At 33.9% G+C, this 62,040-nt stretch overlaps 5 protein-coding genes and 1 long non-coding RNA gene across 10 annotated transcripts; 5 read left to right on the plus strand and 1 right to left on the minus strand.

The window, feature by feature from the left end:
- The first annotated feature begins 12,567 nt into the window (after positions 1-12,567).
- LOC145043856 (uncharacterized) lies at positions 12,568-13,860 on the plus strand. Its single transcript, XR_013681160.1, has 2 exons — positions 12,568-13,562; positions 13,645-13,860. It is a non-coding gene; the product is annotated as an uncharacterized LOC145043856 (long non-coding RNA).
- Positions 13,861-17,267: 3,407 nt separating this feature from the next.
- Positions 17,268-21,041, plus strand: LOC145043857 (phototropic-responsive NPH3 family protein NPY4-like). 3 transcript variants are annotated; one of them, XM_078992626.1, is made up of 6 exons: positions 17,268-17,799; positions 18,048-18,066; positions 18,487-18,601; positions 18,866-18,935; positions 19,185-20,297; positions 20,389-21,041. In XM_078992626.1, exons 3-6 carry the CDS (start codon positions 18,540-18,542, stop codon positions 20,869-20,871), a joined length of 1,728 nt encoding a protein of 575 aa, XP_078848752.1. In that variant the 5' UTR covers positions 17,268-17,799; positions 18,048-18,066; positions 18,487-18,539; the 3' UTR covers positions 20,872-21,041. The 3 variants fall into 3 exon arrangements, with proteins under 3 accessions (XP_078848752.1, XP_078848753.1, XP_078848749.1); XM_078992623.1 differs by having other exon boundaries at positions 17,269-17,799; positions 18,048-18,333; XM_078992627.1 differs by lacking the exon at positions 18,048-18,066.
- A 795-nt stretch (positions 21,042-21,836) lies between these two features.
- On the minus strand, positions 21,837-24,948 carry LOC145043858 (casein kinase II subunit alpha-like). Its single transcript, XM_078992628.1, has 10 exons — positions 24,490-24,948; positions 24,281-24,410; positions 23,331-23,525; positions 23,089-23,246; positions 22,917-23,007; positions 22,665-22,730; positions 22,486-22,568; positions 22,336-22,399; positions 22,146-22,214; positions 21,837-22,039 (listed from the first exon to the last, which is right to left on the minus strand). Exons 1-10 carry the CDS (start codon positions 24,870-24,872, stop codon positions 21,980-21,982), a joined length of 1,299 nt encoding a protein of 432 aa, XP_078848754.1. The 5' UTR covers positions 24,873-24,948; the 3' UTR covers positions 21,837-21,979.
- A 7,091-nt stretch (positions 24,949-32,039) lies between these two features.
- LOC145043859 (uncharacterized) lies at positions 32,040-34,125 on the plus strand. Its single transcript, XM_078992629.1, has 7 exons — positions 32,040-32,189; positions 32,366-32,509; positions 32,834-32,932; positions 33,021-33,097; positions 33,203-33,311; positions 33,376-33,704; positions 33,897-34,125. Exons 1-7 carry the CDS (start codon positions 32,120-32,122, stop codon positions 33,987-33,989), a joined length of 921 nt encoding a protein of 306 aa, XP_078848755.1. The 5' UTR covers positions 32,040-32,119; the 3' UTR covers positions 33,990-34,125.
- Positions 34,126-40,662: 6,537 nt separating this feature from the next.
- LOC145043860 (uncharacterized) lies at positions 40,663-42,241 on the plus strand. Its single transcript, XM_078992630.1, has 2 exons — positions 40,663-40,832; positions 41,088-42,241. Exon 2 carries the CDS (start codon positions 41,234-41,236, stop codon positions 42,134-42,136), a length of 903 nt encoding a protein of 300 aa, XP_078848756.1. The 5' UTR covers positions 40,663-40,832; positions 41,088-41,233; the 3' UTR covers positions 42,137-42,241.
- Positions 42,242-58,579: 16,338 nt separating this feature from the next.
- LOC145043861 (uncharacterized) lies at positions 58,580-60,248 on the plus strand. Of its 3 annotated transcripts, none has more exons than XM_078992631.1 (3): positions 58,580-58,767; positions 59,266-59,434; positions 59,534-60,248. In XM_078992631.1, exons 2-3 carry the CDS (start codon positions 59,354-59,356, stop codon positions 59,993-59,995), a joined length of 543 nt encoding a protein of 180 aa, XP_078848757.1. In that variant the 5' UTR covers positions 58,580-58,767; positions 59,266-59,353; the 3' UTR covers positions 59,996-60,248. The 3 variants fall into 3 exon arrangements, with proteins under 3 accessions (XP_078848757.1, XP_078848759.1, XP_078848758.1); XM_078992633.1 differs by lacking the exon at positions 58,580-58,767 and adding an exon at positions 58,856-58,876; XM_078992632.1 differs by lacking the exon at positions 58,580-58,767 and adding an exon at positions 58,867-58,885.
- Positions 60,249-62,040: the final 1,792 nt, after the last annotated feature.

Here is a 62,040-nt window from a genome sequence, read left to right on the forward strand (position 1 = left end):
TTATGAGTTATATTGAGTGTTATTAACGGTTATATAATAATAATAATAGTCAGACTAATTAATTTGCCGCGGTTATCGTTAGACTAAACCCTAGTGATATTGGTACTAGGTGTTATCAAAGGAAATTGTTTTGAGAGTATCGAAGCGCTGACCGAGTGCTGAGTCACCACCTTTCAGGTGAGTGCATAGTCCCTTTCATCTTACACATAGATATGAAGTATTTTAATATAATTACGTGTTGTGTGTGCATATTGTCTGAATACTTGCTGTCTATGTTGGGTGAAAGATTTTTATACATGTTTTAAATGATTTAAACTGTATATGTATTTTATATCTACAAAATGTGTTGGGTAAAACATGGGTAGATGTAATAATTGTTGTGTGACAAAATAAAATAATGAGAGGCCTCGTTATAGGTGTTCTTGATGATCTAGTCATCTAGCGGAGTATAGATGACAACCACAGACTATTCTAGACAGTCCAGTGGAACACTAGCAGGCTCGCAACCTGTAGGTGTTTATTCAAACTGTGTGTTTATTTGAAGTGTATGTTTATTCGAAGTGTGTGAACTGTGTGCTCACCACACTCCATCCCAATGATAGTCCTTTGACTAAGTCCCTTGTGTTAGATGTTTTAGGGACGTAATGTGAGGATAACGAGAATGAGTAATTGGGTTGATTGTTTGATGTTTAAAAATAATAACTATATTATTGTGGGTTGAAAACCGTATGTGCTCACCAGGTTTCCCAACCTGACCCACTCAGTTTATTTATATCACAGGTGTTGATATGAAGTGACATTACACTGAGAGATTTAAAGAGATGTAAATCACTAGTGTAAATAATTGTAAGTTCTGTTTATGCTTATGTTTCTGTATTAACGATGACATCCCAAATGTTTTAAAATGAAATGAATACGTTCCTTCGAAAATGTTTTAATAACGTATTTACCATGTTTTTCTGGGAACAAATTCCGCAACATTTTTGTAAAATGAAGTACTCTGATTTTTATAAAGCATAAACAAAATCGGTCTTTTCTGGCCGTGATTTTGGGGATGTCACATTAACTGACTTTTGAAAGCCCATCACATCCCAACTACTGTGTCACACCCCAAAACCGATAACGGCGGAATACGTTTCGGGGTGGAGGACGTAGTCTACAGTATCATTACAATTGCATAATAGTAAAAGCAAGAAACATACAACCATTTCATTTACATAGTGAGTGTATTTACAAGTGTGTTTTGTAATGTTCAACAAACACCAAAAGTAAACCAAAAATAAGAGATGGGTCTTGCATGCTCTATCTTCTCCAAAAATGTTGCATTCGTACCTGTCTATCTTTGACCTGAGGATACAAGTTATTTTGAAAAGAATATCAGCATAAAGCTGGTGAGTTCGTAAGAGTTTAGTGTGAGTTCTTGTATAAAAAGCATTAGAACCAATAGTATGAAAAGCTGAAATTTACAGTCATAAGTAGTAGTAAAACCTAGAAAATCCTATATTTTCCAGAAATGTATAGTAAGTGAAATCCTTTAAGAAATATGTCATTTTCATCTTTGATAACCATTTATCGTGGAAGTATAATAGTGACTCACCAATAAGTAATGCAATATGGTAAGTTATACTTGAAGTAAATAATAGTGGTGCAACTTTCTTTAGTATTAGATACTTGTTTACTTCGGGATATTAACTTTATTTTTTGTTTAGTATTTTAGTGCGGATATAGTGTATTTCATGTATGTTACCAATAGTGTGAGTAATAGCGGACCCCATGACCTTCCTGGTCATGCACAGTGTAGTGGAGTAGAGGCATCCCTGGATCTGTGCGGCTCGGACTGAAGTTAACAGTCGGGATGTAATAGCGTCTGCCCCGTATAGATCTATACATATAGCGTCGTCTTCCTATCGGAAAACTTCGGGTGTAGTGCGTAGTGAATAGAGTATCTCGTAGTGGGTTAATGTGTTATCTCATGATTAGTGCTTTTCTCTTGTATTATAGTGTAGTCGTCTTTTGTATAACTCATATTGTATTCTCTTATTAGTGTATAGTTTCATAATAGAGAGTGTTATAGTGATGTAGAGTAGTAGCTAAAGCGAGTAATAGAGGCCTTAACTATACCTATTATAGTTAACTTAGGGTGTATGATCCTTGTTAGGTTAGTGATTTAGGCATCTAATGAAATAAGAAATACTCGTAATCCAAACTAATATACAAGATATATAACTAAGAAATCAACGACAGTCGGACGGATAACCACTACCCTAAGCCCACAATCAAACAAGAACAGCAAATAAGGCGAGCTATCGGTCCTAAGTCCTTCAAGTCTTACTTATGTAAATATATCAGTGTGGTTAACTTTTATAAGAATATTTGTTAAATAAAAGTATTTTAAAAAAGAAACATTTTAAAAACTTGTTTGTTTATCCAAAATAGTTTTGAAAACGAATAATCTATTTATAAGGCATAGCGGTAAATCACATGTGATTTGAACTATGGGTAGTGAATCACATGTGATTAACTTCTGTAACATTAATAATTGTCTTGTATAACTTTCCATAACATGTATAATCAACTTGTATCCCCCCCTAAAACATATAAAACATTTGAAAGGTTCATTAAAAGGGTATGAACTCACCTGAATTCGCGTAAATCGGGTGAATCGGGTAAATCGGGTAAAAGTGTCGGTTGAGCGTTTTGTTCCAAATAATGACTTGTGCACCTTTTAGGACCCTAATGTCATATGAAATATGTATTTTACAAGAAATTAATCATTTTATACTTTCCATTTAAGTATCTAGGCATTCTAGCATCAATTCGGGGTTTTAGGGCCTAAAAGGGGTTCCCGGGAGTGGTACAAGGCCAAGAGGGGTTTACGGGGAAGTCCATGAGTTCACTCCCTTGGAGTTTACGGTCCAAAGGCCACTCCTTGGGAGTTTACGGCCGTAATCCCCCTAGGCTTGGCCGTAAACTCATGTGGTCCTCCAAAATTGCAAGTTAAGGCCTTATTGCACTTGTCAAATTTTCTAGCAAGTGTCTTGAACAAATTTGGAGGGTTTAAACCCTAATTTTGGGGCATTTTGGGGAGTTTATGGTCCAGGATTGTGCTTGATCCGTAAACTCCATTTTTTTCTTCAAAATGGCATGTTAAATGGTCCAAAACACTCTCCTACACCTTAGATAAATTTATGAAGGCCTTAGGTGGGGTTTTAGGGACTTTTTGGCAACATTTTTGGGTGTTTACGGCCCAAGACTATTCTTGGCTGTAAACTCCTCTTTTGTCCCTAATTTGTGTTGTTTAATGGCCTTAAACATTTCCAAGGTTCATAGCTAATTTACTCCATGCCCTAGATGAGTTTTTGGAACATTTATCAAGGGTTTTTGGGTGTTTACGGCCTAAGCATAAGCTTGGGCCGTAAACTCCTTTTTAGGCTTCAATTTCTTATGATTTCATGTCTAAACTCTCCTAGGTATATCCCTTAATTACTACACAAGCTTAAAGGAAGGAAAAATGGGGCTTTTGGCAAGGTTTTAGGTGTTTACAGCCTAAGGGGCTTCCTAGGCCGTAAACTCCATTTAATCCCCTAAATCTTATGATTTTTGGCCTCAAAATGTTATGAACTATGATTTGGACAAGATAGGGAAGAAACCCTTACGTTTGGAAGCCGGAATTCGCAGTTTTGGAGTCGGGTTCGGGTCTAGAGAGAGAAAGTAGTGAGAGAGAGTGAAGGAGTGGTAAAAGGCTTAAAAGTAGTGTTCATTTGCTTATATATGTCTCGGGTATTGCACCCGGTACACGGCTACTCGATGCTAAAGTTTAACGGGGTTAAAACTTTTTACCCGGGTGAAGTGGTTGGAAAGTAATATAACTCTACTTAGTTAAACGGGGTTAACATTTACAAGTTATAATTACTTATGATAATATCGGGACATATAAATAACTAGATATTTGTTTATTGACGACTCCAAACATTACAGAAAATAACATATAGTGACGCATTCCGTTAGTGAAGATGGGATTTGTAACGGCAATATATTTGGGGTTGTCACATACTGGTATGTCCAAAGCTATGCCCAAACCAAGGACCAATAACTTAAAACCCACTGACTGAGCGTATGCATCTGTACGTTGCGCGTACTTCTTGAATGGCTTGTACGCTGCGCGTACTAGCGTGTACCCCCAGCGTACTCTCATGTTAAGCCATCTTCTCCAAAATGACTTAATCCCTTAAGATAGAACGTCCAACTTATAGATATGAGTCTTGTGCTTCGTTCTAGTCCATAAAGTTGGTCACTTGGTGGCTTGCAACCCACAAAATGAGCCCAACACAAAAAAATGACAATGAACTTCCAAAGGAAAGGCTAGATCTATTACATGGCTTCATGAAAGCCTCAAAGCTTGCAACTTTACTGCTAAAGGGACTCATTGAGCTTCAAGGGTGGCAACCCTAAGCTCAAAATCGAAGTTGCATGGTCAAGATCAAATCTTTGGACCTAAGAAGGTCCAAATCTTCCAAAACCCTAGATCTAGACTTTGAGGAGGAAAGTTAGGAGCTTTATACCTCCTTTTGATGCCAAATGATGAGCTTAATCCAGATCCCTAAGCTCAAGGTACTCAAAGGCTTCTTCTCCAACCTCTCTTTCTCTTCTTCAAAGCTTTTCTTCACCAAAATGAGCTCAAAAGGTCAAACACACACAACAATGGAGTATGAGGCGTATTAGGGTTCTCTGAGGGTGATGGGGTTGATAGGAAGACCAAGGGTGGCTATAATGGGGTATTTATACGTCTTAAACCCTAAAAATAGGGTTTGGTATCTACTCATGGATGTTGCGCGTACGTGCGCGCACCCCGTATCTAAAGCATGCCTCTACGCCCCGCGTACTCCAAGACTACGCCCAGCGTACGTCTTATGGTCGGCCCAATTCCTTGGCCCTTTTTGCTTAAGTCCAATCCAATAGTCCTTTTATCTATATTCGACCCATCTATAATTTTAGGAAATAATTAATAATTAATACCTCAAAAGTCGATCGTTACACGAAGTCACGAAGGTCGGCGCACTGTATTGTATGAGTAGAATGTATGTTATTGTATAACTTTGAATGATGTGATCGCATGATTTATGTGTGGAGCTAATTTGGGCTCGAAGTCATTATGGAATCGGGGGTTTTGACACAGCTAATTGATGTTATTTGGGGTTGATACGAACTTGACAAAACCATGTGTTGTTATATTATGTGTATGTTGTATGTGGTATTTTGGGGAAGCTCACTAATCTTTGTGCCTACATTTATGTTTGTGTTTTCAGGTACTTCTGGTACAAAATGGAAGAGTCCGACATGACCACAACACATCCACCCATGTTCTGCATTTTCTCTAGGATTTGGATTTGTACTCTAATGATTTCTCTCATTTAACATACTTTGTTGAGTTTGTTATGAACACTTGGTGGTTTCCAATTAAATTAAAAATGAAATTTTTATCCATGTTTTTGGGACGTTACACTTTACGACAACATATATTTGTGGAAACCTACGAGAAGTGATGTTGAACATTGTATATGTCACACCCCCAAACCAAGGATGGCGGAAACGTCCGGGGGTGGAGGACTTCATGTATAGTATCATAACCACAATTTCAATAGTAATTTAAGCAAACACAACCAACATATATATAATTGAAAAAGTTACATCACTTGTATGAATTACATGTTTCAAAATCAATTACAATATGTTGTCAAAATATGAAAAGTTTGACGTCTTAACGTCCCATCCTCAAAAGCACTTGATTACCTGTTTAGTGTTTTCCTGAGAATACGAGTTGTTTAAAAAGTGTCAACACAAAGGTTGGTGAGTTCATAAGCTTTTATTAATAAACTTAGTAGAAGTCTATCACATGTAAATGTTGCGTTTGTGTCAGAAAAACCCGATATTTTCCTTGAAATCCGAAAAAAATGTAGCCTTATAACCAAAGACTAAAATGTATAAGAAATCCTCATTTCTTAGTAGAAATGTCGTGAGTTTAAAATGATATGGAAAGTAAATTTCTTAATCAACCTAAAACCTACTTCGGTTTTATGAAACCCCGTAAACTTTATGAATTGTTATCTCCCTAGGTGAGTCGCTATAATCATACTGTGACTATGTGAACCTGCCACAACGTTTCTCAGGCGTCGCGAAAATGAAATGACATTTGTCACCCGTAGACCTGCAGGTCCCACTGTAGATAGCAACAAGGTGTGGGGTGTCAAACCCAATATAGATCTATATACAAGTATCACGTTCTCCCTCAAGGAGATTTTGATTATAACTACCAGGAATTATATCCCGCACTCGGACGTACGGGGAGAGAGAGAGTCTCACAACATAGGTTAACAAGTTTACGTGAAATGTGTGTGGAAATAAATCTTTCTTGTATGAATGTACCCTTTTTGTACGAGTGTGTTGAGTGATGTATCATAAACTATACCTATTATAGTTTATCTAAAATGTATATAATATGTATGAATTCTTTTTATGGAATGTATTAGTGTTGTGAATTTATCCAACTATACTTTTTATAGTTACATAATACGTGTTCTAAATGAATGAATAATATTTAATATGAATAACTTAGTTTCAGTTCACAATGATAAACTAACAAGGAAACACATTCAAATATTAGAACTTATGATTATACACTTTGCTCAACATATTACAAAGTGTTATGATATTTACATGCTGTTGGCTAACTTTAGCAATTCTGCCCAGTTTTGTAAAAATCATAGAGAAATCATACGAAGTCGAAAACTAGATCCGTAAATTCTGAGAGTTCAAAAAATGTGTCTAGTTTACTCATAATTTTTATCATGATTTTTAATGACCTCCAACTTGGGTGAAAATGTCCATAATCACAGACTGGTCCGGATTGTTGTTTGAAATGATAGGCGGTTTTGTAAAAATCACCATAAATTGTAGAAAAATAGTATGGAGATGTGCAAGTAGTCATTTTAAAGCTACAAACTTGAACTATTTGCACCTTGTACAGTTTTGAAAACAAAAATGTTTAAGATGCCCAAAACAGTCCGTGAATGGAGTTGAACTTTTCTGATGAAGGCTGTTAGAAAATTTTAATTATGTTCTTAGTGTTTTAACTTGTATCCCCCCATGGAAACTTGAGAAAACATGAAAATGTAGGGGTATGAACTCACCTTAAGTGATTTCAGTAGGTAAGTGTTGAAGAAGATAAGTGTTCAACCCAAGAACACTTGAAGAATCACTTGAAGATTCGAAGATCTAACACAATTATGAGAGAGTTTGTCTAAGATATCCATGATTTGAGTGGAAATAATTGAGATAATCATAAAGAGAATGGATTATGCTTACCAAATATGGAGGAAAAACTCAAGATCAGCCCTTGAATCTCGAATTTCTAGAGAGAGAAAGTGAGAGAGGAAAGAGTTTGATCTTCTTGTGAAATGAGAGCAAATGAGAGAAGTGAGGAGAGAGGATGAATATTCAGCACTCAAAAACGTGGGAAAGAGGGATAATTGAGTGGAAAAGACATTGATGTGACCTAGGTAAGGTGGGGGGTGTGTGGCTGGTCATAGAGTGGGTGTGGGAGTGGTTGCTTGTGTTAGAAGGTAAAGCAAAGTCAACACTCCACCTCTTTGTACTTTACCCACTTGCTTTCATTATTTAAATAAAGATTTTTATGAAAATATGATTAAATTGTGAATATTTAGGGTTTATTATGTTAAAATATGATTTTGGGTGAAATTCCCACGTTAAAATAATTAAAAACGGGCCTTAAACGCAAAACTACGCGAAAACCGGAAGAAAATGAGTTCCCAGCGAGACCTCTCGGTCCTAGGCCGAGACCCGGTCCACGCTGAGGACTGTAGCTGGAAACAAACAGAGGGAAACGAAAGGGGCGAGTCAGACGCGAGAAGCGATGGGCGAGGGTTCGGTCCGAAGGGTCAGTGGGGTTCGGTTCGGGAATAAGAGGCGAGAATGTCAGAACCGAACGTACTGTAGTGAACAGTAGTGAACAGTACCTTCGGTTCGGTTGGTGAACAGTACCTTCGGTTCGGTTCCTCTTGAGCAGGGTTCGGTTTCGGTTAGTGGTGAACAGTACCTTCGGGTTCGGCTCAGGAGGGTTCGGTTCGGCATCAGGAGGTTTCGGTTCGGCTCAGGAGGGTTCGGTTTGGCATCAGGAGGGTTCGGTTCGGCATCAGGAGGTTTCGGTTTGGCTCCTCTTGCTCTCAGTCCCTAAGAGGACCTTCGGGTCCTAAGAAGCTTCTCTCTTGGTTTCGGTTCCTAATGTCTATTTTTCTCGTTTTTACCCCGTTTTAAGCTGTTTTTGACACGGTCAAGCGTCGGAATGACCCGAATGATTCTAAAAAGTTACGGGAACTATTTGAGAGAGATTCGGGAGAGATTTCGCATACTTGGAGAGATTTGGGAGAGATTTGACATTCTTGGAGAGATTTCTCATAATAGATATTTGCGAGAGTTTTCACATACTTAGAGGGATTTGGGAGAGATTTGACATTCTTGGAGAGATTTCTAATACAGAGAGATATTTGAGAGAGATTTCGCATACTTGGAGAGATTTGGGAGAGATTTGACATTCTTGGAGAGATTTCTCATACAAAGAGATATTTGCGAGAGTTTTCACATACTTAGAGGGATTTGGGAGAGATTTGACATTCTTGGAGAGATTTCTAATACAGAGAGATATTTGAGAGAGATTTCGCATACTTGGAGAGATTTGGGAGAGGTTTGACATAGAGAGAGATAGTGTGGAAACGATTGAGAGAGGTTTCATGTGGGATAGTTGTGAGCGTCCGGCATCGAAATGTATGGTTCGTGAACCCTGTTAAGCCTTGTTTAAGGATCTTACACACTCCCGATGAGTATGCAACATTGTTTTATCGTTCTAGTTCATCGATTAGAACTAGGGTTTAGGAAATTTTTAACACAAGACTTTTCTCAAGTGAAGTTTTCCCATTAATATAGCAAGTTATACAGTATGAACATAACACAAACCCTAATACACAAGGTTTAATCGAGTTGATCGGTCTTGACTTGATGATTTGACTTGACTCAAGATTGACGATTGTCACATTGTATGATGCACATAAATTTTAATGAGTGCTTAGAAGAATTGATTGCACACATTGAGCATGGTTGTCCGAATGTATGGTGAGCTCAATTTATTGGACGTGATCATGGAATCTCGACGATAATACTAAAAGTAATGGTGTCACAAGTTCTATGTTTTGGCATGCATATTTGGTGTTGCGGGGTCAAATAATGACATAAACGTTCTTAGTGAGTCATTGTTATTATCCTATGGAAAACACCTAACTTCTTGTTTTGAAGTAAATGAAAATCAATACAAGCATGAGTATTACCTTGTTGATGGAATATATCCCGAATACGATATATTTGTCAAAACATATGTATACACAAGATTAAAAATAAAACACTCAACTCGAGCATGATATCAGGAAAAGTTAATCAAGGTAACCTATACTTGTATCATATCACATAATATGATACTATAAGAAAAGGGTTGGGATATCTGTATGTATAATCTGAGCTATGCACTTTATTTGCATGAAAACTTTATACTTGGTAGCCTACCAATACTTCTCAAGAGTTATAGAAATACATAGCAACGAACACAAAATAATATTCCACAAGATTTGACGGACTACATACAAGATGCAAAATGTCAACAACGATGAGAAGGATGGCAACAACAAAGAGTAATTTTTATTATCTAATTTCTATTTTTTCTATATCAATGTAAAGTTTTTATTTTTATTTAATTTTATACTTTTATTTTTAATTAATATTAGCTTTATTAAATAATTAAAAAAATATGTGTAATATAACAGTATGTAGTGGTGAGTATTTCATAAGTAAAGAGATACTACGATTTCTCAATGATAATAAAGGTTTCTTCAATAAACTTTAGAATTTTCTTAAGATGCATAAACGAAACAGATGATATTGTCACATCCGAGAAACAAAACAAATCTACAGAAGTAATCGGAAGTTTTTGGAAAAAAAAGGTTTCTTTACATGATTGATGCGTAGGATGTACATAAGTGACGGTGATATAGGGTTGCTAACTTCATTAACAAAATAACAAGTAATAGGTTAAAATTAGGTTTATTTTGAAAAAAAAAAAAAAAAAAAAAAAAAGGTCTAAAACGAAAAAAAAAAAAAAAAAAAAAAAAAAAAAACAAATTTTAGGGTCTTGTATGGAATAAACCCACTTTACCTAGTGGTATCCGGTTTCATGACTGAAATAACAATGAAATGATAAAAGTTGTGTATTTTTTAAAACAAAAGTTTTAAGTATAAAACGGACTATGTCAAAATATAAAGTATTTTGGAATAATCCAATGTTTTAAGATTTTTGAGATAAAACAATCATAACATTTCAATATCTGTTGTTTACAAGATTTTAAATATGTATTTATTCCACACACTATGTCTTGTCTTGATATAATTTACAAGAGTTTGGAGTGTCGGTTCATTTACGAAAACGTTATTTAACAAAAATACATCAAATATAATTCGGATGCAATACCTCTTGTTAAATGCGGGTTATTTCCACAATGGTTAAGCATATATAACTTGTTAGTAATGAGTTTCAAACTTATATTTTAAATATTTTTTAGATTTGAGAAATTAAATATTATTCTATATTTTCTTCTTAAATATCATTTTTGTTAAATGACGATAAGTGTATAAAATTATTATTAATTTTATTATGTCATACATGTCAACATTTAACATGAATATAACTAGGAAGAAAATATAAAATGATAATTTCGTTTTAGATTTATAAAATTTTGAATGAAATTTTAGTTTTATGTTACTACTTACTACACAACGAAAATAATAAATGTGGATCATAAATCTCATATAAAAATTTCTCTTCAATAATTACATCGGTAACCTATTTCTTTGAAATGGTTAAAATACACTTAATTTGTTAATAGTATGTTTTAAATATGTAATTACACATTTAAGAGACAAAGGGTATATTCGTCAACAACATGTGAGATTTTTTAGAATTTTTTGTTCTTAGTTTAAAAAAAATCATTTGTAGTATGATTTTAAAACTTTTATGGTGAACTCATTCCAATAAAAAACTATTTTAAATATCTTTTAAGAATTTTTAGATTTTAGTTTTTTATATTTTTATATCTTTCAAAAACCTATAACCTTTTTTGCCAAAAAATTTATACAAATAAAAGTTATAGTTTTCATTTTTTCAGTTTTTGACAAACAACTAATTTTATCAAGGATATGTACTACAACTAGCTTTAGAAGTTTTTAACATTTAAGAAAAAACTCAAATAAATCAAATAAATGGAAAAAAACTCCGCTCAAGAGTACAAGTTAAATTTTTTTTTTTAATAAATCTCTTAGTACAAAGGTTATCACAAGTAGCTTTTGACACTTCTTATCTTTTATTTTTTATATTTATTTTATTTATACATCTCAAACATCTACAACTATTTTTGTTGATATTTTTAAACATCTACAACTATTTTTGTTGATATTTTTATACAAATAAAAAATATACTTCTCAACTTTCAACTATTCGTTTTTAGTATTATAACTTTGGATAATGTCATTAAGGCCCCACGGACTCTTAAGTTTTGTTTTAAAAGGTCACATGTTGTTTTGTTAGGGGCTTAAAGTCCATTATACCGTGTTAAAAATCCATTTTCAACAAAACAAATGGGGTTAATATGTCATCTTTTGTGTTAAAAATCCATTTTTAACAAAATAAATGGGGTTAATATGTCATCTTTTGTGTTAAAAATCCATTTTCAACAAAACAAATGGGGTTAATAGGTCATCTTTTGTCTAATCAACCAATGTTCTCTCTTTCACACATGCACACATTGTTTCAGGTGGCGATCGTATTGTTGTTTACAATCTTTCAAGCATCATGTATAAATTATCCGCATTCTTTCCTATATACTTCCTTTACCTGATCTCTCTTGACCTTAGCCTTAAATTATCATCATTTATCCAATCTTATCCTCTAAATGTCCTTTCTATTCACATCCTATCACTTTTTTTTCTAAGCCTTACATTTGGAGTTCTAATTTGTTAGCTCGTTTTCTAATTTGTTTAGATTACAAACTTAACATGGTAAAATAAACTCACTTCCAAAGTTCAAATCCTAGATTCGTCACTAGTCTTAAATACGCATGTATATCATATAAAAACTGATTACGAAAAAAAAAAAAAAAAGGGGGGGGGGGGGGGGGGGGGGGGGTGGTAAAGAGGTTTTGAGATGAGACTTGAGAATTATGTAACATTTGAGTGGACAAGCTAATATCGTTTGAGTATAAAGGTGCTTATGAAGATAAGCAATATGTTCATTTGGTTATAAAGGTTTGTCGAGAAGGACCACTTTTCTCAATATTAAAATTTTGAGAACATTTGTCCCGTCAAATATCCTAGACTAAAAAACATAAGAGTCATTTTAAAGCAAAATCCAAAAGTTCATATGACCTCAAATAGTCAAATAACATTATCTCTCTAATTTAAAGCTAGACAAAACAGCACAAATTGTCTCTGTGGTTAGCTGAAAACTATCATTTTTGTTCAAGAATGTTTGGATTAGCACAAGAGGTCCAAAAATTTCATTTTGTTGCAAGTTTGATCCAGTTTGCTTTAAACCTTTTTATAATGATGAATTCTCCCTTACTTTTTTTTTAAAAAAAAACTTTTTTAGCTTTTTCTATTTATTTAAATATATTTTTTTATTAAAAGAAAAATAAAAAAAGAAAGCTCTCTCTCTCTCTAATTTTAAGATCACATTTTCTTCTCTCCTTCTTTCTCACCGGAGACATCCATTAAAACCCTAATTAAAAACATGCAACAATCCAAAAAATACGACCATAACTTCGATTTTTATGATGGATATCAAGAAAATATGTGACTTTGTCGTGTGTCTCTCTGTCACTTTGCTTCTTCTTCATTAGTCGAGAAACACATACACACACAAATCGATTACAGTTCATTAGAGTTCAGTTCTAATCACACCTTAAAGGTCACAAGAGTTCATTTTGGGTTCGTTTTTGCTTCGATTTCAACAAGATGGCTGACCACATCCTGAATAGAGGTGGGAGGAGAAAGCTAGGGCATAGAGGTGGAGAGTTTTACGCTCTATGAAAACTGGAATCAGAGTGTGTGGTTTTGTCAGAACTTTTTGGATATGCTTCCGAAGACCGAGGATCCGGAGACGAAGAGGGAGGCAACAAAACCATAGTTATTCAGGTGACGACGACTTTCGATCGATTAGGGTTTTCTGTAGGTGACGAAAACTTTGAGATCAGAGGTTGGTGGTGGTGGAGAAGATGGGAATTGAAGACGATAACCCTAATCAGAGTTGGTTCTGTAATGGTGGTCTCTCCTCCTTTGGTCGTTCGTGGACAGATCGAGTGCTAGATCGTCTCATCTGACAGCGGTGCTAAATCGATTTTCCCCCTTTCTTCTTTGTTGGTTCTTTTTCTCCGGTAGCAGTAACAAGCTCAAAGGTGACAACAAATTTCAAATATATGGATTTTCGAGAAGGGTTTTCCAAATCAGAGGGTGTTGACTAGAAACCTTTGTTGTCAGGTGTGTTCTTGGATCTTGAGGGGTTTCGAAAAGGTTTTGGAGGTGGTTTCGGCAAGAATGGTGGTTGTGGCAGCAGTTCCGACAGGTGGCGGTGTTCATAGCTTCGTATGTTTCTTGAAAATTTGATTTGGGAATTGAGATGGTTTATTTCAAGAGTGAGTGTAAATCTAAACATTTGATTGTGTGGAATTTATTTATTTGTTTACTAGGTTATAACCCGTGGAAACCATAGGAGGTAAGTTAAAAAAAATTATACACCAAAAAAATTAATATCTGTAAAAAAGCATTTGATTGTGGATGGTAAGTAAGTATAACTTTATTTGATAAGTAAAATTAACATAAGAGTTTAACATAGATTTTGAAATACTTCCTTGAGCACAACATTGGAAGTTTTATTAGTCAAATTATCATCCTTATCTAAAATCAATAACTTTAATCCTTCTTTGCTCTTTACTATGGATAAAACAATATATAACTGACCATGTGAGGAAACCGGTTCTCACAAAAACAATCCAACCTTTTTCAACGATTGACCCTGACTTTTATTTATGGTCATAGCAAAACAAACCGCTATGGGAAATTGTCTCATTTTGAACTTGTATGGAATTTTGTTGTTTGAAGGAGTTAAAGACAACCTTGAAATAAAAACTCGATGTCAAATGTTACTTCCAGTTAAGACCACTGTTTCTATGACGCGGTTACCCAATGATACCACCTAAAATCTAGTACCATTACATAACCCATTTTTCTGGTCGATATTTCTTAGTAACATAATCGGAACACTGACCTTTAAAATCAACTTATGGTTTGGCAAACCGGATATTTTAAGTCCATTTAAAACATTAGGTGAATATAAACTCTCATCCAACTGATTGCGTATAAACTCTGTTTGGCAGATGCTATCTGAACTGATATATTCTTTTTCTTCTCCAAGAAACAGTGAAAGCAGACGATCGTTTATTTTTTGAACAACTTCATTTTTTTGGTGCAAGTATTGAACTTTCTTCAAAATATTTTGGATCGTTCAAGTTGTCAACATATATCATTATTCAAATTCAAATTTTGTAGCCATGTTGAGATTTCCAGGGAACAATATTTTTTGTAATGACATCTAAACAAAAACTAAAACCCAATAAAAAAAACAAAATTGAAAATCCAAGAGGAGGAGATATAATATTCAGATTTTTTGGGATGTTTTGAATTTGAATTAATATTTCCGGATGATATACATAGTTTCTGTTATATATATATATATATATATATATATATATATATATATATATATATATATATATATATATATATATATATATATATATATTCTATAAAGCATGTTTTTTTGTGAATTTTTGCAGAAAAATGAATGATGGACTCATAAACATACTAATGTTATGTAGGAAAGAACCATATATCATATATGAGAGCGTAGGATCTGATATTGAGTTTATTTATTAAGAAATCGAACCAGAAATAGATTAGTCAAGTAGGATGCGTCTCAACAAACAAATAAAAACTGAAAGTAGATTGGTATTAAAGTATTTTCAGAAAAATGTTAGAATTATTGGTTTATGAAGATATTGAAGATGAACTAACCCGATTTTTTATGATGTATCATCTGCAGAAAACGTATTGTTGAAGAAGAAAGCACAATCAAATTCAACAATTGGAGTGAAAGCTGAAGACGTAATATTGGAGTATTCGATATCTATCTATTAAAATTTGAATTCAAAATGCTGTTTTTTTGGGATTCTTTGAAATCTTTAAAAGGATTCAAAAAGATAAGATTTGTAACCAAAGATTTAGAACGTGAATTGATATTGTTTCCAAAAAATCATGTAAGTTGGATATTGAAACATTCAATAAGTTCATATAAATTCGGGATTTTATGTTAATAGATATCAAATTATTCTTTATTCTGATTCTAATGTAATAGATAGATATCGAATAATTATGATTTATTTTTGAATTTTTTTAACTTAATTGAAATTATAGGAAATTTTAATAAGATTACTCATGGCAAAGTGAGAAGGTAAAATAGGAACACATGTTTATTAGAGGAGGTAGATTTATTTTTTTAATCTAAATATTATAAAAATAAATAAAAAAATCATATTAATAAGAACAAATCCATCATTATAAAAAGTTTAAATCAAATTATACCAAACCTGCAACAAAATAAAAAATGTTAGTCCAAACCATTTTGTACAAAAATTATAATTTTCAGGTAACATTTGTACAATTTTGTTAAACTATCATATTAGTTTTGTTTTAAAACTATCATATTCCTACAATTTGCTAGTTTTTACAAACATAACCTAAAATAATAATAATAAAAAAGTAAAAATAAAAATAAAAAATATAAATAACCCGGGCGTGGGTGTATGGGACTATGGGGTGGAGATTCTATTGTCCATTTGTGGTCACCATTTCCATGAGATGATATAAAGATTCATTTTACTTTTACTCTTACGGGGCCCTATGCATATTGCATACACCTTTTTCTTTTTTATATACCTATAACTTTTTACGATTTATGTTATAATAGAAATCGTCAGGAATATGCTTAAATGCAAAAAAACTAAACTTAGTTTATTCAATATATATTTTTAATCATGTAATGTAATAACTTTATTTTATTATATAAAATATAATTGTGTTACATTAAATGGTAAAAATGTTAATTTTATTACATTAAATTAGAAAGAATATGTTAAATGAGTTAGTTAACGACGATGTATTGTTTTTGACAGTTAGTATGAATGCTCGAGCACAAGAACAAGATTAGTAATTTTCTTTTTATTAAAAGTTATGAAAACACTCGTTTTCTGCCTAACATGTGATTCATAATAATTATAACAAAATTGTTTGACTACTTTAAAATATTGTTTATTCGAAAGTATTCTCAAAGTATTTAACTTATAATAAATATGAATATTAAAACGGGTAAACCAGATTATGTATAATAATAATAATAATAATAATAATAATAATAATAATAATAAATCTGACCAAAATGGTTCAAGTATTCAATAACATAACTATAATATTTATTTATTTTTAAACAAAATGACCAGCAATTATGTTATTATAGGTCCATTGCAACTTGCAAGTTGTGAATTTTTTTTTCAATGGCCACACCATGAAAACTAAAAGAAAAAGATATTACAAAATATAATAATATATTGCAAAATACATATGTATATATTACAAAATATATTTTTTTCTTCCAAATTTATTAAAATAAATTTTTTAATGATCATAACACTCAAAAATAATTTTACAATCCATAATGAAGCATTATTTTTTATATATAATAAAAGAATAAGTATTATTTAATTGCACAACTCCACTAATTTTATGCCAAAAAAATAATAATTAATTAGCACTTAATAAGAAAAAAGCAATCTCCAAGATTCTCTTTTTACAATATCGACTGAAAACACACATACATGGTAAATGGTAACAACTAGCTGATAGCAGGTGATGTTCTGAAAAAGCTCGTATTTTTATTTGGCCAAAATAAAGTTTGATAATTGGGTATTGGGCATTGAGGTCGGAAAAAGGAGGAGGGGCCGGTGGTTATGGGTGTGGTCCGGTGGTGGTGGGGGCGGTGGTGCTGATTGTAAAGGGGGAAATAACAACTAAGCGCCAAGCCATTTTACTGTGGGAAGTGCGAACATTCTGATAAAACCTTGGCTTTTTGCGATAACACACTGTTGCTTTAGTGGCTGGCAAGATTAACGACAACTCATCTTTTTCTTCCCTCGTTTCTGTTGTGTTCTTCTTTTTTTCTATCTTTTTCCCCCAATTTTGTGCGATCCAGTTTCCTCGCTTTTCTTTTTCCAGATCATCAATTCCAAATCTTTGATTTTTAGCCTTCACATTGGTCCCGACTATTGTTAAAAGATCAAGACAATTAAGTGGAGTGTGGGGCTTCATTTTGTTTTTTGTTTTTGTTTTGTCCCTCGCATCTTTTTCCTTTCTTCATATCCTAAAAAGATTGCACCCCAACTGTTTGATGATATGCCTCTGAGACCCTTCAACTGTTTGATTTGATCTTCGCTGTTTCTCTCATCGATTCTTCACACGTCTCATTAAATCTTGACATCGGTGTCGCTTGTTTTCATCATACTTTCATGTTCGCAGATAACCGAGGTTCGTCTTCACTTTCAGTCATATACGTATAGTCCAATTGATCGATTTTGAGCTTAATTTAGTAATTAGTATCCTTTTTCTGCTAAACATTAATGGTATCATTCAATTGGTGAAGTAGATTCGTTGATTCTAGTGCAAAGATTGTATTTTTATTTGTTTAAAGTACCAAAGCAAGTTGATGTTTGTTTGTTGTCTACTAAATTGGTGGTGTATTTTAACTGATACCAAGATTGTTGGGTGTGTGGCAGGTCCTCCAAATTCCCATTGGTAAGAGAAAGATTTTATTTCGGAATGTGGATTTTTTAGGGTTTGAATAATCGAAAAATTGGGTGGTTTTGAAGAGAGAGAAAGATATAAAAGAATTAAAACAGAGCGTGGTGGATGTCAGTGGTGGCAAGTGGAGGTGCCTCTGGTGGTGTAAAAACTGAAAATTTTGTACTTAAAAGAGTCTGTGAAAGTGCGTGTCATTTTTAGCAGTGTCTCCTTGTTTACCCCATCCCCCCCACCATTTTTGGGTTTATGATAGAATCCAAGGTAGCATAACACAAAAGCTCTTTCTTTGGGTTTATTAGTTACTCATTTTTGTTTATTTTCAAGAAATCTTGATTTTGAAACATTTCTTTTTGGCACTTCATTTAGAAATTTTAACTCCTCATTCATTACCTTACCTTGTGTGTTTGTTTCCAGGTGGTTTAATTTGATTGAATCTTAGACTTGATTGAAGTTTTTTAGTTTTCAAGATGAAGTTCATGAAACTTGGATCAAAGCCCGATTTGTTTCAATCTAATGGCGAAAACATCCGGTTAGTATCTCATTCTTATCTTATAACTTTATGCAAATTAAATGTTTTGTTTTTCAATCATTTTAATGGTTATAAACTTTTCCAAACATATGTTCTTTTTATACCTTCAAAAGTCTAATTCTTGATCTCTCTTTCTCACTCAAAATGCCAACATTCATTATTCCAACTTACATTTTATGAAAAAAAGATGATAAAAACCAATACCCATATGGGTTTTGATCCAAACAATGAAAAACCTAAGTCAATGATTTTATTCATGTTTAGATATGTAGCAACCGATCTTGCAACCGATATGATCATAAGAGTTGGAGACATCAAATTTTATTTGCACAAGGTACAATATTTTTTTGTATTATGTTAACAAACTCCATAACTTGTTCTTATAACAGTCACCTAGCTAACTAGCAGACCGTTGTATACCTGATTTACATCTCACATGATCTTCTTGGAAAATGTGAGCTAGCCAGCCAGCTCAGTGTGGGCCCCTTCAGGGGTTGTTGGAAGAATGACCTTTTATAAAAGTTTTGTAACTCCCCTTAAATGGTCAAATGAAACATTAATTATGTGTTTTTGACTTTTGTAGTTTCCCTTGTTGTCTAAAAGCGCGCGTTTGCAAAAACTAGTTGCGGTGTCAGATACCGAAAATAATCAAGAACTCGAAATCCGTGATATTCCTGGTGGGCCCGCGGCATTTGAAATTTGTGCCAAGTTTTGTTACGGGATGACAGTCACACTCAACCCGTACAATGTAGTATTGGCTCGATGCGCAGCCGAGTATCTAGAAATGTATGAAACCATCGATAAAGGCAATCTAGTTTACAAGATCGAAGTGTTCTTGAATTCAAGCATCTTTAGAACTTGGAAAGATTCAATCATCGTTTTCCAATCAACAAAAGTTCTTGTTCCATGGTCGGAAGAATTAAAGATTGTTAGCCATTGTTTAGACTCCATAGCTTCAAAAGTTTCAATGGAAACTTCCAAAGTCAATTGGTCTTACACTTACAATCGAAAAAAATCGGGAAACGAATCTCCAAGAAAAGTTATAGTCCCAAAAGATTGGTGGGTTGAAGATTTGTGTGATCTTTCAAGTGATTTATATAAACGAGTTATAATCACAATCAAGACAAAAGGGAACGTGCGTTCGGATGTTCTTGGTGAATCTTTAAGAGCTTATACACAAAAAAGGCTACCTTGGTTTGGTAAAAAAGACGAAAAGAAACACGGGAATGATTTAAAAACTCGTTCTTTAATCGAAATGATAATGGAACTCCTTCCGGAAGAAAAAGAAAAAGAAACCGTTTCTTGCGGGTTTTTGGTTCATTTATTGCACGCGTGTGTGGTTTTGGAGTGTGGGGGGAAACGAAAGAAAGAATTGAAGCAAAGGATTGGGCGAGAGTTGGAGAATGTGTCGGTTGATGACGTGGCGATTCTTGATGTTGATTTGGTTCAAGAACTTGTTGCAATGTTTATGATGCGGGATCAAAGTGGGGAAGATCAAGATGAGTTTTTGGAGGTGAAATGTGTTGATTCAAATGCAAAAGTTAATGTTGCAAAGATTATCGATGGGTATCTTGCGGAAATTGCAAAAGATCCGTGTTTGCAGTTGTTAAAGTTTGCGGATCTTGCGGATATGGTGTCAACTTTACCTAGATCAACACATGATGGGATTTATCGCGCGATCGATATGTATCTTAAGGTAAAATATATCATCCTACTTCCCTTTCTTTTCTATTCTATTTTTTTTGTTATTAAAACATTTTGTTTATTTATTTTTTTAATTTTGATAGGAGCATTCGGGGATTGGAAAGAGCGAAAAGAAAAGAATTTGCCGGTTAATGGACTGTCGAAAGTTATCACCGGAAGCCTGCCGGCACGTGGTTCAAAACGAGCGACTGCCGTTACGTGTGGTGGTGCAGGTGCTCTTTTTTGAGCAAGTGCGTTCCACCACAACAGGTGGGATCAGTGAGATCCCACCTGGACATGGACCCACTAGTGGGTCCCGTGGCAGTTCAAGAACTGCCACGACAAATACAGAAGAAGAATGGGGGTCGGTCCCCACAAGTGAAGAGCTCAAGACGTTGAAAGTGGAGCTTGAGAAAGGTGGCGAGAAGGCGAGTAGTAAAGTGAAGGGGGTGTTAACGTCAAAAAGGATATTTATGAAGGTGTTTTCGGGTAAAGATAAGGAGAGTGATAATGGGAGTTCGGATACATCCGAGAGTCGATCCACAAATGCTGAGGAAATGAAGAGCAGGAGGCAGTCTTTGTCATAGGTTATTATGTTTTGTGTAAATTGTTGTGTGTTTTTTTTTAAAGGTTTTAGGGTTTAGAGGACTTTTGTAAGGAAATGAACCTTTTCTTTTGAGGAACTCTTTAGTAAAATTAGGGATTCCTAGTATGTTTGGAAATTTTAATGTAGCAATGAACAAGTGTCTTCTTCTTCTTTTTTTTTTTTTTTTTTTTTTTTTTGGCAAAAAATCCACGTCTCACTGTCAAATGTCGATCAATAAAGTTGAACAGGAATTGGGCCGATTGGTCTTGACCCTTGCCCAAATATTTGGTCCGGTCAAAACTTGATCAATGCTAGTTTAGATTTTTAAAAGATAAATATTGTTTTTTTCTTTTTTTCAAAAGAGATATAAATACTGTTAATCTTCTTCTTCTCTTCCATGAACTTGATCATTTATATATTCTAACATCTTTGTGTATAGGAGTCTTGTGAGTTTGTCTTCCAATTGGAGACAAAATAAAATAGACCATTAATATATTTCATTTTAGGGTAAATGAAATATTGCATTGCTATGATAACAATTAACAAACCTGTTCTTGATTATTATGCATTAATTAACTACACTTTGTTTACTTTTCAGGTTAATTGTTGCAATGCTTAGTGTTTGATAGCGAGGGTGATGTATTTATCTCATGTGTATATTTCCTTAGAACTACATGAAATTTATTTTGGGTTACAGCATAACTAATCGTTTTGTGAATTTTGATCTTATATTTAAATTTAGCAATGACTTTATTTTCTCTACATTTGTATTTTTACATAGCAATTTGCCGATTAAAGCTTAATTATTTGTTTACTAGGTTCTAGGGCTTTAATTTGAGTAATGAGGTTTGAATTTAATTTAACGTTGTGCTCTTTTAATTCATTTATTTGATTTATACACTAGAAGATGGAGTAGTGTATGTGAAAGAGTAAACACGCATTATAATCGTATCAAAATGCTAAAAATTGTCAAGATCATGAATTTGCATTACAAAAAAATAAGTAAAAAATCTAAATTCCCAAAACAACAAACAAACAAACAAACAACAATCAATAAGAAATATACAAATTCCATATTCAAAGATTCATGCTTCCAAAAAAAAAAACAATCATGCCCGAGTTGTTCGGCTGCTCTCTGCATTTCTTACAGGGTAAAAGTACGGATGCGCCTACAAAAATATCAAAAAATAGCAACAGACTTTCAATAACTTCACACTAACTCAAGGGTAGCAAGGTAATTTTACCCCAAATAAACAAAGTTACCATAATCCATACCATGGCTTCTTTAGCAGTTGGTCTTTCTTGATGGTCATACCGAAGCAACTTATCAAGGAAATCAACCGCCTACACACAAACACACACACATCAATTTTTTTAAAACTTGTAATTTCCAATTTTCAAATTTTCCAATTATTATTTTTATTAAACTTTTATAAAATGTAAAAAAAAGAAATTCAGACATTACCTCAGGCACAGCTAAATGTTGATTATCAGCATTAATAAACTTTGACCATGCTTTCCTGTTATGCCTGTTGAAACTTCATTGTTATAATCAACACACACACACACACACACAAATAAATAAATAAATAAATAAATAAAATATGTTAAAAACCTTCCAACAAGCTCACTAAGATTTGGGTCTAGCTCTATACGATACTTTTGTAGATAAGTATTTAACTCATCAGTACCTAACACCTACACACACACACAAAAAAAAATAAAAAATGTTAAAAACTTAATTTTTATTGAAAATAATAATAATAATAATAATAAGCAAATGAGAAACAGTACCTTGGCAATTTTGACTAGCTGATCATGATTATCATGCCCATAAAAAAATGGTTCCTTTCGGAATATCTGCAAACAATAATTATTTATTTTTTTACATAAAATACCTTTTTGGTCCCTTAACTTGTTCAAAAAAGACAGTTTTGATCCTATTTGTAACGAAAAACTGCAAGAGGGGAAAATTTGGGAGGAGAAGTGCAAGTTTTGAAGAAGCTGAAGGACCAAAAATGTAATTTAGTTGAAAAGATTATATACCATGCCAGCAAACATGCAGCCAAGGCTCCACAAATCCAAAGAGTAATCATAATCTTGCAAATCAACAAGGAGTTCTGGACCTTTGAAATATCTGCAAATGCAATCATAATAATATAAAAAGAAATGACCATTTTACCCCTGGAGGAAGAAGTGAAGGTCAAAGAAGTCAAACCTGGATGCTACACGGACATTGTACTCAGTCCCGGGATGATAAAACTCAGCAAGACCCCAATCAATAAGACGAAGCTTGCGTTGTTCATGATCAATCATCACATTGTGAGGCTTCACATCACGATGCATGATTCCTTGAGAATGACAATATTCTAATGCCTGTTAAAAAAAAAAAACATTTTTAATAATATTTAATGGTTCGTATTTTATGAAAGAAAGTGATATGAAATGAGATGGCTTTGCCTTTAGAAGCTCAAAGATGTAATAGCGAATATCAAAGTCAGAAAGTGTTGGATAAAGCACTTTGAAATCGGTGTTGTTGACATATTCAAATACAAGACTTGGTGTTTTCGATTGTTGATCTCTAACAATATCCAGTAGCTTTATAATATTTGGTCCTCCACATAGATTTTGTAGGATTTTGATCTCTCTCTTGATCTGCATTCAACAACATTTCAATCGGTATAAAAGATTCTAAATATGTGTTTGTTTGATCTTGCAAGCATAGTAAAAGCTGAATTAGGTAAAGATTAAACAAATTATGTCATTTGAGAATAAGGGTGTCTTAATACATATATAATATATTACAGTTGTTGTTAAGCACAGAAGAAAGTGAAAGACATAGACATTATCAGGGGAACAAACAGATCTTAGATCTCTAGAACAAGCATTTCAATTTTAGCCCAAATTTGCTAAAATGTTTCACAAGTGCAACAAAAATGTCAAAATCCAATTAAAGAATCAAGCAATAGCATTCATTTATAAGGTGTATAGGTTGATGTTCCAAATTACAGTTAATGAAGAGGGAATATCACAATATATGTCTACTCTCAAAGCAAGTCTTAAGAATTTTGTGTATGCTTCTTTTGCTGGTATAAAACCTGTAAAAAAAGTTAATTTCTTGATCTTGGAGGTTGAAATTGATGTAAATCATCCATCCTCACACAAGCTCCTTCCTTTGACTACATTCAAGGGCTAACAAAAGGAACTCATCTCCTTCTTAGGCTAGCCCTTAGAACCTATGATAGAAAATTGACAAACTGTCTACTTCTCTTGAGATTCTTTCATAATTAATCTAGAATTTCGATGTTCTTAAGTTTTTTGTGGTCCATGTATGTGTATGCAACGAGTCAAAGATCATTAGATGATCGGAGACAATAAATTAGGGAATACAGACAAGAGAACGATCTAACCTTTTTCTTTTTTACGGGTTTAAGTATCTTGATGATGCATTTTTCGTCATTTACAGAATGCAATCCCTCAAAAACCTCGCTGTATTTTCCTCTTCCAACCTTCCGGACGACCTCATAATCATCTTGTTCGCTGTAAGATGTCAAAACAGGATTAACAAAACACAAGTAAGATCAAAAACAAATGACGGATGACATAACAGAGATCTAACCCCCATTGAACAGCAAGAGACTCGTAATCCCAATACTCCTTGGGACGAACAACATTAACGTCGGTATAAACCCTCGCCTTGGACGAGGCGCCGGGATGGCGAGAAGCTTTACCGATTTTCTGCGCCAGTTTTTCTTGCAGAGATGACGCAGGTTTGGTGTTATAGGATGAAGATAGTGATGAAATAGGCGGGTGAACTAGGGTTTGTTGATGAGAATATCTATGTTTATTGTGTTTGTGGATGTGGTTGTTGTGTTGCAGCGGTAGAACGCCGGCGAAAGCGTCGCAACGGAGGAATACGACGGGGAATCGGGATTGGTAGAAAGGTAATTTGATGGTGTTGATTGAGGATGCGGTGAATTGCAGAGGAGGCCTCACGGCCATCAAAGGATTAAGGACGGCTATTAGTAGTGTCACGACAAGGGTGAACAGGTTCGAGATGGCGTTGGCGTTCCCCTCTCTTCCTGTTTATTTTAAGCCTTTTTTGTATTTTTGTTGAATTTATTTTCCAATATATGGAGGAAGTTTAATTATTTAGATTTAGGGTTAATGGTTACCCAATTAGTATTTTGTCAAATGCAAATTCGTTTTATAAATTGAATTCTGATGATTGTGACGATAAAAGTTAAGTAAAGTGATGAATGTTTGTAAACACAATAGTTTACGGTCTTAGTTGTATTTGTTGGTAGATAAATATAAAATGTGATTACCATTGACAAAATTGGTGGATAGGGCAAACTCGAAAGTTTAGAAAGACGAAGGGGCAAGATAACATTTAACAAAGTTTTAAGTCGACGGGGTGAAAATGACATTTAACAAGGTTAACGAGTGGTAGAGGTAGGGAAATCATGATATATATATACTACAAGGGTTAAACATGAAACCTTAGAAAATAGAAGGATTAAAGTGACATTTTAAAAGGTTCAAAGTTGAGAGACTGGAAGAGATATTTTACAAAGTAGAGGAATGAATAGTTTAGGAAAATCATAATATATATACTATGGGGACTAAACACAAAACTTTTAGAAAATAAAGGGCATGAAAGTAACATTTTAGAAACTTGTAAGTCAAGGGTCTGAAAATGACATTTTACAAAGTACGGGGTGGAAATCGTGATGCGTGTACGGATCGCTCCAAGAATCCACCTACACTTATTAGACTTTTGACACCACAAACAAATACTAATATAATCGCTTGAAACTAAATATGATACCCAAATGGGTTTGGGATACGTAGTGTAACAAATAACAAAGAATAAAAAAAATAACAAAAGAAATAGATGTGAAGATCAAACCAGATCTATAGTTTGAAATGTTGGTGAAAACAAACAAAGACCTACTAGTTTGAGTTCGAGATCAATAATAGGAAACCCATCCAACAAATATCAATTTTGAATTGTACGCAACAACTCAAAATGAAAACAACTTCAATTTTCAATAAACTTCAATTATTTCTTATAAATTTTCGACCATTAGGCTATTTATAGCCTTACAATGTACTATTACAAAAGAAAACTAATTAATCAAAAGGAAATTACCTAAAAAATCTTAAAAATACAATAAATAAATGCAAGATCATTTCCAAAAATAACATAATATATTTTGTAGCAAGTTATCTAACTGACCCTTCGTACCATAGATCTCAACAAGTGACTTTCGATGTAACACCCAAAAGTTTCAAGCCAATTTAAAACTTTTCAAAACATTTAAAACCAACAGTTATTACATATTTGTTTTCAAAATAGTTTATATAAGAGTTTTTCCCAGAAAACATAAACAAAACATGGGGAGTTGTACGATCATGCCTTCGCCTTGTTGCGATCCTCTAATGTATCTGAAACAATAAACTGAAATTGTAAGTCCGATAGCTTAGTGAGTTCCCCCAAAATACCCATACACCGCACATAATAAATATACAAATAACAGCATATACTGGGTCGACAACTTTACAAACTGGATTACCCCCTAGGCCAACAGTGTGTGTCTGGATTGCCTTACGGACCCACAACTCACATCTGGATTGCCACCGAGCCCACAATACGAGTCTCCCTCAACTCGTATCTGGATTGCTCCCAGTTTTGTTGGTTACCGCACGGAGCAGTATCACCTCAACCCATCTCACATAATATGTCAACATTCATCATAACTAATGTGCATGCAAATAACCACATAACAATACAAGTAGTTTTACAGACCTACCTAGCTGACATAACTACGAGCATACAACACTACTCATACTCAACATACTATCACTACTAGAATATCATATCCAATGGGCCGACTTTGGTGACTTAGACCTCTTAGTGTTGTGAGGTAACTCACCTCGCAACTGTCGATTCGGAAGAAAAGCTCACCTCTCGGATTACCGCCTCAAACTCCACCACCTATATTCACCACACACCCAGGCTCATAAATTCCCAAAATACCCCAGAAGTCCAATAGTCAACGCTTGGTCAAGGTCAAAGTCAAAGTCAAGTGCCAAGGTCAATAATCCATGTTGACCTGAAGTCGTCGAGTGCAACTAGCCACTCACCGAGTTCCTTTCATAACTCGTCAACTCGCCGAGTCACTTGAGTGACTCTTTGAGTTCCTAATGTTTGTGGCTGAACTCCTTGGCCAACTCATCGAGTTTCTCTTGCAGCTCGCTAAGTTCACATGTGTCCAAAGATTGGGAAGACCTAGCTGACTCGCCGAGTCACTCTACTGACTTGCTGAGTCTACGAAAATCTTCATCGGGCTCGCCAAAGTCCCTTCAGTCCTTGATCCAAACAGATGTTTTTTAAGCCATGCTAAGGTTCCATATTGTAGATCAAAATCCCCATAGCATGGTTATCACGTAAAAGTTGCAAACTTTACGTGCATGCAAGGCTATAGAGACTATAAATGACAAATCCAAGCTTGCAATGGAGTTTTACACCTTAGGAGAGTCTCATTCATGCAAAAGCTGGAAGCTTTATGGACTTAGAGACCCAAGGGAGTTCAGATCTGAAGTTGCAACTTCAGATCTTAGCTCAAACACAAGAAAGGCTTCCCAGTATGCTAGAAAAGCCCTAAAAATCCACCCAAAAGAGATGTGGAATGGAATGAAGTCAAGATGGCGGCTTAATACCTTCTAAAGGGTGCGCACTGAAGTGGATCTCTGATTCCCACGAGTTCCTTGCTTCCAATCACTTGTTTCCCTAAGCTTTTCTCACCGAAATCCTTATTCAAAGCTTAAACACACCAATGTAGCATACACACAGGAATTAGGGTTCTGGAATATCAATGGGGTTGTGAAGGGGAGACTGGGGAGGCAAATGATCCCTTAAATAGGGTGCAAAACCATGGAAATTAGGGTTTCATCCTCCAACTCCTATTCGTCGAGACCCTACCTAGACTCGGCGAGCAGGTCACTTAAACACGTGGACCAACTTGTTGCTACTCGACGAGTCGGGCAACCTACTCATCAAGTAAACCTTGAAATCAAGAAGAAGAAAAATTTTATATCAACAAAAATCAATACCTGAGAATCGGGGCGTTACAATTCTCCCCCTCTTGAACTAGACTTCTCCCTCAAAGTCTGCTGCGGTGCACAACTTCGGGTAGTGCTCTCGCATTTCTACCTCGGGCTCCCACATCCACTTAGATCCCCTCCGATGCACCCACTATACCTTTACCAAAGGTATCTCCTTGTTCCGCAGAACTTTCATCTTCCTCTCTGGTATGGCCACAGGCCTCTCCACGTAATTCAGGCGCTCATCGACCTGAATATCATCCAACGACACTACTGCCTCCTGATCCATAATACACTTTCACAACTGTGAAACGTGGAAAGTGTTGTGGATCCGAATAAGCTCACTCGATAGCTCTAATCTGTATGCCACCTTGCCAACCCTAGCAATGATAATGAATGACCCAATGTAACGGGGACCCAATTTACCCCTCTCCATGAAGCGGATCACACCCTTCCAGAATGAGACCTTCAGGAGTACCATATCACCTACCTGGAACTCTAACTCGGATCGGCGTCTGTCGGCGTAACTCTTTTGCCGACTCTGAGTGGTCTTTAGTCGTTGACTAATCTGCTGAATCTTCTCGGTAGTTTGCAAGACTACCTCCACCCGTCCCATCTCCCTGTGTCTGACCTCACCCCAACAACACCGGGGTGCGACATCTCCTCCTATACAACAGCTCAAAAAGCGGGGCGCCAATGCTAGAATGGTAGTTGTTATTGTAGGCGAACTCCGCAAGGGGTAGGTGGGAATCCCAGCTCCTACCGAAGTTAATGACACACGCCCTTAACATATCATCGAGAGTCTAAATGGTCTTACAAGTCTTTTTCATGTATCTATATCGGTTTCTATCCAATAGGTGTGTCTTAAAACCATCTCGACATCTCTTTACTAGATCATTTCTAGTAACTAGTTCTAACAATCACACACATACGAATCAATTCACATTGATTTTTTAATCTGACTACTTAACTTCATACAAAGGATACCAATTCAATAGTTTATTTTCCTCTCATCCCGGGGTAACTTACCCTAGGGATGAGCTATTTAACGGAAAACCGAACCAAAACCATTGAACCCATAAAATTAATTGTATTAAAGGAAGCATTGAACTCGAAAAAGTCAACTAAATCCTATTTTCTCATATTTGTTAAATCTCCTACTCTTTTTAGTTTTAGTGCTACCATGCTGATTTTTACTTTATTATATTTTTGAACATGTTGATTCCTTGGTTTGATTAAATCAATCACAAAGCAATTACCTAGTTCACTCTTCCTTATGATTAAGCATGCCAATTAGGTTGGGTTCGGGTTGACGGTCAAAAAATATAAACTCAATCCAACCCATATAATATATAGGTTGGTAGGTCACGGGTAGGCAGGTTGGAAATCTCAACCCAACCCAACCCATATAACTGTTTAAGTAAATATGTTCATGGGTTCATAAGTTAATGGGTTGAATCTAACCTACATAATATGTTTAATAAATAAGCAACAAATTTTAAAAATGAGGTTTTTTTCAACATAAATTCATAAAGTGATTAAAGTCATTAACATAAAAAAGGGTTTTCAACATAAAGTCATAAAGCCATTAACATCTAAATAAAATTTGAAAATGAAAACATTCATACAAAATTTAATTGTTCAAAAATATCCAAAAACAAATTCGATAACTCATTCCACACCCATATGAGCACATGCCGGATTCAGTTCCAACAACTAATTCACATGACTAATCCGTTTAACATTACAGCTTGGTGAGTTCAATTTCAATACCAATTTTCTTATGTTTCCTCTGGTTGGGATGTATATTCGTATGTATATATTCATTAATGTAAAATCTAATTGAAATAAACAAAAAGTTCAATTTCAATACCGATTTAGAAAGAAATTTCACAGTGCGACTGACGAATCGGAGCAGAGCACAGCACATGAGCGACTAGCGAGTGAACAGTAAACGAATCGATTTGTGTGTTTTCTGTTCTTCGTTCTTCCGTTCATCGTTTGTGATCATGACTGACTCATAAGTATGTATGTTGTATGTGTTTTCTTTTTCATTAATATTTAATAATTAAAATATATCTATTTTTATAAATGTAACATATATATATATATATATATATATATATATATATATATATATATATATATATATATATATATATATATATATATATATATATATATATATGGGTTGACGGGTTGACTCGCAGATCCAAACATATAACTCAACTCAACCCATAAAATAAGTGGGTTGACAAGTCAAATATCAACCCAAACCCGTCTATTTTCGGGTTGGGTCAATATTAGATTACGAGTTGGATCGAGAGTTGCCGGTTCTACTTAGGATATGATAGTCCATATGGGTTTGATATATGATATTACAACTATATTATTTACATGATTTCATACACTTGCGAGTAAGTGTTTTCATCAACAAGTTTTTAATGCCATTTGCAAGGGATTGTTTTCACTTAAAGTTAGAAAATTAGGTAGTTGTTAGACTCTTGAAGGTCTCAAACATATTTTACTCTGCCTAATCGAAAATCTAGAAATTCTGAATTTACGTTTGATTGAGAGAGTTATCAACACAACAATTAATGTTCGATAATTTTGAATACAAACCTCTGATATTTTAAATGATCAATAACAATAGTTTCTTTCAAGGCATGCCTAATGACGAGTCTTTGTCTAAAATGTCAACATCTACGCAAATAATATATTAAAATATCATTATTAAACTTTAGGTCATTTATCTTGATATTTATTTAACCAAATGAGTTTTATTAAAATTTCTTACTTAATAGTTAAAACTCCTAGTGTCAACAGTCAAATATAGGTGTTGCTTAATCAATCTTGTTTTGGTTGATCCATATAAATATTTTGTTTGCTTAGGAGTAAGGGAACACTTACCAATACCTACTATGGATCAGGCTGAAATGTTGCATCTTTAGCTTTAGACTCTTCAAATTCCTTGATTTTTTCTAATTTTCCCTTCAAACATATTTTTAAGCTACTAGTTTGTCTTTTTTTTTTTTTTTTTTTTTTTTTTTTTCCTTACTGACTAAACAACAAACAAATTTAGAAATAACAAATATACGAATAAAAAAACCTAAGTACGATTAAGAAAAACATGTACCTTAGAATATTAAACTTTATGAAACAATTCACATAAGTATAGAAATTTAGGTAGTTATACGGTTTTAAGAATATTTGTTTGGTTTTAATCACATGGTTATGCATATGTAAACAAGTGGACAAAAAAATAGTTTAAAAATAGAATTTAGTATCTGTTAAATACTAAAAAAAAATGAAATAACATGAAAAATACTTGTTAAACAATTCACGATTTTTGTATGTATTCATAAATGTCTAAAAATTTATAAAAATAAAAATATATACATATTAAATTAAATAAACAACTAATGATTGAATTAAAGGTTTTATAAAAGTCATTTCATAATCCATCAACAACTAACGATTATAAAACATGTTTAACGATTTACTTGGAATATTCAACTAATGGTGCATCGTTATCTTCATTATCACTATCTTCTTTGAAATACATCGACATATTATTTGAGAAATGAAAGAAGAAGCTGCTTGATTTTTTATATCAATCCTGTCACTGTCTTTGTCATCAACAACCTAAATAGAATCGGCTATCACTACAATATCTTAAGTAGAATCATAAGAATAAAAATTCATAAATTTATTTTTAAACAATGATTAAAAAAATACATAAATGAAAAACTTGAAAGCTTATAATTTTAGTTTCTTTTTAAAAAGTTCAAACTCAAGAAAAATGATAAAGTAGATGATTAAGACTTCATATAAAATTTAGTCAACAACTCACCATTTCAAGTAGTAAAAAGATTGATTGTTTATTTAGTGCAAAAGTTGCTACAATCCAAACTCAAGGGTCCAAAAACAGTAAAAACACGTGACTTTTACAAGTCGGAAAACAAACAGAAAGCGCGAAAGTTCCAACGCCCAAAACCAGCGGGCTCTAATCACCTCCTACCCCACCCACGTAACCCTTACCGTGTACCCTCACATCGCTACATTCACTCCATATATCAATAACAGGTGGTTGTAGAGAGTTTTTATTTTCCTCCTCCTCCACCTCCGCCGCCGCCGCCATGGAAGAAGTTAGGGCTAGCTCCGCCTGGGTCGCCTCTCATTCTTCTCACGTCACCGTCGATTCCGAAGGTATGATTTCATCGTTTATAATGCCCTTCCCATCGAAAACGCTGTTGTGCGAAGTCACATTTTGTTTGTTCATACGGTTGCATTCGAGTTTTTCGTTCGGATTTTGCGTGTGTAATCTGTTCAGTTTCCATGTAAACTTTTTGAAAGTAGTTTGTGTTTTTTTTTCCGGTTCACAGGCATTGAAAAAGTGGTGGAAAGTGTTGAAAACTCTATCCCGAAAGTCGAATGGAATTACGAAGGGATTCATTACTTCGACAATGGTCCTTTAACTGTTCAATACTTGTTCGTTTTGGATGCTCTGAATTTCTGCTTTTGGCCAGGTAACATTGCATTTTTTTGTTAGATTTTTTAATCAAAACTGATCAAATAGGCTATTTTTAAGCTTCAAAGAGATTGTGCATTATCAAAATTTCGAGACAAAAGTTACTACTGTATTCGATTTCATAACCAGAACCACAAATAGAACAATGCTACTGTAAAGTTGCAACATAATCCCGATAAGATGTTAAAGTTTTTCCCTTAGATTGGGACAAAAGGAGTATTGTAGATCATAGCCATAAAACTAATGTAATTAGCATCAGTTGGATAACTATTGTGATGATTTATTCTACTTGTTGATTGTACATTTTGTTAACTGATAACAGATCAAGAGTTAAACTATGATGATTTGGCTTCTGGATTGAAATCAGCTCTTGAAAATGATCAGTCTGTGTTTGATGCTGATCGACTTCAGAAGTACACTGGTACTACTACTCTTGTGTTTTCCCGTGTAAATGACCAGATTGCCCCTTACTTTTCTTCTTCTTGTTTAACTTTCTTACATACTCTCAGGCCCTGAGTTGCGTGAACTATTGAAATGGCCAAGACCACTTCCTTTAGAAGATGAACGTGTTCGCTTAATCCACGAGGTACATTTTAGTGTTTCTATAATTTTCAAAATACAAGTAAAATTACACTTCTGCCCTCAACCAACCAAAAAATTGATGTGTATATATCATATATGTATGTGTTAGGTTGGGTTTGAGTTGGAGAAAAGCTTCAAGGGAAAGGCATCCAACATTGTTGAATCTTGTGGAAAATCAGCTACAAATCTTGTTGCTACAATCGCACGTCATTTTCCTGGTATTTACGTTTCTACCCTTTTGTGGTTTCACTTTCCATTGTCTAACACAATTTTACAAAATAGGTTTTAGAGATCACACAGTGTACAAAGGCCACCAAGTGTTCTTGTATAAAAGAGCTCAGATTTTTGCTGCTGATGTATGGGGGGCATTTAAGGGAAAAGGGTATGGAGAATTTGATGATGTTGGTTCAATCACTATATTTGCGGACTATATTGTCCCTGCTGTTCTTCAGCAGCTTGGAGTATTGAGATATAGTCCTTCCTTAGCTGACATCATAGGGGCAAATAAGGAAATTGGCTCTGGCACTGAGGAGGAAGTTGAGTTACGTGCTTGCTCGATTTATGCTGTTGAAAAAATGAGGGATTTGATCGTTAAAAGAACCGGGAAACAGGTTCTTTTTTTTATTTTTTATTTTTTTGACTTAATGGATTAAGCACTTAATCTGGATAACCATACATGGCTTAATGATTGTAACCTCTTAATGGTTAAGAGAAAGTAGGGTCTCTTAACCATTAAGAGGTTGTATATTGATTCGACTTTATTGGGTTAGATAAGTATGTAAGTTTGGGCTTTTGTTTTGTAGGTGTTGAGTGTGGAATTGGATCTTTGGTTGTGGGCATATGGTGTTTCAAATCCATCTCTTCAACATCATCGTACCTTATCTATTTATTATTGAAAAAATAGGTTGTCGGGTGGGTGATAATGATATAGCCGCCGTTTTGGTTTCATTTGTTATGCGGCAATTTTGTCTAAAATTCGGAAATTAGTAGTACACAAGGTTAATGTCTATAAAGGTTTCTTGTTTTCGTATCTATGGGATCTTGGGAGTTTGTTTATGTTCATTATTCAATGTATAAATGATCTAATACAAAATCAAATCATTTAGATATATAAACTTTATAAAAATCAGGAGGAATGTATAATATATATATATATATATATATATATATATATATATATATATATATATATATATATATATATATATATATATATATATATATATATATATATATATATATATATATATATATTCGACACAAACATGTTAAAGTTAGGCAAAGTACACCTAAAAAACTATATTTTAAGTTGGTTTCTGTATAGGAATTTAAAGAAGAGAATGGATTATGAATAAAAAAAAAAAAATCAGATTACATGGCAGTTGTAGTGTAGGTGACTAGAGGTTTTTTCTCTTCCTATTTTGTCATCATGTCATGTACTCATGTATGAAAACGATGTTGAATTAGTAAATAGTGTATACATGGTTATATAGTGGTTTGCATCATTGCATGTGTCGACGTATCACGTATACATCAATCCCATTGAATACTCCCTTGATCCTTTCCAATTGACTATATAAATATAAGACTATTTTCGGTAGTAACTAAAATCTCTCGTCCATTCGTTAAAATATATTTTCTTTTTTCGTGATATAACCAACCAATTAAAATAATTTTTTTTTATCAATTCTATTAACAACTCAAATCAGCCAAACTTTTTATTATAATAAAATAAGTAAAACTATACAAAACTATATAAATATTGACCTTTATTTGTAGATAATTCTTTTTTAATTTTTTAATTTCTTTTATTTTATAAATCTCAGTCTATTTTTTATTTTTATTTTAAAAAAGATAAAACCTAATTTAACATTTATAAAATTTATTTAAGAATAAAAAAGGAAAAAAACAATTGAAAATCTAACACAAATATCCACAACTAGGCGTGAGACCCGTATATTGATAAAACAAAAAATTAAACATGAAAGTTTAAACAATAATTTATTTAAATTTGAAATTTTAGATTTGATATTTAAAATTAAAAAAAAAAACATATTAAATACTATATGAGTCTTAATATTTAAATTTTTGGTTATTTTCAATTAAAACAATGATTAATTGAAGTGTAAATATGATGTGTTAATTAAGAAAAGATAAAACAATGAGAAAATAACAAATGAAAAAAACATTTATTTAAAAATACCAAAAAGTGACATGTGTTTAAGTTATTGAGAAAGTAACATATGTCACAATTATTTTCATTTATTAGGAATGATTGTGTTTGGTGGATGGTCGCCTCCCATAAATGTAAGGATACGGTGTCAATGCCACCACATGGTGAATATCATCTCCAAGTTGAGTAAAGATTTTGTGGTTGTAGATCGAGGTGAACGGAGTTACAAACATAATTTTTGCTCTCTTTATTTTTTTTCAAGTCATAAACAACTTACTAGTATAACATCATTTCCTAAGGTTTATAAGTTGATATTTGATTAATATGGCTAGCTCTTCAACATGATAAATTGGAGATGCATTCGGTATAACCTTAGTGGAGCATTTTCCTTTATGTTTAATTTTTAATTTTTTTTTTGACCAACCAGAGAAAAGGTCACCAATGACAACAACATTCAATTGTTTATAAATATTATATTACATGATAGGTTGATGATGAAACCTCTCTAAAGTCTAAACAAATAAATAATGGACCATCATCAAGATGTGAGAGATAGCATATTGTATATATGATTCTAAAGTAGCACGTTAGAAGCATTGCGTTATATAAAAAAGTTTAAAAAAATTTACATTTGTTAGGAAAAAGAAAAAATTGAAGGTAGCATGAGCTACCCTTGCAACCAATTGTATCTAACCCAACACTAATAGTTAGAGGCGTAGCTAATATAGGGCAAGAACGTGCCTTGGTCCATGCACACAATATTAAGGTTATATATATATATATATATATATATATATATATATATATATATATATATATATATATATATATATATATATATATATATATATATATATATATATATATATATATATATATATATATATATATATATATATATATATATATTTGTTAAATAAAAGGAGTTAAGATTATGATATGATCTATTTCATTCATAACTTGAAATTAGTAGGAGATGATATATTGTTGTCTATTAAACTTTATTTTAATGATGTAAGACGACATCGTATGCAACTTAAAAAAACAATTTAGTTAAGAATGCATATATAGTTACATTTTGTTATCATTTAAAATTTTTTGCCACTTCTTCATATTTTGTATATTATTTGGCATACCCTAAAACAAAATCCGAGCTATACCACTGCTAACAGTATGATAATAACCTAATTCTAATTTCAAGAATATTATAATTGATAAAAACTACAAGATTGGTCTCTATGGTATTCAGAAAAGTTTGGATAGGGTCCAAAAAGTTTCTAACTTGCATGAAAGGTCCAAAATCAATGTTTTTCTGGTTTTTGGTCCCCGATACACTTGAAAAGTTGATTTTACCATTTTCATTTCCTTTTTTCTATTTCATTTATTTATTTAGGTATTTAAATAATTAAAATTAAAAAATTAAAATTAAAATCTCCCCCCCCCTCTCTCTCTCTCTCTTATCTTTAGGAACACAAAAACACATAGTCAAGATCATAAACATTTTCATGAGCACATATACACACATCACATTTTATGATTTTGTTCTCCAAAATAGACAAGCATATGTATATTGATACACAAGAAAGTACAAACATACACAAACACTTAAGTACAAACCTTCAACAGTGGAAAGTAAAATCAACCACCATCTTCCATTATTACCGCCGACTGCCATCACTGTCCACCACCACCACCTTCAACCAGCTCCGTCTCCACCTAGATTATTTCTGCCATCTTCATCTCTACACAAACACGCTTTCCAAAAACGATTATATTAGACATATCTATTACACATTTAAACATCTTAATGCATCTTCTTCAAAGAGACAACACAAACCATCAGTTTTAATTTTTCATCTTCGTTCACCATCAAACCCATTTTGAAAATCAAAATAAAAACATCAAGAACACTTAGAAATATCAAACCCTAAACTGTCAATTACCCTAATGATCGCTTCTGAAAATGCTAAAGCCCTTTATCTTTGATCTCAAAATCAAACCATAAACATCTCTTACCCGATTAATTTCTTGTGAAGCCCCTAGGGTTATCTGTCGATAAGCAGGGCAATAATGGTCGGAGAATAAAAGCCCCTTGCTACAATTGAGATCCTCGAGGTGATTTGCGTCCAATACCAAGGCCTTTGAGAATAATCGGAAAAGTATGCCTCCTAATTTCATCACATGATTTGAGTACTCGATTTGAATGTCTCTACAAACCTCCAATAATATCTTAGGGATTCCATAATTCACCACCTGAAAAATGACTAGTTTTGTCGAGCCTTCACAGATCATCTCCACCATGTATGCTCTATAGGTCGATTGCAACAGTTAAGGTTTTGTGGGATGTGTTTTGGTGATTGGAAGAAAATGGGAGGGATTTGGCGGATTTCATCATCTACGGGGCCCTTCACACCAATTTTTTTTGGTCGAAAACTTTGAGCTTCTATGGTTGATCTAGCTTAAGACTACCATAGTAATGGTGAAATCCATTTTTATGAAGAAGATCTTGTATATCTATTTGTGTGTGTGAGAGAAAGAAAGAGAGAGAGAGAGAGAGAGAGGTTGTGGGATTTATTTTATTTTCTATTTTTTATAATTATTTAAATACTAAATAAATAAATAAAATGTAAAAAAATAAGGGCAAAATAGTCCTTTCAACTTTTTAAGACCAAAAACCACAAAAAATTATTGATTTTGGAATATTCATGCAAAATTGAAAACTTTTTGGATCATATCCAAAATTTTTTGAATACTACAGTGATCAATTTTACAGTTTTGTCTATTTAGTTATACATATTTTATTAATCATCATCTTTAATAAATAAAGAACTTTTTGCCACATGTCACACTCTTATTGATTTTACCACATGTCATTTTGTGGTTATTTTCAATTAATTTTTTTCCACATGATATTTTGTGGTTTTTTCATTTTATTAATTTTCACATAATATTTAAATGTAATAATAAATGCATATCAATTTCATTAATTGACTTTCTTCTAATTTCAAATTTTCTAAATTAAAGTTTCATTAGATTCCTTTGTTTATTAATCTATGTTATTTATTTAATTTAAAAGAAAAACAAACAATTTAATTTTAATAATTCAATATTTTTTATTTTTTCTTATAAATTCAAACTTTTCAAATTTTAGAATTTAATTTTTTTCTTTAAATAAAACCCATGTAATACATGAGTTTTACACATAGTCTATAATCTATAATAAGTGAATGCTTTTTTTGCCACTTGTTACACTCTCATTCCATTTGTCAAATATTATTTTGTGGTTATTTTGAATTAATTTTTTTTTCACATATCATTTTATGAGTTTTTCCATTTTATTAAATTATATATAATATTTTAATGTAATAACTGCAATAAATATAATAATAAATAGATATTATTTTCATTAATGAACTTATCTTTTAGTTTTAAAATTAAAACTCATTAGTTTCTTTTATTTTTTAAATTATTTGTTTAACTTTAAAAGATAATTTTTTTTTAAATTTTCTTATAAATTCAAAGTTTTTAAATATTTTGACCTATATAATTTTTTTTTAATTAACCCATAGAATACATAAATTTCACAACTAATAATTCAAAAAAAAAAAAAAATTCACTTCAGAAAATTGCAAAAATAGTCCCTGTGGTTTGCATTTTTTCAGGAAAAAAGTCCAAACCACGAGTTTTTTGGTTTTGTGGTCCTTTTGAGCTAGTTCCATTGCGTTTTTGGTCCCCTTGAATAGTGAAATGACTGTAATGCCCTTGGGTATTTATTTTCCATTTTTAAATTTGTTTTTTTTTAATTTAATAATTATTTATTCATTTTAATTATTAAAAAAATGAGAGGGCCCACCTCTCTCTTTCTCTCTCTCTCTCTCTCTCTCTCTCTCTCTCTCTCCACCCCCTCCTTTATTTACGACTAAGAACTCCCCATCGGAGGTGGAGTTGTTTTTCCGGCCACCATCCATCGTTGTTGTTCCCCTTCCTTCTCGTCAATTTGAGCCGGACTCGAAAACCGGAGGTAGGAAAGCCGCCGGAGGCAGCTCGCCACACCACTACACCAACTGCTTTCCCTTTTTACTCTCGTTGTGTACTGTCGGACGGGAATCCAACTCATAATACCATACATGCCATTCACGAACACCCACATACAAATCAGTTTATGGGGGATGAACACCCGCAAACAAATTGATTTCAAAAAATGAGAGCACATACTCTCCAAAAAGAAAAACACACACATAAATCAATTTCGGAAATGAGAAAACACAAACAAAAACATAAACACACTATCTGATTCCATTTGAGGGATTTAATACACATAAACACGCACAATTTCGGTTTTGATTCAAATTTAGGCTTTCAGTTCTTGAGTTACCATCTGAAAAACCCTTGGCGAATAAATCTGGGAAAGAGGCGATGATCTTCATCTGATTTTGTTTTTTGCTTGCATCTAATTTAGATCTTCATTGCTTACAATGCGTAGGTTTAGTACCCCAAAGATTCCCCAGTGAGTAAATTGTTAGAGACTGAAGTGGGCTGGTGGAGCTTGTGAAAGACCTAAGATCCGACACAAATGAAGGAGGTGGCGACTAGTGTGATTTACCTCGGTGGAAATAAGGAGGGCGGTCGAAGCAGTGGGTCACGACAAGGAGAGGGTGAAGTGGGCTGAGAAAGACGGTGGCAGTCGGTGGTGCTCGCTCCGGCGACTCCTGCTGCTTCTCTTTATTTATTCCAGCGAGGTCGACACATGAGAGACGAGGGGAGAATGAGTAAGGGTCGGGGATGTTTGGAGGATGTTTGGGGATGTTGTACTCGACAAAATAAACACGGTGGTGGTGGGTTTTTACCATGACAGCGGGGAGTGGCGGAGGGATATGCTATAGTGGCCGGCATCGGTGGTTCTTGCTTGTAAGTGAAGAAGAAGGAAGGGGAAGGATGGTCCGGGGAGAGAGAGAGAGAGAGAGAGAGAGAGTGGGCCCTTTTTATTATTAAAATAATTATTAAAATAAATAAATAGATATTATATTAAGAAAAATCAAAGAAAAATGAAAAATAAATACCCAAAGGGTATTACAGTCATTTCAGTTTACTGAGGGACCAAATCCGCAATGAAACTAGCTCAAAAGGACTACTAATCCAAAAAAGTCGGGATTTGAACTAAAACCCCAAAAAAATGTATACCACGAGGACCATTTTTGCAGTTTAGTCAATATATTATTGTAAATTATGTAACTAAGAAAAAATAATTTTGATGTAGAAGAATATTTGTATGTCAGAAAAAGGTCAACGTATACATTGTATGTTAAAAAGATCCGACCCGCTGACTTGGTATGATTGGACATTGATCCATGTTTGACGGCAGCCAAACAAGACCCTCACTTCTCCGTTCTCCCCCAATCCAATTCCAATACCAATACCAATACCCCACCATCGCACGTGACTTTGACTATCCTTCCAACGAAAAGATTCCGATTACGAACCCTAATCCCTCTTCCGATCTACACTTCTTACTTCCTTTGATCCATCGATTTCTGTTCAAATCAATCAACCAACTTCTACCAATCAGGTTAGCTTACTCTCTTCTCTTTAGTCAGCGTTTATTTCTCTTCCGGTGATCCATTTTTTCTCCAGTTCGAGTTTCTCTGTTGGTTACGAGGTTTATTGCTTTACATGTTTGATTCAATTATTTTTCTTTCGAGCTTCGTATTGGAGTGAATCGATGTTTGATTAGATTCGATTTTTGATATAATGAAGTAACATGAAGCTCTGTTTGAGTAAATTCTCATTTAGGGTTTTTTCTTTCCGTTTTTGTTTGTTACAGGAATCGATAACTCGGATTTGTAGTTGCAATTCAGTGGAATTTGGGGGTTTTGTAGTGATGTGGAGATCATCGTGTTTTTTTTTCAATTGGTTGAAGATGTTTTGATGATTCTAAGACACTGAATAGTGATTGACTGATTAACGAAAATGCCTGCAGTTCGGTGTTTTTCCAGAATCGATACTTTCGAGATCAAAGTTGAGATAGGAAAGAGACTCGGTGCACAAAAAGCTGAGAAGTACTTCAATCTACTCACCAGGTATTTGAGTCAAAAGCTCAGAAAACCAGAATTTGATAAGCATTGTGTAGCTTTAATAGGTCGAGAGAATCTTCATCTTCACAACGAACTCATCATTTCCATCATAAAAAACGCTTCTTTTTCCAATACACCCCCTCAAAAACATTTCAAATCCAACACTCCTTTGACTCTAAAACTCCCCAATGGGTCCCACCCAAGAACAAGCCTTCAATCCCTCTGTGCATTTCCTCAGTCCCCTAAAAAAGGAAGAACCCCAAATCTTCGTGAAAGAAAATTCAAAGATCGATCACTCCATGAAAACACACGTACAGATTTCCAAACAATAAAACTCCAACAACAACAACAACAACAACAACAAAGTGTTTCTTTAAGCAGCAAACCTCCTCCTAATAATTCTGATGAAGATGGTGAAGAAGTTTATAGTAGAAGCCCAGTTAGGGCTCCATTTGGCATCAATCTACACTCAAAAGAAACCCGAAAAGTTCTAAATACTTACACTCATTCAGATTCTGCATACCACACTGAAACTTGCCATTACAGTGGTCAGTTGCCAGCTTCAAATTCTTTAAACAACAGGTTGAAACACAATCTGAAAACAGAGGGATTGGATATTTCCATGGATTGTGTTGACTTGTTGAATAATGGGTTAGATTCTTTTTTAAAAAGGGTTATAAAGTTGACCCATTTGAGATCTTCTTCAGAAAGTATATCCATGTTGGATTTTCGGGTAGCAACAGAGCTCAATCCCATGATTCTTGGAGATGTTTCACATATAGTACACGAGAATTGTTAACAATTGATAAAAGTTTTGGGTGTAGACTGATTAGATTGTATATATACTATGATTTTGACACTATTAATGAAATGATATATGCTTTTTTAAGCAATCTTTCATATGTGAGATGATGTTGAATTGTTGATTAATTTTTTTATTGGAAATGGATGAAAGTTATGTAATTGGGGTGATTGTAAGATAGTGGGTGGTTAGATTCATTGAAACATGTAACTTTGAAAGATGATAAATATGGTTAATGACATTTTTATTTATTTATTTCGTCAATAAGTATATATATTTAAAGACAGATGCAGTTGGAAAAGTTGTTATTTATTCTAAATATTCTTGGGTCAAGAAGAAACAAAAATAAATGTGTATAAGCCCAAAAGGCTTTAAACATCTATAGCGAAATATGTTTACATATTTTGGGCCATTTCCAAATGAAAATTTGTCCTTGAAATCCATGTCAGAATTTTCTACTTTATTCGCGCTGATATTTAATTAATGGAAAAACATGGCAACAAGAGAATGTGGAAATTGATATAAATAATTGGAAAAGAATATTGGTCAAGAAAATCACCCACATTGAGAGAATGTAATAATAATCTCATATGAAGGAATTAATTATGTTTGTATTGGAACTAGATATTTTTTTTTTTGAATCATCAAATGAAAAAATATATTAAAAGGTCCCAACATAGCAAGAAGCTAAAAAAGGGCAAAACGAGAGTATAAAGAAAAAGATGAAGCAGAAAACAACATTACAAACTAATAAGAGGGCGTGTTGTCTGATCCGACCATCTTAAACAACTGTTAACACTCCGATGTTTAAACCATAGAAACATAGTAGACTTAATGATGTCGACCACTTTTGTAGCACATACAATCTTGTTATTAAAGAGTCTCTTGTTCCTTGTCTTCCAGATGCAACATAGAGATCCATAGCAAATAACCATAACTTGATTCTTCTTCTTAGGGATTTTTCCCTATTGTGACGTGTAGTCTAGCATGTCTTAGACCGTTTGGAAATTCGCCAAAGGAATGTTATACTATCTAAAAATCCATTCCAAAACTGTTTTGGCGAATGGAAATTTTACCAGGGTATGATCCTTGGTTTCTTCGTCTGCACCACACTAACAACATATTTGAGAGGGGACAGTGACTCCTCGTGTAGAACAAGCCTATGCAGTTGGAATTCGACCCATTCTCGCCCTCCAATTGTAACATATCACATTAATGGGGACCTCTTTAATCCACCTAAAGCCACTAATGTCTACCCGTTCCCGTTTTTCCACATGCTTCAAAGGGATTTTACCTGAAACTCATCGTCTTCAGTTAATTCACATCTCCAGGAGTCTCCATTCGTAATGATAACAACGAGTCTGAAAGGCCGTCTTCTGCACATCCTCCTCTCTGACCCTCATCTAATGATAACACGAACAAAGATCAATCTTGGAAAACCAAGATGCACCCTAAATCTGGTCAAACAAATCATCAATCCTTGGGAGTGGATAACGGTTCTTCACTGTTAACTTATTTAGCTCCTAGTAGTTAATACACATCCGATGCGACCCATCCTTTTTCTTCATCAGAAACTAGATTGATGATCCGAATGGTAAACTGCTCGGTCAAATGAACCCCTTGTCTAACAGCTCCTGCAACTATGTAGACAACTCTTGCATCTATGGAAGAGCTAATCGATATGGTGCTTTAACTACCGATGCCGCACCCGGAACCAAGGAAATCCTAAACTCTACATGCCTCTCCGGCGACACCCCAGGAAAATTCTCCAGAAACACATCTAGGTATTCCTAAACAACCGACACATCATCAAGAACTGCCTTATCTGTAACCAGTGTATCCATAACATATGAAACATATTCGGAGCAACCCTGATGAAGATAACGTCTGGCCTTAGCTGTTGAACATAGAATCGAATCACGTTATGTTCTCTCCTTGAATCACTAACTCTACCACACTTGGGGTCCAAATACATACCAACTGATGCTTACAATCAATCACTTCCCTGTTGAGGCTCGACCAGTCCATCCTCACAATAACCTTGTTCCCCCACAATCGAATAGGAACCAGATCAATTGGATACTACTCACTGAACATCTCGAGAACACACCCCGATGAACTCTCGATACCATGATAGAGTGATCATCCGTAATCCTAATCTCTAAAAGATAATCCAGCACCCATGGAGCTCCAACAAACCCCGAATCAAACAATATCATTGCAGAGATACCATTCATAAGGAATGATCCCGTCACCACATCAGGTGCTATGCGAGCCTCCTCGGATGTCAGCTGAAAAGCCCTGCTCCTCACCACAGGTGCATCTGCCTTGCTCTAGCAGCCATCGGTAATCTGAAGATTCACTGAAGTAGGTGGTACCACTGGTCCTGCTGCTGCTAAACTCGTATAATTGGTCGTCTTCTGGCCCCTCAGATTGCAGTGAAAGCAAATTAGATCAAATAACGAGGGTGGGAGTGGTAGTAGTAGCAGTGCAATCCCTGCTAATATCACCCATCCGACTGCACTTGAAGCAAACATAACCATCCTCCATGCACGCCCCATCGTACGTCTTGCCAAACTTGCCACAGTAGCTCCGGCCCTACTGGCCTTTTGATCTCGAATCGAATACCTTGAGCCTCTTTATCGAACCACCTAAAACTTGAGCCTGATCTGGATTTATCTTCCTCTCCATATCTAGATCAATCTCCCTCTCTCTAGCTCTTGCAATCAGATCCTCCAGTGTCTTGCTAATGGATCGACTCAGGAACTGCCGAATATCGCTCCTTAACATCTCATGGTGATTCGTCTTCTTCATCTCCTCATCCGCCACATATTGAGAAACCAACAACGCCCTCCCATGGAACATAATGGTGATATCACCCACCGTTTCAGTAGTCTGGCGAAGGTCCTGGAACTCCCTCGCCAACTGCTATTCCTCAATCACCGGTGAAAACTTAGCTCGAAATCTAGTCATAAAATCATACCATGTCATCGAATCAACTGCCGTATCACCAACGAAGCGCCCAACCTCCTCTCACCAATCTCGAGCTCTGTCTTTCAGAAGACAAGAATCAAGTCTTACCTTTGCTTCATTGGGATAATTTCTAGTAAAGAAGGCATTAGCGAGATCCGCTAACCATCGTCAGCTCACGATTGGGTCCTTCTCCTTGAAATACTCTGGAGCCCCATAAGCTCGAAACTCTCGGAATGTCAATGTGTGAGGTCCCATCAATGGCACCATCTTAGGCCGGAAAGCGCTCAAACACTCATACAAAATCTCCAGAATTCCCTCCTTCATCGTACCAAAGATCATAGGAGTCTGCTCAAGTATGCTGCGGGTAATCTCAGATGAAATGAACTCTCGCGTTTGATCATCCAATTTTTTGGCTCCAGATCTCGAGCCTGAACCCTCATCAGCATTATAACCACTAACCGCCCTTCCTCGAAGAGTCACCATACTCAAAATAGATCATACAAACCATTAGAACACACATAAATATATATCAAGGAGTCTCATACTCTACAAGCTTCCATGTTTCATCAAAGCTCTCCTTGACTCGAGTACAAATCCTTTGCTTCAACTAGTATGGGCTAATACTACCTTCCACATCCATCCGTGTTTTCCACTAGTATGGGCCCACACTACAACAGTTGGACTCAAACAAGAGCTGCACAATAGAGTAAAAACCTAACATTCTAAAATTATTTAGTCTCACCAATATGTAACTTAAACAGAACAAGAATAACCTAAACAATCCATCCTATCACCGACTGATCAGCACTAGCATACATGTCTACAAGCTCATACAGTAGGAATATAAAGGCATCTCTCCTAGCATTCTATCATGCAAACCCTAAGCAAATCCTTAGCCCTAACTAGCACGCGATTCACAGATTCACACATCAAAGCATATCATAAAACATGAATTGGTATTTTGGGAAAACTTACTTGAGCTTGGTCGATTGCATGCACCACACTCCTTTTATTTTATTAGAAAAACCTTTTATAAAACATTTATTTTTTAAAATTCTACCAAACCCTCAGTTTAAGTTCAGACACACACGAGAGTATGCCTGAATGCCTCAAACTAAGGCTTTGATACCAACTTGTAACGTCCCAAAAATTAGGACTAAATATTTTGATTTTTAAATTAATAAAACCATTATCCAAAACAACATCATAGAAGCCATGGTGAATCAAATTGTATCAATAAACATCCAAGTACATCAGAGTAATATAAAAAGCGGAAGAATCTGGTGTGTGCACTGCAATAATCCCAGGCTCTTCCCCTTCGAATCAGAAGTACTTGAAACATAAATTGAAAACCATAAGCACAAAGCTTAGTGAGTTTCCCAAAAATACCACATAATGTACATATCAAACATATAATCGGCCCCACCCATCACCAGGCCTCGCCCGACATCAGGATCTGCTCGAAACAGATCTGTCAGTCATCAGGCCCTGCCGAGCATCGTGCCCCACCCGGTATACTTACAAACATATAAACACATGCAAAAATCACAAAGATAAATAGCATACAGTATAATCATTGGGCCCCGCCCAATATACATATAAACACATAACACATACAAGACTCACACAAAAAACTAGCATCCTAAACAAAAGAAACCATGGATTGACATTAGTGCCTTCGACCCAGTAACACAATGAGAAAACTCACCTCAATATGTTGAATCTCTCAGATAAAATCTCGGTCTGATGATCTGGAAAATCTCCTCCCTATCATCATCAATAATTTCCAATTGATAACTGAATCTCGACCCAAAATCAAGACTCTAAATTACTTATCCAACATCCAAGGTAAAAGACCATTTTACCCTTTTTCTTACTTGACCCAAAATCAAGGCCCATCCTATTTACTTAAAAGTCCTAAATTTCTAAATGGCATCCTAAGGCCCATTATGAACCAACTTCCTAATTGGACCCAAAATTAACATGAATCTAATCCCAAGAAGGAACATAATGCATCCATGACCCAAGGTCATAAGTCCAATGGCCCAAACCCTAAAAGCCAACATAATCTCGAGTCCAAAATCCCAAACAACGAAAACCCATTACACCGAGTATGGTCGGCGTACTCCTCGTATGCACGATGTACGTGCATTGACTCAAAAGTGGGTGGTTGCCCATTACGTGCAACATATTAGGGATTATGCGCTGCGTACTGGCCACATTCCATTTTGGTCACCTTTTCTCTAAACCACTTAATCTTTTCATGTCAAAATATCAGATCTATTTCGTTTCAAAGCATAATGCATAAAGTTGGCATATTTATCATCTTGCATGCCTTAATGGGACCCTAAAACTCGATTTTGTCCATTAAGACTCAAAATAAGGGCTCTAACTCATGCATGGACCAATATGATTCATCAAGATGGCACCTTTTTACACAAGGAACATCATAGGGGTTAAGATCTCGCATCCTAGCTCATGGAGGGACTCAAACTCCCAAAGAGAACCCAAAAGACCATAATAAGCTAAAAAACAATCCCTAGTCTTAATATAACACAAAGAGGTTCCAAGATAAAAACTTTATACCTTCTAGAGATAGCAAACTTGATGAAGATTCTGGATCTACAACCTCAAGTCCAGAAAAAGCTTGGCCACTAAGAACCACCTTCTTTAATGCATACAAAACAACATAAAATTACTTCCAAGACTCAAAAACACACTATGAGAGGCTAGGGTTTCGATCTTAGAATGTACGAGAGTAGAGGCTAAACAAAGGATACAACCAAGGCAACATAAGTTGCTTAAATAAGGCACAAATGGTAAAAATTAGGCTTTGCCTCTGCTTAGCGTATGCCCAACGTACTCCCACATACGCCTCACGTACGTGGGTAAACCCGTGTTCCTGAACTGAGCTACTACACTAAGCGTACTCATAGAGTACACCCTGCATACTAGCTAAGGACCAAAATGCTAAAGATTTTGCATTAAGGGTTATAAGGGAAACATACCAAATCTTGAATGTTACAGAGATCGTGAGAATTGCGAGTTTGAATTGGTCTAAAAAGAGCATATTATTTAAACTTGAGTATTAGTCTTCTCTAGAGCTGAAATACAACTTCGATCTTATGAATATTGAAAAAATGTAGGTGAGAGTCTTTTGGGTACTTCTCTGATGAATGATAAGTCTAAAGACACATCATATGCTCGGGTGGACTTGAAAAAACTGAACATTCATAAAAGTCAATGGTTCAAACGAATGGGAACAAGTTCCTTAAACCCCATACACCTTACTCGTTCACTAAATCTAACCGAATTAATTTTTTTAAGTTTATAAGAGATGTGAAACTGCCAAATGGATTTCGATCTAACTTCAGTAAGAAAATGAATGAAAATAATACTAACATTATTGGGCTGGGTTTATAAATAATGGAAAAGAATTCCCTAGATGGTAGTAAGGAGTTATCGGCTCTTTCAATTGGTGTGCATATGAATGCCTTTACATACACTGCTTGTATAGTGAACGGTGTTAGGTTTATGGTACTTATGTGTGATGCCCAATGATCAACATAAAACTTGGGGGTTCTAACTGAGGAAGAGAATAATTAGAAATATTATGGTCAGCTCGAAGAGATTATGGAACTGGATTACCCTCATAATTATTCCTCTATACTTTTTCATTGCAAGTGGTTCGATAATGCAGGAGTTAAATATAATAATAATTTCACTAGTATTGACCCACAACACGAATCGAGCAGTGAAGATCAACTCATATTTGCTATGTAGGCCAAGCAAGTGTTTTACATCCGAGAACCTTCTCGAAGTGACAAAAATAATGACCAATAGTAGGTTGTTGAAAATGTTAATCATACAAGAATTTGGGATCTATTGATGAACGATGTCGACAATGATCCCATTGAAAATGTCGAAAATGATTTATCAGATGTTGTTCTTAGTGATGCTTCTTCTAATTTCACTCTTTCAATTGAATTTAGCTAGTACTTTAAATCCACAATCGGTTGAAGATGATATTGAAGTTGGTCTGCCAACGGGTATCATTAATAATGTGTCTCACTACGAGGCTGATTATGATGAGGAGGATTCCGATCATGATAGTGATGTCTCCGCAGACACTGAAGTGTATGAAGGCGAGAATGATTAAAAAATATTTATATTTGAATAGTAAAATAAGGGTTGTATTTGTTGTAATCATATCATATTGTATGTGTGTATATTCATTTGTGTTATAATTTTTCAGGTAGTCATTTATATGGATTACATTGCTCCTTCTCATGGTTGCTGTGATGGGCCATGGAGGTGACGAGCCACCAAATCCGTTCATTGGAGGTTTTGGTGATCACTAGATCGATGCTAATTAAGATTTACTGTAATTCATTGTATTTCATATTGTATGTATATAAAAAAATCATCTTGACTAATATTTTTTTCCAGTGGTACTGCCAAAACAAAGAGGCATGTCAATAAACAACAAAATGTACAAGTTATTTACAACCAAGGCAAACACCCTCTGAAGATAGTATTTGATAGAAATACTCACATGCCGATTGGGGAAGTATATGAATGATTCATTTTGGAGGTTGGGAGATATATGTGGCACGACATCGCTTTCGATAATGACACATTGAAAGAAGTTTCTGAAGCCGAAAGGGTCGGCATGTTCCAGCATCTTTCGGTAACTTATTTATAAAGTTGTATTTAATATGTTTAATTTTGATTTATTTTTAACTTCTCTATTTTTTTTGTAGACATGGTTTGATTTTGGAGCGATTTCAAATGATCTGCAGACTCCAGTTTATTGGGCGTCACTAAACAATCGGATTTATACGTGGTATAGAGGTCACAAACCTATTGCAAAAACCCGTTTTACTGATTTTGAAGGAGATGTAGAGGCAGCAAGGGCTCAAGCGCCTGATGGTATGGATCTACAGTGTTGGAGTGATACTATTGACCACTTCTTAATAGATAAGCATAAGAAACGATCCACTAATAATAAAGAATGCCGGAAGATGCAAGTAGTTAAGAATCGTGGAGGGACATGCAATTATGGTAGTGGTTGTTTTAAGAACGTAAGTTACATTAATGTTTATTTAGTTATAACATATTTTTTAATGTTTATTGAAGTATAACATATTTTGTAATGTTAAACAGAATTTGAATATACTTGAAGCATTTCACCGTGGCCATGTGAATATACAAGGGAAATTTGTTGATCTGTTAGTTGAAGACCAATATGTAAGTTTTTATTACTTAAAAATGAAGTAGATTTTAGTTTTTGGTGTTAGTTTTAAAGTATATTGACAATCACCATGAAATACATAATGCTTTAGTTACTGAGGTTGTTGTACAGACTCAGCTCAGCATATAGCCGACTCTAGTGGTGAACCAAACTCCATTGATTGGATCACAATATTTGAGAAGATGTGAGGTGCTCGAAGAGGGCATGTGAGAGGCATTGAGCCTAAACCTCATTCTGCAGCGAGTATAAGTGTTCCATCCTAATGGTAGTCACCGACACCACAACCAACACAAGTACTTATTAAATTCTTAAATAATTTGGTAGCTTTGCTATATTGTTAAGAACTTGATGCATTTATAGTAATTTTTGGTAGTTTGGTAGTTTGCTACATTGTTAAATACTTCAATGATTTGGTGGTTTAATAGTTTTTTAACTTGTTAACAACTTAATTTATTTGGTGGTTTGATAGTTTGTTAAATTGGTAATGAGTTAATGTGCTTGTGACTTAATTTTAGGATGTGGATATCAATGCTTTTCTTCAAAACCTAAAGTTTGTGAATGCAATTGGAGATATTCTCCGCTCGTTTAAGAACCAAATCAACAAGGAGCAAAACAATGATGTGGAAGATGAAGACACCTAATATTTCTTGTTTTATGTTATGGATGATGTTATTTTAGATTTATTAGATATTTTATGGATAGTATATTTGATGTTTATTTTTGATTTATTAGATAGTTTATGTAAGGTGGTATATTTGATGTTTTATGTAATGTTGTATTTATTGTTTTATGTTATTTGATGTTTCATTTAATGTTGTATGTATTGATTTCGGTATTTTTATAAAATCTATATTTTATAATATATAAACTAGTATCATATATAAACTGTTTAAAAAAACATTAAGGGCGGCAAAATTTGCGACGACATGCTCCAATTGCGACGACACCTACCTCCGGAAAGCCTTGACGGTATAAACTCCGACCGGTGGCCGGAATACTGATAGAGGTGACACTAATAGCGACGATGAAGCCTTTTAGCGATGACATGTATTAGAGACGACAGTAAGTGCGACGACAACTGAGTTTTAGCTACGAGGTAATAGCAACGACCCTTTAGCGACGACAAATCGTCGCTAAAGGTATTAGCGACGATGATCAAAATCAATAACGCCGTAACGATATTTTTTTTGTGTCGCTAATGTTTTTTGTTGTGTTACACAAAGTTTCAACTCATTCTAAGTTAAGTTTTGAATCTATTTTCTACACACAATTTCAGCTCATTACGATTCACATTATAAATATATTTTGTATTTAGATTTTTCAAAAGTAATTCATATGAAATTGACCGTCGTACTTAGATTTTTTTTTAGTAATCATTATCATTTTCATGTGAATTTGAATAAAATTCAGTTGTAAATCTTAGTAAAATTAACTCTCATTTGTGTATACTCAAAATGTTGAAATAGTAAAAAAAAAAAATTCAAATGAATTTATCTAGATTCATGCGTGAAATTAATTATATTTATTACATATGAATATTTTATAGTCAAAATTACATCTATTGTGAATATTTATTTGTATTCACAAGTTTGATATGTCTAGTTGGATCATTATTTTGCATACATATTTATGATTTGTATTGAGAGTGGGAGAGTTAGTATCAAAATTCAAGGATAGTATAATTTTTTTTTCCGTTGTAACATATAATAAGCTAAAAAAATAAAAAATCATAATTTCATTAGACATAAAAAAAATTATTCAACTTGTGACGAGTAAAAACGAAGGTAGTTTTAATAATATATAACCAAAGGAAAAGTGTGATGTATCGCTATTTTACCGACAAACGAGTGATGTCCGTAATTCTCTTCAAGTTAATAAATTTCTCCTCATTAAGCAAAAAGTGATAATAGCTATTAAGATCTACTCTTTGTGAATCATCACAATCATTTTATATATCTCGTTTAACTTAAACAATATTGATTTATCAAACCAAGCAAATAAATCATAAAGACTCAAAGCCGCAATATTCACTATCAATTCAATGTTAACTTCACTAAATTGATCCAAAAAATTCTTGAATTTGTATATACAAAACTATATTGAAAATCTCAACTTCAAAATGATGTTGATTAGTTATATTGATATTGTAATATTCTCACATTTCCATAATTTAAATATTATGTTTTTGTTTTCTCACAAAAAGCACACATCTTCTTAAAAATTTGTGGAAACTCATCATTTTTAAAGTTAGCAATGTTCTTTTTTTTTTTCTTCTAGTAATGAAGCTGCTTCCAAAAATTTATTATCTTTTTTGAAAATGTTTTGATAGAGTTGGATATTAAATTCAAAATTTAAACACTTCGGATATATAAGTTAGGGGTAGCTTCTAGAAAAACCGTGATCTAATACGGGTGAAAGTCTACATATAGTACAAATGACGAGCCGTATTAATAGAGGGGAGTATTAGATTAAACTAACTAATAGAGTACGACTATTTAACCGTACTCTATATCCCATTATATCTCAATCAAAAATACAATCTAATACGATCATAAATCAATATAATACATGAATATAACCGTACTTGAATCAATATAATACATGAATATAACCGTACTTGAATCACTAACACAAACGTCCTATATACATACATATTATTGATTTTCATGACATTCTAGCCCATTCCAGCCCTAATCAGCAGCCAACCAACCCCACTATATGATTCCATTCCCTCCCTATTATATTTACATAAATACAATTCCATTCCAAACCAGAATAAATTTTAAGAAACATATATTAATGTACCTTAATAAGAGTAATTAAATATCAGAGCCATTGAATTTCTATTACATCTTCAATCCAGGATCCTTATCTCTAGCAAGCCCTAGCACTTTTCCAGGGGTTCCAACAACAATATGAGGATATTCATTCTTTAGCAGTTCCTTATGTTGACTTCTCCATAAGCGACAACAACTTTGAGATTAGACAACTATCTACCGAACCTTTCAAACTCATGGCAGATCTATATGACCAAAAACACAAAAAGTGAGACATGGATGAAAATTAACATTTTCAAATTGTTAGGGGTTACAAATGAAAATCTGACCTGATAGGCTAGTTCTCAAGTGTGGCACAGGACAAGTACAACAACTTGACCTGCAACAGGCTCGATTTGTTGTAGTGTAGACAGAACAAAAACATCGATTTCCCCATTCCAGACTTGGCTTGACAAATGACATCCATTCCTAAGATAGCCTGTGGTATGCACTCATGTTACACTGATGAAGCGAATGCAATCCTTCATAAGTAAAAATGTCGGCTTCTTCCTATAAATGGAAAGGTTCACCAAACCAAATATCTAACTGAAATGATGAGCATGGAAGTAATATTTACCTGAAAAAGGAAAGATAAATATAATATAATTAGCTTAAGTACACATGTACAAAGGAATTAGGAAAGAAACTCGGGAGAAAAAGTAGAAGGAGCATATTAGTATACAATATGTAACTACTAATGAATGAAAACAAACAGAAGTACAAGACTTTGCCTTCTTAAGGAAGTTCAAAGCCAAAATCTACAATGGCTCGAAGAAGCTCTGGTTTCAGCAAGAAGTCTCGGAACCCTAAACTGTGAATTCCAACATACCCCTGCAATATCAAGTGAAGTAACATATTATAAGTTTGGGTGTGACACCAAGATGAATTCAAGACCAAAAATCAAAGTCATGTCTGAAAACTAAATTCTAATAAGTCTTGACACATACAAAAATAATGCATACTTGCAGTAACATAATTAACTTCCACATACAATCAATTCTGAAAATATTGACATATCTGTCTTAGTAGAGGTAAGTTCTTAATTACAACATTGCCTACATTAGATAGCCAAAATTCAACCTATTTCTAAGCAAATTGGCTAGTTGAAACTATATTGTATGTTTTTCTTTAACATTAATCACTATTTTTCTATCAAAATATTATTGATTACCATCTACCTGTAAACATGAGGAGTGTTAGAAAGAAACTGCACTTGTTGGACCTGAAAGCTTAAACCAATCAAATATAGAGCTAAAAATTAACTCAACTTACATACTATGACATATTAAGATCCTTACGTTTAGTGTTACCATTAGATGAACACGGAGCTCATTTGGAGTATAAAATTTGATAACAACAACAACCTATTGTATAACATATAACAAATGTATGAGTGAATGACACTTTATGCTCAAATAAATTACAATCAAACCATAGTCATTAATTTAATCTAAGTCTGCAATGGTGAATCAATTTAAACATAAAGATCAAAAATTTGATAAAAAACAAATTTAACGAAGTCAATATTAAGGGCCATCAAAAAATTGCAAAAAATTATAGAAGAATCTAGATTAATTTATCAAATTCCTAACTTTAGTAATGTTTTTCTTCATCGATGAAGAAATCATAACTCATGAATAGTAGACCTAGTTCATTAGACATCATATAAGTACAAATACACACCAAATATTTGATTTAGACAACTATAATGATACAAAAATAAACGCAATTCAATGTTATTACCATCGACATAGACAGTTTTGATTGCAAAAGGCGTTATCGTCTAAGTTAGAATGGAGAGATAAGAGAGACAAAGGTTTATCGGAGAACTGGAAGTTGAATTAGAAAGAGAATTACCGCTGCTGATAAATTCTTCATTTGATCCATGTCTCCTCGTCTTCTTCGTTCCCAACTCTTCAAAATTAGGCGTACGACTTGCAAGTTGCGTTTCCCCACAATAAGCATGTCTTCTTCTTCTTTTTCACTCAAATTGCCACCTTCCTTTTGTATTCTCATGTCACACCCCCAAACCGGAACGATGGAAACGTTCGGGGGCAGATGACTTTATGTGGTAACGTAACAAATGAATACATAGTAAAGAAAGCAATACAACCATCATATATATAACTGAAAGTTTACATTGTTTAAAAGAGTACATGTTCAAAACCAGTTACAATATGATGCCAAAAATATGAATTTAAACTGGCGCCGCAACGTTTCTTCTGCAAAAGCTGTTTGGTACCTGCAATTACTGAGTCCCTGGGACATACACGTAGTTTTGAAAGAGTAGATCAGCATTTAAGCTGGCGAGTTTCATAAGTGTTTAAATGATAGTATTTGTATGAACTAAAATGAAATGGTTTGTTTTTGTTTGTTAATTTATAGAAAATCCCATATTTCCTACTAGTATAAATGTAGCCTTAAATCAAAACCCATGTTTGTTTAGAAAGTTGATGTTTTCCCATCTGTGAGTAGTGGTTTAGAAGTTCCAAACTTGTATCACAATTAGATGTTTCATGCCTAAAGTAGTTAATTTATGTACGTATAAAACCTTTAATACGTCTGAAAAACCCTGTAAATCAATGTGTTTTTAATACTCTATGTGAGTTTTATAACCATGCTATTGACCAGGAATGCCTATACACAACGTTCTTCAGGCGTTGGAATGTTTTGACGTTTGTCACCCCAAATGGTGTACTGTAGCTAACAGTCAGGGTGCGGGGTTGTCAACCCCGTATAGATCTATACACAAACACCATGCTCCCCCTCCAAGGGATTATGGTATATAATACAGGACTTGAAATGTGTACTCGAGCGTACGTGAAGTTTAATGTCTCACAAAACTTAGTAGAAAACAGATTTACGTGTAAAAATGTTCGTGTGTTCTTGTACATAAGAGTAACTTCTTGAAATAGTATTTCTAGTGTGTAAAAGTTCGTACTATTCTCGTAAAACTATACCTATTATAGTTTCCTAAAAGTGTGTTTCGTTTGTATAATAATCTCTAGTGAAAATGCTCACCTGTTATGAAAAGTATAATTTTTGTAGTGCCAAAACCGACACACATAAATATAGTATAAGCAGAGTGTCTGATTTACATAAATACATAAATCATTTCTTATTTCAAAAGATAAAATGTTATCGTGGTATAATTTGCATATGAAAGTTTCCCTATAATAGTTATAAATCACATATGATTCCGTTGATAAAAAAGCGTATAATGAAACTTTATATAACACATAATAATAATCGAGTGTTTTACTTGTATTCCCCCCCACCTCTAAAAGCATATAAAAGTATTTATAAAACATTTAAAAGTGTGAGTTATAGGGGTATGAACTTACTTGAAAGATCGGAGAAGGCGGTATGAAAACCGGACAAAATTTCAACTCGAAAAAGCGGATTTTCTCGGGATTCTCAGAAATCTCGGGAGCACAAACGACCCTCGGGACTTGAGCAAGGTAACCGGGACTTCGGGATAGCACGTGCACGGAAAACGAGGCAAAAACGCAAGAAAGATGAGAGGAAATGGCTCTTTTCTTCGGAACCCTCGCATCCCTTTTATAGAGGGTGGGAACCGCCTCCGTACGCGGGGCATACGCGAGTACGCTGGGCGTACGCGTGCGTCACGCATGAGCGCATCCTCGACTGCTTCAGACTCCGGATGGGACGGGGCATAGCCTTGCATAGGGCGCGACGTGGACGATTCGAGGCCTAGGCCTCGCGTACGCTGGGCGTACGTGTGCGTGGCTCAGCCTTCGGATAATACCGAAATTTCCATTAAAATTTATATTTTTAATATTTAATAAACTTCAAAAATTCATATCTTCTTCATACGAACTCCGTTTTCGACGTTCTTTATATCCACGCGTAGGTGAGACTATAGTCTACAACTTTCATTTAGATTCCATCAGCAAATTTTGAAATTATTTTTATTATTTATTTTTAAAAGGTTGTGGTAAGAAAATTTCATTAGAAATGCATAACTTCATTATCTGACGTCTGTTTTTGCCAGAATTTTTACCGTTGAAAAGCTATTGTCGAGACCTTCGATTCTCATTTAGGTCATTCCGGTCAAAAATCGCTCGATCTCTGATTCGAGTTTTTAGCTGTCAGTTACTAAACCGATCTTGGAAAATTCATAACTTCCTTATATGAAGTCAGATTTGGGCGTTTTTACATACGATCACGGTTTAATGACATCTAACATAATAGGTAAATTAATTAGTGATTTTTGGATATTTTATTTTCGAAATTAATTTCATTATAACGAACGTGGTTACAATACTTGATTTTTTAGGTCGTTTACATAGAGTTGAAATATCGGGTTGTTACATCTCAGACCTTGTCATAATCGGCACATCACGCTTAGGAGTGTAAGTAGCGATGAAACAACAACCCTATCTCTGATCCGATTTGCCATTCATTTGCTCTGATATGCAGTACATATGATCCTTTTCGCCTTACATATTCCATCGTATTCAAATAATCAATCATACATCAGATCTTATATCTGAAAAATGAAAGCCCTTGGTAAGGCAAAAGTTCTGGTGGTTTCTATTTGGTAAAAAAAAAGGAAAGATGCGGTGCTCAGGTGAACGTTGGGAGAAGGATAAATGGTGGTGCGGAGGTCGGAGGAGGAGGAGAGAAGGAGTGGTTGTTCGGAGAAAGAAATGAAGGTGAGACGAAAAGAACTTTTCCTCGCCTTTGATATAATAATAATAAAAAAAAGACAGAACAAGGAAATTAAAATGTTTATGTACATCCCTTATATTTATAATACATATTTTATTACAACCGTATTAAATTGTGGTGTATTCTATTATCAAATTTCCAGTAGTGCTGTATTAAACTTAGGCTTTAAAGAATTTGGATTTATAAGTAATTATGGGGTAGCTATATTTTTCGGATGTATTTAACACTGCCACATAAAAAAAATTATCTAAATATTTATATTACTAGACTAAATTTGAAAGGTAGCACGGACTACCTTTGGCTCGCAAGTAGATCCGCCAATGCACATTGATCATTTACATACGAATGAAAATCGTGTTGAGTAAAATGATAGATATTATTCAAATATTGTACATGATACAATTTAGACGCATAATGTAAATCCAAACTAAAATTTTAAAGACAAAAATTGAAGAATTTTGATATTTTCTGTTTCTTTTAATAAAAAATAAACCATAAAAATAGTTATTTTTATAACCTATGCATTCACATATATCGTATTTTGATATAATTTTCTATCAAAATTTTTCTATATATAAGAGGGTAAGGTATACTTTTTATAAAATATCTGCGTAATTAATTATTCAACGAATTTATATATTGTGAACATGAGGGTTGCAGGGTGTCTCTCTTTAAGTTATTATCATGCGTATCAAACAAACGGATTAGCTGTTCGTGGCTATTATGTATTATAATTATGAGTTGTAAGAAATACAACCCAACCCCTACCCCTACCCCTACCCCCACCCTCTCCAAATCCGCTTTATTTCATCTTATCGTTCGAACACAATCATTAGAAACTCTGGAGTTGGAAACCTCTTCTTCACTGCCAACTTGACACTTCCAAAAAGGTTAGAAACCAATTAGTTATTCTTCTTGTTCTTCACCATTTCTGCAATAGGTCAAAACTTTATCCATATGATTGATGTGCTTTTCTCTCCCATGGTTTTCTCAAATTGGGTATTTCACGTAAATCTCGAATAAGCCGTCTTTATCTACTTCTTTGTGGTGTATGTGTGTCTGTGTACGTGTGTTATCTTGTGAATTTCGCGTTGTTTTCAACCATATGATTCAAGAAATGGATCTGTATAAGGTGCATGACCACGAGTTCATCTCCTGATGCAATCATAGACTTTATTTTGTAGTTGAAAAAATATAGATCGCCATTAAAGAGTAAAGACAATGGTTGTCGATCAAGATTCTTTATTGTCGTGATAATTATTGCAGTGAAGGTGGCATGAATAAAAACAAACAAAAAAGAATCTGGACTTGAATTCTTTCTTAACCTTTTGTGTTACATTGGAGCCATGCAATCTCTAAATCTATTTATATATGTCCTACAAATGCAGCTCTCAGCAAATTGATTATCAAATATAGAATTCGAATTCGCTCCAGGTTTTTGTCGATCTAAAGATTTGAAGATTGGAGAGGAGAAAGATGGATAAATTTGTTCAGCCAGATGATAAAGAATGTATGAAGATGGCCATGTTAAAGCATGAAGAAACCTTCAAAGAACAGGTATATACACGTGTTAATAAAAATTAACTTTCTTTATAGATTCTGTGAACAAAAAAGGTTATCGGAAATGGGTGTTGATTAATATTTCTTTGAATGAAGGTATATGAACTTCATAGATTGTATAAAACTCAGAAGATGCTGATGAAGAACGTGCAAAGAACAAGACATAATCATCAAGAAAACATATCATTCAATTATCAACAACAGAAGAACAAGTTTGATTTGGAACATCCTGCGACAACAGGTAAAGATTACAATCGTGTATCAGAAACATTAAATGATCAAGAACTTGAGGACGACGAGTGTGAGATCGAGCTGACGTTGGCCCCCACAAGTTTTAATCGAAGGAGGAACATGACAAATAAGCCCGAATCATCAGATTCCGTGCCAAGTTTTTCATCGTCTTCAACAGGGTCGAGTCATACAAAGAGAATAGAAAGAATCTCAAGAGAGAATTCAGGCTTTATGAATAGCAACAGAAGAAACAACAACAGTTCTTCAGATAGACCACTCAAACAGTCTCCATGGATGTATCAAGTTCTAAGCTTAAACATGACTTGATATAAAAGAATGAATTCAAGAAAAAGTTTGGTATATTTCAAGATTATTTTTTAGGGTTTTTACTTTCTACTTGTGAACTGATTGACTCTTTGTGTGAAACTCTAGTTTTCTTTCACTCTTTTTCATCTCATGAGTTACGTTTAGCTTTTTAGAAGGTACATCTTCTTTTGCTCATGCTACAATGACATGTAATAGTGCATTGAATCTTGTATATGGATCGATTTGGCTTTTTGCAATGATGGTTGTCTCTTAATTCTGTTGTGTGAAAATCCCATTGGTATCTTTAAAGAATAGTGGTTTTATTTTGGGTAGTGTGGTGATAAAGGCATAAAGCCCCATGGCATGCGTTATAAAAAACAGACAATTTTGTCAAAGTGTTTACGTTTTGCTTGTATTATTGGTGATCGCAGTATGGATGATGTATATGGTCATGGTAGGGTGAGGTGGGACCCTACTCACAAAACCATATCTGACGATAGAACACAAGTACACAAGATATGTCAGCACTATGGATAAGTGGAATCAATGAGTTGTGAAATTTTGTAGTATACCTAAAATGCTAGATTTATATAAAACAACTTTACACATGAACCTTGTAAATTAAGGATATCTAAAATATCAATATTATGATCTTAAAAGAAAAAGTAGGGGTGTTACGTTGTTACTTCTTGATTTTGTTTTTAAGCTTTATTATATTTAGAAGCAAATAATTTTATTTTGATTTGCATCTGATCTTGATATTTTTATGTACACCTAATGATGAACGTTCAGATCCATATATAGGGGCAAACTTTTAAACCACTCATGTTTAATGTTTCGGAAAACATCATCTTCCATGTGATTATAGGGAGAAAATAGTAATATAAGGTTCTAAGTCAATTATTATTGTTGCTATATTTAAAACCATGGAAACATAATGGAGTTTCTTATTAGATTGCTTTTTAAGTACCTAAAATCAAAAGGCAAGGGGGGAAGAATCATATCCAATGAATAATAAATAATAATAATATGGCATCTTTTAAGTACACATTGATTGATTGAGTTTCAAAACAAGAGTATTTAAAATATCTTACATAATAAAATAATATTTAAATATTCCAAAAACACGATTGGCTCACCCCACACAACAAACGCACATCAGAAGGTCCAAATTTTGATATTACTTCTTTTAACGTTGAATATTAAATAAAAAAAACTTTCAATTTCTAAATCGACACAAGCGTATAGAAAAAATAACCATTATTTTAACAAATACAATAATATTACAGAAGAAATTGGTTTTAAATGTGTTGAAATTAAATCAATAATAGATTTATAATTTCACTAAATACAAATCTAACTTGCATTATGTACAACATAAAAATATATTTAATATGGTAATCTTGCACAGCAAATACCTAATATTCTTAAATTTCGACAACCAAGTTGATCATTTTTATTATTTATTATCTCCTCTCCAACATTAGGGAGAGTTGCCCTCATATTTTGTCTGCCACTACATTACCACTAGATTCCTTTCCATATAATATTACGTTTAACACTTTATTATATACTGCTAAATTTAAGAAAAAAGAAATTAAATTTATTTTTATTTTTTATGCCTATAAATATTTCTATGACAAATGTAATAATTTCATAATTTTTTAAGTAACTCATCAATGCTATATTAAGAATATATCAAATAAAATAAAATTGAATGATGATTTGTTATAATTTTAGTAGGTATGAATAATTATAGGCATAAAAAGTAAAAGATAATTTAATTTCTCTTAAGAAAATAGACCTTATAGTTTGATGAATATCACAATTTTAGTTTAAGTTTTCAGTTTGTATCAATTTGTCATTGTAATTAGGTGTGAGACCCGTATAATACACATGTTTAATAAAATAATATTTCATATATAAATTGGATACCTATGCGTGATATCAAAGATTTAAGTTTTAATTGTAGGAAATTTGAAATCGGGAGAAAGAAACAGTTCTAGAGTATTTATTCTGAAATTTAATAGAATTATCTAGCTTACATATATAAACCTATAGTAAAA

Source organism: Lactuca saligna, chromosome 4 (assembly GCF_052625555.1).
Source record: "Lactuca saligna cultivar CGN05327 chromosome 4, ASM5262555v1, whole genome shotgun sequence".
Classification (NCBI taxonomy): domain Eukaryota; kingdom Viridiplantae; phylum Streptophyta; class Magnoliopsida; order Asterales; family Asteraceae; genus Lactuca; species Lactuca saligna.

What these genes read in the sequence shown, in the direction of transcription:
- LOC145043857 (XM_078992626.1), top strand. Translation starts at nt 18,540, where the DNA reads ATGAAGTTCATGAAACTTGGATCAAAGCCCGATTTGTTTCAATCTAAT. An exon ending in TCTAATGGCGAAAACATCCG is followed by an intron (nt 18,602 to 18,865) that starts GTTAGTATCTCA and finishes ATTCATGTTTAG; the next exon opens with ATATGTAGCAACCGATCTTG. An exon ending in TCAAATTTTATTTGCACAAG is followed by an intron (nt 18,936 to 19,184) that starts GTACAATATTTT and finishes TGACTTTTGTAG; the next exon opens with TTTCCCTTGTTGTCTAAAAG.
- LOC145043858 (XM_078992628.1), bottom strand. Translation starts at nt 24,872, where the DNA reads ATGGCCGTGAGGCCTCCTCTGCAATTCACCGCATCCTCAATCAACACC. An exon ending in GCTGCATGTTTGCTGGCATG is followed by an intron (nt 22,731 to 22,916) that starts GTATATAATCTT and finishes TATTGTTTGCAG; the next exon opens with ATATTCCGAAAGGAACCATT. An exon ending in AGCTAGTCAAAATTGCCAAG is followed by an intron (nt 22,569 to 22,664) that starts GTACTGTTTCTC and finishes GTGTGTGTGTAG; the next exon opens with GTGTTAGGTACTGATGAGTT.
- LOC145043859 (XM_078992629.1), top strand. Translation starts at nt 32,120, where the DNA reads ATGGAAGAAGTTAGGGCTAGCTCCGCCTGGGTCGCCTCTCATTCTTCT. An exon ending in TCGACTTCAGAAGTACACTG is followed by an intron (nt 32,933 to 33,020) that starts GTACTACTACTC and finishes ACATACTCTCAG; the next exon opens with GCCCTGAGTTGCGTGAACTA. An exon ending in GTGTTCGCTTAATCCACGAG is followed by an intron (nt 33,098 to 33,202) that starts GTACATTTTAGT and finishes TGTATGTGTTAG; the next exon opens with GTTGGGTTTGAGTTGGAGAA.
- LOC145043860 (XM_078992630.1), top strand. Translation starts at nt 41,234, where the DNA reads ATGCCTGCAGTTCGGTGTTTTTCCAGAATCGATACTTTCGAGATCAAA.
- LOC145043861 (XM_078992631.1), top strand. Translation starts at nt 59,354, where the DNA reads ATGGATAAATTTGTTCAGCCAGATGATAAAGAATGTATGAAGATGGCC. An exon ending in AAGAAACCTTCAAAGAACAG is followed by an intron (nt 59,435 to 59,533) that starts GTATATACACGT and finishes CTTTGAATGAAG; the next exon opens with GTATATGAACTTCATAGATT.